Raw genomic sequence first — 72,089 nt, 5'->3', positions numbered from 1 at the left:
GGCAGGTTATTCACCCTGCCTCCATCTTATTTCACATGCTTTTTTAACCTCCTCCGATCTTTCAGCCATAGGTTTTTTCTCTCGTTGCTGTTTTTGAAGAAATGATTTATGGCTGTAGCAAAAACAAGAGATGACAGCGAGGCAGAGAAACAAGTCTGGGAAAGAGAGAGAAAGTGATAAAAGGAGAGAAAGGGCGAGAGAAGGAGAGTGGGGGTACGGTCGCTGTGAGCAGATTGAGGGGGCGCGTGTTGTCGAGGTGTCCGGGTCCCTTGTGTCTTCCTGTTCCTGGCGTTCGCCGCCTGTCAGAGAAAACAGCCCAGCCATGGAGACAGCTGAGCTCCGGAGGCTGTGGGGGCGAGAGCAGCACTCCTGTTCCCGTTTCCGTACCCAGCCTCGGCCCGCATCCTAGAAGTGCCTCAGGGCTGTGGAGGGGACACAGCCATGCCTAGCGTAGGAGGGGGCCTAGTTAGCATTCAGGGAATATATCTCCCAGCCAGTGCCGCAGTAGCATGAGAATACAACATCTTGGCATTGACAGGCTTCTGTTAGCATAATTTTTTTGGCTTAGATTTAGTAAGTATCTGAGTACGAGAGAAGATCAATTACTCTTTCTGTCTCTCTCATGTCTCCTTTACAAAGAACGACTGCTAGTAATTTCACTACCCTTAGGATTTCCTCTAAGCCTCCGCTTAGTCTACTCTTTGTAGGCCTCTGACCTCCCTAAATGCCCCCTGCCCCCGTACCCCCAGCACCCCATGCCCTTCCTGCCATCACAGCCTTGTTTACGAGCCCCTTTCCTGGAGGACAGGTTAATGGAGGCCCTGGCTCGGCTCAGGCCCGTCTGGTTTCTATTGACTCCCTAATAAGACATTTCATCTCCTGCCTTCTGGCCAGAGAAGCCTCTCCCCTTCCCCAAAAAACAGAGTTTTGTGTCTCTGTTTCAGCCCCACAGTTAATGGAGAGCCACAGCAGCTCTCTGCAATTCTGCACACAAGGTTACCCTGTAAATCAGCTGCTCAAGGACACCATAACAGCCCCCAAAACACTGGGTGACAGGCACTGTGATCTTTTTACTGGGGATGAATGAAAGGCAGGAACTGAGGGAATGGGGAATGGGCCTGGATCCTACTGCTCGGGGCTTAGGAGTTTTAAATCACCTTGATTTCTGTGCTCTAAAGGAGGCAGGCAAAGGCACACTCCCACCGGTCCCAGTGAGGCCAGAGACCTCCTATCCTGTAAACAATGTCCGCTACTCCCGCTGTCTCCCAGGGAGGAAAGGGAAGCAGCATGTCCTTGGGGCTACAACTACAACATGAAATGTGGGCTCCAGGTCTATAGGTCTGGGTCTGGGCCATGGTTTTGTTTGAACAGGATGGAGTCTCTAATGGGTGTGTGTGTGTCTGTGTGCGTGCGTGCGTGTGACTGTATGTTTAAAGTGTCATGACTGAGGGGGGAAGTCAGGGTGAGAAGGTGAGGTGGATAAGGGTACGTGTGCACAGGGCAGATTGATGCTGATATAACTGACAGGAGGTTTACTTTGTAACAAATGAGACGTGATGATCAGTCAACAATGCACAATGCACTATGTAATACAGCTGCAACAATATCCATTCATGTAAGAAGATTTATTGATTAAAATTGCTTTGTCAAATTGAACTGTGACATTTTGGTTTTTGTGAAGCGTTACTGGGGCATCTTGCTTTCAGGCAGACAATTGTGTTAGTCAATGGAGCATGCCTATAGAAGAGCTTCACTGATCCAGATTATATTACCTCCAAAACATCCTAAATTAATTTTTGTTCATTGATCATTTCGGTCAGTGGTAGTGATCACTTCTCAGTGACACAATGGTGTGTTTTGACGTTAATTACAATAACATGACAAAGTAGTGGATGAGGAATCCACTAGAATAAACATCTGAGGCTTTGAGGGGAATCTCACTTTCAAACAGAGCCACATTCTGAAACTGGAAGAAATTCACTGGTATTAACATTAAATAGAGAATATGATGTTTAATAGGGTTTTCATTAAGCAAATGGTTTCCATGAAGACGAATAAACACTGCAGAGTTAAAACACATTGGACTGACTGCAGCTTTTTAATTTGGCACCACTAAATGTATCACCAATCCTTGTGAAGACAGCTTTAGTGCTAGAAAATATGCTTCCACACCATCTAAAAACCAAGATGTGTTTGTAAAAATAGTTGTGTTGGGTGTCACTGACTGTCTGGCATTCCCCTAATTAAGATCCATGTGTTCCTATGTTTCAAATGATGGAATAAAAGCCAGGCTGCCTCTCGTGTCTCTCGCCGTTGTCAAGCACCTCCAGCGTACGGACTGCTGCAAGTGACGTAACCTAGCAACCGCGGGGAAGCTGTGAGAGAGGGAGCCCTAGAGAAAGCCAGAGAGAGAGAGGGAGCCCTAGAGAAAGCCAGAGAGAGAGAGGGAGCCCTAGAGAAAGCCAGAGAGAGAGAGGGAGCCCTAGAGAAAGCCAGAGAGAGAGAGGGAGCCCTAGAGAAAGCCAGAGAGAGAGAGGGAGCCCTAGAGAAAGCCAGAGAGAGAGAGGGAGCCCTAGAGAAAGCCAGAGAGAGAGAGGGAGCCCTAGAGAAAGCCAGAGAGAGAGAGGGAGCCCTAGAGAAAGCCTTTGTGTTTGGCCAGCTATTTTAAGCTGTAGAACATTTCTTCCTGCTTCTCCGCCACCCAAGGACTCATTTATTTTTACATTTCTTATAATGCAGGGCTGCTTTTCATTCTAGTCTTTTCTCTGGGTGAACACTGCTTCCACAGAGCCAACCGCATAGGGCAATTGGCTTTGTGGGGAAAAGGAAGAAGGGAGGGGAGAAGGGAGGAGAGGTATAGGATGAAGGAGGGAGGAGGGAGTGTTATCTGTTTATTTTGGCTGAATGTGTGCTTTTTGTTAGAATGTTGATGTCTCGTGTGACGTCGTGTCTGTTTTTTTATATGGTCATTTTCTGGCCATCTGGAGTAGTAGTACACAATGGCTGCCGGTTCCTGAATGTTTACATAGCACTGTCATTCTTTTTTGCGTTTGTCTTATTCGTGTCTTTGCACTTGCTACGTGCAGATGTATAGATAGGCCCAAGCCTTGAAAATACAATTGATGTTCCCGATAACCAACCCAATTATTTCCCTCCCTTCCTTTCTTCCTTTTCTCTTTCCTAATCCCTGGTTTTGCATAGTCAAACCTGGAATACTTTACATGCGCACAATTCATTTCAATTGGGAGTGTTTACCGGCCCTGTTTGAAGGGTGGTTAGTCTGTCTCTGTCTGGCTGTGACAAGATATGGCTGGTGAATGTTGAAAATCGTATGAGGGCTTTGAGGCTTTTAAACACTCTAGTGTCAATGGGACCTTAACCCTTGTGTGGTGTTTGGGTCTGTGGGACCCATTTTCAATGTTTCCTAAAAGAAAAATGATACAATGAATAATTTGTTCAACCTGAGACTCATTGGCCTTGTTTCATTTTCTGTGAAGATTGTGTAAAATAACACGTTTTCATTGAGTGCACACGGTGTACACCCCAACACATTTATATTACATATGTGGTGTTAGAAGTGTGTGTGTGTAGGTGAAAGCAAGTAATAATGAAACAAAAAGGTTTGCTGTGTGCCTTCACTCTGTCTTCCTCCTCCCTGTGCCTGCTCTTTCAACACAGCACCAAGAACCTGTCTGTCTCCCTGCCTGTCTCCAGCTTTTCTCGCACTCTTTACACTTTGTAGTGTGTGAAACTGCAAAATGTCTTGCTGGAATCTGCACAATGTTATTTTTGCTTCAATAACTGAGACACCAGACCAGCTCGGTAGCAGAGAGACAGGCTAGCTGCAATCAGGTCAGTGTAGGACAAGTGGGTGGACCGCCTTCCCCTGTTTTTCAACCCTGCGCCCATCATTACTGTTGATGAGCAGTTTATGCCATTTAGGGGCCGCTGCCCCTTCAGACAGTACATATCGTCTAAACCCTCAAAATATGGAATCAAGACCTGGACTGTGAAGCTGCTTCATCATATGCGTGGAACTTGCAAGTCTATACGGGAAAGCCAGATGGAGGAGCCCCTGATAATTATTTTATTTAACCTCAATTTAACTAGTCAGGTCAGTTAAGAATAAATTATTATTTACAATGACTGCCTACCCCGGCCAAACCCAGACAATTGTGCGCCACCCTATGGGACTCCCAATCACAGCCGGATGTGATACAGCCTAGATTCAAACCAGGGACTGTAGTGACACCTCTTTCCCTGAGATGCAGTGCCTTAGATCAATGCGCCACTCAGGAGCCCACTTTGAAGACATGCCACACAAATTACTTATTTGAAAGTTGTGAATTTTGTGTGTTACACGATTTTCTTCACATCACATTTGGTGTGAATTACATGATTTCCTTAGACCGCTACGTCACTCGAGAGAAGAACCAATGGGTGCGGGTTGTCCTGGACGTGACACAGGGACTCCGTGGCCGTAACATCACATGCGCTAACTATTTTACTTCGCACAAGCTGTGACAGGAACTCCTCAAGAGGAAGCTGACGATGGTAGGAACAGTGCGAAAAAACAAGCCAGCGTTCCCACCTCAGCTGTTGAATACACGGAACAGGCTTATTAATCCCTCTAAATTTGTGTTCACGGCCGATACGTCCCAAGTGTCCTACGTGCCAAAGTAAGGCAAAAATGTGGTACTCATGAGTACGCTGCATTTGGATGGGAGAATCTGTGGCCAGGAATGTCAAAAAACATAAATCATAATGGATTACAATGCCACAAAAGGAGTGGTGGACAATTTAGACAAGTTGATGACTGGCTACAGTGCCCCATCCGTCCAACCCACAGAAACAACAACTCCAATCCCGGAAGTAAGTGTGAGTGATGTTGTTGCTTGTGTGTGTGTCTGACTCTCCTACCTTGGCCTGCTGTAACTTTATTGAGTGAGTGAGTGAGTGAGTGAGTGAGTGAGTGAGTGAGTGAGTGAGTGAGTGAGATGTTAGTAAAATTCCTGAACTAAGTGTTTTTCCCATCCTTATAGATTGCAGCCGGTAGGAACAAGAAGAAGCGCTGCGTTGTGTGTGGACCCAAGAACGACTGGAAGACACAGTACACATGCATCAAGTGCAAGAAATATATTTGCAACACACACACAGTAAAACTCTGTCCCTCAACTGGTGTGTAAACAGGCCGTAATTTGTGTTCAATGGGGCTCATTTCCATTTCCAGAAAATACTGTGTGTAAAATGTGTCCTTCCAATTAGTTCATTCCAAAAAAAATAAACACTCAATAGTGATGAAAACCTTGTTTCATTTATGTTTGTTCAAGATTAACATGATTTATTTCACCCATGTCTTGATTATAATACATTTGTGTTTACAAAAATCACATTATATTAAATAAAAATACGAATAGTGCTTTTATTGATAAATGTAATCTAGCAGAGGTAAATTACAAATATTAACCATGTACAGTGGGGCAAAAAAGTATTTAGTCAGCCACCAATTGTGCAAGTTCTCCCACTTAAAAAGATGAGAGAGGCCTGTAATTTTCATCATAGGTACACTTCAACTATGACAGACAAAATGAGGAAAAAAATCCAGAAAATCAAATTGTAAAATTTTTAATGAATTTATTTTCAAATTATGGTGGAAAATAAGTATTTGGTCAATAACAAAAGTTTATCTCAATACTTTGTTATATACTGTTTTTTGGCAATGACAGAGGTCAAACGTTTTCTGTAAGTCTTCACAAGGTTTTCACACACTGTTGCTGGTATTTTGGCCCATTCCTCCATGCAGATCTCCTCTAGAGCAGTGATGTTTTGGGGCTGTTGTTGGGCAACACGGACTTTCAACTCCCTCCAAAGATTTTCTATGGGGTTGAGATCTGGAGAATGGCTCGGCCACTCCAGGACCTTGAAATGCTTCTTACGAAGCCACTCCTTCGTTGCCCGGGCAGTGTGTTTGGGATCATTGTCATGCTGAAAGACCCAGCCACGTTTCATCTTCAATGCCCTTGCTGATGGAAGGAGGCTTTCACTCAAAATCTCACGATACATGGCCCCATTCATTCTTTCCTTTACACGGATCAGTCGTCCTGGTCCCTTTGCAGAAAAACAGCCCCAAAGTATGATGTTTCCACCCCCATGCTTCACAGTAGGTATGGTGTTCTTTGGATGAAACTCAGCATTCTTTGTCCTCCAAACACGACAAGTTGAGTTTTTACCAAAAAGTTATATTTTGGTTTCATCTGACCATAAGACATTCTCCCAATCTTCTTCTGGATCATCCAAATGCTCTCTAGCAAACTTCAGACGGGCCTGGACATGTACTGGCTTAAGCAGGGGGACACGTCTGGCACTGCGGGATTTGAGTCCCTGGCGGCGTAGTGTCCCTGGCGGCATAGTGTGTTACTGATGGTAGGCTTTGTTACTTTGGTCCCAGCTCTCTGCAGGTCATTCACTAGGTCCCCCCGTGTGGTTCTGGGATTTTTGCTCACCGTTCTTGTGATCATTTTGACCCCACTAGGGTGAGATCTTGCGTGGAGCCCCAGACCGAGGAAGATTATCCGTGGTCTTGTATGTCTTCCATTTCCTAATATTTGCTCCCACAGTTGATTTCCTCAAACCAAGCTGCTTACCTATTGCAGATTCAGTCTTCCCAGCCTGGTGCAGGTCTACAATTTTGTTTCTGGTGTCCTTTGACAGCTCTTTGGTCTTGGCCATAGTGGAGTTTGGAGTGTGACTGTTTGAGGTTGTGGACAGGTGTCTTTTATACTGATAACAAGTTCAAACAGGTGCCATTAATACAGGTAACGAGTGGAGGACAGAGGAGCCTCTTAAGGAAGAAGTTACAGGTCTGTGAGAGCCAGAAATCTTGCTTGTTTGTAGGTGACCAAATACTTTTTTGCCCCACTGTATGCTGTCTATATTGCTTGTAATTAATATAAGTCAACATCTAAGTATTAAGTATTTACATAAATTGTTATGGCTGTATTGTTTTAAAAACCCAATAATGTTGTGGGTCCATCAGACCCGCAAACATTTGGTGAATAACAAAAACATGAACACCACACAAAGGTTAAACGCCCTAGTGTCAATGTGACATTACTGTCATTGGATAAGAAAGGTCAGAGCCGAGCCACGGTGGCGGGGGAATAAATAGGAGAGCGCACCACACTGCTCATAGATGGCTTGGCTCCAAATGAACTGCCAATCTCTTCCCCTCACGCTTCCCTGTTCGTTCCTATTAAAGAGCATTATCAGCATCAAACCCCCACCAGCCACAGGCCGACGCTCTGTCTACACACACTCAAACCACTAAAATGTTTCATTTGGCTCTATACTCCTCATTCATCCGCCCACCTCTCCCCTGTAACATTGCTGTAAATGAGAATGTGATCTCAGTCAACTTACCTGGTAAATTAAGGGTTAAATTAAAAAAACTGTAAAAATCCAGAAACGTGGAATGTCACCCACCTTTTTATTTGAGGGTATTTTCATAGATGTTTAGAAATGAAAGCACTTAATGTATCTAGTCTCCTGATATGAATGTGTCATAAGTATTTGGACAAATTCACTTATAATGTAAAACATTTTGTCAAAAGTTTAGTATTCGGTACCATAGTCCTAAACACAATGACTGCATCCAGCTTGTTGGATGCAATTGCAGTTTGTTTTGGTTCTGTTTCTAATTATATTATGCCCAATAGAAATTGATGGTAACTAATGTATTGTGTCATTTTGGAGTCACTTTCATTGTAAATATGAATATAATATTTTACTGAACACTTCTACATTAATGTGGATGCTAGCATCACTCATCACTATTAACGATACATTCATGACTATCCGTAATCTACGGAGGTCCGTCCCTTAGATTTTGTTGGGGAACCAGTCTTCCCCTCCCTCAACCTCAGGCAGTAGAGCGGTAATCTACCCTGGTGCCGGCTCACTAGCAGATTCCTTCGTCGTCCAGTACTTCAGCTCAGCTAACATGACAGGCCAGGCAGATGATGATGATAAATTTAGAGAAGAAAAAGCAATTACTGAAGCAGTTAGGCACAGTGAGTACACTCTGCAGGCAGGCAGTCAGTCAGTCCAAACACACTGGGGTTGTGGATGCATCTATTACAGAGCAAAAAATTTAAACATGTAAAGTGTTGGTCCCATGTTTCATGAAATGAAAGATCCCAGAAATGTTCCATATGCACAAAAAGCTAATTTCTCTCCAATTTTGTGCACAAATCTGTTTACAACCCTGTAAGTGAGAATTTCTCATTTGTCAAGATAATCCATCCACCAGACAGGTGTAGGATATCAAGAAGCTGATTAAACTGCATGATCATTATTAAAATGGTGCCGGAAGAAATGGCAGCAGTTTTACGGGAGCACAACCAATTGTGCTATAATGTGTTTTTTTTTTGCGTTATTTGTAACTTTTTTTGTACATTATTTTTCTGTAACCGTATCTTACGGCAAAAAAGAGCTTCTGGATATCAGGACAGAGATCACTCACCTCGGATTAGACAAAGAGCTTCTAGATAATCAGGACAGCGATCACTCACCTCGGATTAGACAAAGAGCTTCTAGATATCAGGACAGCGATCACTCACCTCGGATTAGACAAAGAGCTTCTGGATATCAGGACAGCGATCACTCACCTCGGATTAGACAAATAACTTCTGGATATCAGGACAGCGATCACTCACCTCGGATTAGACAAAGAGCTTCTAGATATCAGGACAGCGATCACTCACCTCGGATTAGACAAAGAGCTTCTGGATATCAGGACAGCGATCACTCACCTCGGATTAGACAAAGAGCTTCTAGATATCAGGACAGCGATCACTCACCTCGGATTAGACAAAGAGCTTCTAGATATCAGGACAGCGACCACTCACCTCGGATTAGACAAAGATTTTTTCTATAACAAGGAGGGCACACAAGACATTCTCCAAACACCTCACAGGGCCGACATCCCCGTTATTTGCAAGAGGAAGCGACGCAGGTACAGAGGACAAAGAGCCGGATGCCTGGTCATGACCAGGAAAATGCGAGTGGGAAAGCTGCCGTTACCATCAATACTACTTGCCAACATGCAATCATTGGACAATAAATTAGACGAGGTACGATCGCGAATATCCTACAAACGGGACATCAAAAACTGTAATATCCTATGTTTCACGGAATCGTGTCAAAATGACGACATGGATATTCAGCTAGCGGGATATACGCTGCACCGGCAGGATAGAACAGCACACTCCAGTAAGACAAGGGGGGGCGGTCTGTGCATATTTGTAAACAACAGCTGGTGCACGAAATCTAAGGAAGTCTCTAGATTTTGCTCACCTGAAGTAGAGTATATTGTGATAAATTGCAGGCTACACTACTTGCCTAGAGAGTTTTCAACTATACTTTTTGTGGCTGTTTATTTACCACCACAGACAGATGCTGGCACTAAGACCGCACTCAGTCAGCTGTATAAGGAAATAAGCAAACAGGAAACCGCTCACCCAGAGGCGGCGCTCCTAGTGGCCGGAGAATTTAATGCAGGGAAACTTAATCAGTTCTACCAAATTTCTATCAACATGTTAAATGTGCAACCAGAGGGAACAACATTCTAGATCACCTGTACTCCATACACAGAGATACGTACAAAGCTCTCCCTCGCCTTCCATTTGGTAAATCCGACCACAACTCTATCCTCCTGATTCCTGCTTACAAGCAAAAATTAAAGCAGGAAGCACCAGTGACTCATTCGGGCTATAAAAAAGTGGTCAGATGAAGCAGATGCTAAACTATGGGACTGTTTTGCTATCACAGAATGGAACATGTTCCGGAATTCTTCAGATAGCATTGAGGAGGACATCACATCAGTCACTGGCCTTATCAATAAGTGCATCGAGGACGTCGTCCCCACAGTGACTGTACGTACATACCCCAACCAGAAGCCATGGATTACAGGGAACATTCACACTGAGCTAAAGGGTAGAGCTGCCGCTTTCAAGGTGCGGGACTCTAACCCGGAAGCTTACAAGAAATCCTGCTATGCCCTGCGACGAACCGTCAAACAGGCAAAGTGTCAATACAGGGCTAAGATTCAATCATACTACTCCGGCTGAAACGCTCGTCTTATGTGGCAGGGCCTGCAAACTATTACAGACTACAAAGGGACAGCTGCGAGCTGCCCAGTGACATGAGCCTAACAGACGAGCTAAACCACTTCTATGCTCACTTCAAGGCAAGCAATGAGAGAATCAGCTGTTCCGGATGACTGTGTGATCACGCTCTCCGTAGCCGACGTGAGTAAGACTTTTAAACAGGTCAACATAAACAAGGCTGCGGGGCCAGACGGATTACCAGGACGTGTGCTCTGGGCATGTGCTGACCAAATGGCAGGTGGCAGGTGCCAAATGGCAGGTGTCTTCACTTACATTTTCAACATGTCCCTGACATGTTTCAAGCAGACCACCATAGTCCCTGTGCCCAAGAACACAAAGGCAACCTGCCTAAATGACTACAGACCCGTAGCACTCACGTCCGTAGCCGTGAAGTGCTTTGAAAGGTTGATAATGGCTCACATCAACACCATTATCCCAGAAACCCTAGACCCACTCCAATTTGCATACCACCCAAACACATCACATCAACAAGAAACTATAATGGTCCAAACACACCAAGACAGTCATGAAGAGGGCACGACAAAGCCTATTCCCCCTCAGGAAACTAAAATGATTTGGCATGGGTCCTGAGATCCTATAAAGGTTCTACAGCTGCAACATCACATGGTTGCATCACTGCCTGGTACGGCAATTGCTCGGCCTCAGACGGCAAGGCACAACAGAGGGTAGTGCGTAGGGCCCAGTACATCACTGGGGCCAAGCTTCCTACCATCCAGGACCTCTACACCAGGCGGTGTCAGAGGAATGCCCTAAAAATTGTCAAAGACATCAGCCACCCCAGTCATAGACTGTTCTCTCTACTACCGCATGGCAAGCGGTACCGGAGTACCAAGTCTAGGACAAAAAGGCTTCTCAACAGTTTTTGACCCCCGAGCCATAAGACTCCTGAACAGGTAATCAATTGGCTACCTGGACTATTTGCATTGTGTGCCCCCCCCCAACCCCTCTTTTTTACGCTGCTGCTACTCTTTGTTTATCATATATGCATAGTCACTTTAACTATACATTCATGTACATACTACGGGGCTGTCGCTGTACATACTACCTTAATTGGGCTCCCGCACAACCAGTGCTCCCGCACATTGGCTAACCGGGCTATCTGCATTGTGTCCCGCCACCCGCCACCCACCACCCGCCAACCCCCTCTTTTACGCTACTGCTACTCTCTGTTCATCATATATGCATAGTCACTTTAACCATATCTACATGTACATTGTACCTCAATCAGCCTGACTAACCGGTGTCTGTATGTAGCCTCGCTACTTTTATAGCCTCGCTACTGTATATACAGTGGGAGAACAAGTATTTGATACACTGCCGATTTTGCAGGTTTTCCTACTTAGAAAGCATGTAGAGGTCTGTAATTTTTATCATAGGTACACTTCAACTGTGAGAGACGGAATCTAAAACAAAAATACAGATAATCACATTGTATGATTTTTAAGTAATTCATTTGCATTTTATTGCATGACATAAGTATTTGATCACCTACCAACCAGTAAGAATTCCGGCTCTCACAGACCTGTTAGTTTTTCTTTAAGAATCCCTGCTATTCTCCACTCATTACCTGTATTAACTGCACCTGTTTGAACTCGTTACCTGTATAAAAGACACCTGTCCATACACTCAATCATACAGACTCCAACCTCTCCACAATGGCCAAGACCAGAGAGCTGTGTAAGGACATCAGGAATAAAATTGTAGACCTGCACAAGGCTGGGATGGGCTACAGGACAATAGGCAAGTAGTTGGGTGAGAAGGCAACAACTGTTGGCGCAATTATTAGAAAATGGAAGAAGTTCAAGAAGGTCAATCACCCTCGGTCTGGGGCTCCATGCAAGATCTCACCTCGAAGGGCATCAATGATCATGAGGAAGGTGAGGGATCAGCCCAGAACTACACGGCAGGACCTGGTCAATGACCTGAAGAGAGTTGGGACCACAGTCTCAAAGAAAACCATTAGTAACACACTACACCGTCATGGATTGACGCAAGGTCCCCCTGCTCAGCGCATGTCCAGGCCCATCTGAAGTTTGCCAATGACCATCTGGATGATCCAGAGGAGGAATGGGAGAAGGTCATGTGGTCTGATGAGACAAAAATAGAGCTTTTTGGTCTAAACTCCACTCGCCGTGTTTGGAGGAAGAAGAATGATGAGTACAACCCCAAGAACACCATCCCAACCATGAAGCATGGAGGTGGAAACATCATTCTTTGGGGATGCTTTTCTGCAAAGGGACGACTGCACCGTATTGAGGGGAGGATGGATGCGGCCATGTATTGCGAGATCTTGGCCAACAACCTCCTTCCCTCAGTAAGAGCATTGAAGATGGGTCGTGGCTGGGTCTTCCAGCATGACAACGACCCGAAACACACAGCCAGGGCAACTAAGGAGTGGCACTGTAAGAAGCATCTCAAGGTCCTGAAATGGCCTAGCCAGTCTCCAGACCTGAACCCAATAGAAAATCTTTGGAGGGAGCTGAAAGTGCAAATTAATTATTTTAAAATCATACAATGTGATTTTCTGGATTTTTGTTTTAGATTCCGTCTCTCACAGTTGAAGTGTACCTATGATAAAAATGACAGACCTCTACATGCTTCGTATGAAGGAAAACCTGCCAAATCGGCAGTGTATCAAATACTTGTTCTCCCCACTGTATGTACTGTATTTACTGTTGTTTTATGTCTTTACTTGCCTATTGTTCACCTAATACCTGTTTTGCATTATTGGAGCCTGTAAGAGCCTGTAAGTAAGCATTTCACTGTAAGGTCTACCTGTTGTATTCGGCGCACGTGACAAATAAACTTTGATTTGATTTGACAGGTGCACCCTGTGCTGGGGACGATAAAAGGTTTTGTCAGACAACACAATGCCACAAATGAACTTCTGCCTGTCCTCGACCTGCCCATTGCCTGCCCCTTGTATTTTAATAAATATCAGAGACTTGAACCATCTGCCTCCTGTGTCTGCATCTGGGTCTCGCCCTGTGTCGTTATAGTACAAACTGATCATGACTGACCCAGGAGACTCGGACCGGCTCCACAACGCTGCCTCCCTGCAGGGAGCCACCATTTCAGCCAAGGACCTCCCCATCCGGCTTCTTCACCTGCAGGATAGTCTGAGACCAGCCACCGGGACAACTGATGAAACTGAGGAGTATTTCTGTCTGTAATAAAGCCCTTTTGTGGGGGAAAACTAATTCTGATTGACTGGGCCTGGCTCCCCAGTGGGTGGGCTTGGCTCCCAAGTGAGTGGGCCTATACCCTCCCAGGGCCACCCATGGCTACGCCCTTGCCCAGTCATGTGAAATCCACAAATTAAAATGCATTTATTTAAATTGACTGATTTACTTATAAACTGTAATTCATTAAAATTGTTGAAATCGTGTCATGTTCAGTATAGTTCTGTGTGATGCTGTGCGTCATATCAAGTCCTATCATTGTCCTGTCTTGTCCTGTCTTCTGAAGATCCTGTTTTATTCCAATGGGGTTTGGCTGAATGATACTAGCCTCATAGAACTATGAGTCAAGCATATAAAGGAATCAAAAAACGAATGTTTGTGACATAGAATGCAGTGTACAGTGCTGTATGTACGTTACCATGTTCTTGTTATTGTTTTTATGTGGCGCCAATTGCAGACCGATCAACCCTGAAGAGACAGACACATAGTCAGAAAATTAGGTAAGCTTGCTGATTGACAGATTGATTGAGGTTGTCATAGGTACACCTGAAGCCTTTCTTTCTCCTGAGGAATATGTAAAACACTGCATGAAGGTATGATTTGTATTTGCCTTGGACAAACACGGGAGATAGAAACTCAGTCTCTGCTATACACACAGACACACACTTGCACATTTGCCAAGGATAAAATAAAGACAGCTCCAACCGGCGGGCTGTGTGTGTTTGTGTGGGTGGGGAGAGTGCAGATCAGACCCACGCAGTCCTCATTCAGGCTTGCAGTGTACAGCGCACGCAGCGCAGCAAGAACAAAGCAAACTCCTACCTGACTCACACACCTACAGTACACACTCCTACACATATACGTAGGCAGGCATACACACACCTCCCAAAACCACCCCCACAACCCCTACCCTTCACACTACCGCCCCCTCTCAGTCCATTAGAAAAAGGACCATTATGCTTCTGTCCACAACATCCCTCTCCTAGCAGCTCACAAACTAAGAAAAGACACTGCACGCAGAGGACATATTTGTCACATTGCTTTGTGTTTTTGAAATACTCCCTTTGCAGTCTCCTATACAGTACTGTACAGTCTCTAATGTGTCTCCAAGTCAGTTACAGTTCATTCATAAAACATAACATGTAAATGTATGGTAAAGACTACCAAACAACAGATTGTTCCTGGCAAAATAATGATGTATGTATAACTCTGACACTGTGTCCTTCCACAAATGACATGCTAGTCCATGTTCCTTAATTATAGGTTACCTTGTCACTCCACAGAGTAAATGTTTGATTACAGTACACTTTGGGCCTGTATGCAATCCAACCGCTGCCATGTGTTTCACCCAGATATACAAACACATCCATTGTGTTCCCTGAAATCTTTCTTTGTGACTCCTGTAGCCTTTGAAACCCGTTCTGTGAGGCTGGCCAGGATGTCCCAAACAAGGTCATCTCATTGTGCCTTTGGGAGTTGATTGATGTAGTAGTAGAAAACTCGGAGAGAGAGTGTATGCCCGTGTGTGTGTGTGTGTGTGTGTGAGTGAGTGGTGGTGGTGGGACTATAAACTGCACCAAAATGCTTGCAGAGAGAGAGAGAGAGAGAGAGATAGGCCCCCCCAGATCAGGCTTATGCATTTATGCTCCCCAACCCTGCAAACAAGGACCTCAACATGTCAGCCACACATATGCCCAGTCTGTCAGCAGTGGAGGTGGTGGGGGTTGAGCAAAGCAACAGGTTCAACCCCCACCACTACACCCACCCAAGCCCCATCCTACGACCTAAAAGGCATTCAGCAGATGCTCAGCATGCTCTGCTCACACCTAATGGTCCGAGCATAAACCACACAAATAACTACACTGGATACTATGGAAAACAAAGCTTTGCTATCTCTTGCTGGAATTTACATGGTCTGAGATAATCTGCCTTTGGCCTAAAGAGCAGGAACCCAGACTTCACCAAAGAAATCAGAAAGACAGACATTGCCATCCTACATGGTATAGATCATAATCCCAAAAGGTTTTGCTTGTAGGCAATCAAGTTTTCAAGATACATAAATCATCCCCTTATGATGCATTTTGCATCATGTGATGCAAAACGCAGTATCATATAATGCAGGGATGATTTATAATTTGGGGATGATTTATGTATTTTGAAAGTACTCCACGTATTGAGAAAGAGGGGAGCTGTTGAGTTCACTCGGATGCTTTCTCTGGTGCGATACATTCAGCCTTGTGCGAATTGAAGGAAAATTGTGAAACACAGAGAGATGAAAGATACATTATGTTTTTTGGGGGAAAGTACAGGACCTGGGCCCTGACAATGAATCTCAGTAAGACAAACATAATGGTGTTCCAAAAAAGGTCCAGTTGCCAGAACCACAAATATAAATTCCATCTAGACACCTAGAGTACACACAAAAACTATACCTACCTTGGACTGAACATCAGCACCATAGGTAACTTCACCAAAGCTGTGAACAATCTGAGAGACCAGGCAAGATGGGCCTTCTACACCATCAAAAGGAACATAAAATTCGACTTCCCAATTAGGATCTGGCAAAAAATACTTGAATCAGTTATAGTACCCATTGCATACGTTATGAATCAGTTATTGATCAGTTATAGAACCCATTGTCTTCTACGGTTGTGAGGTCTGGGGTCCGCTCACCAACCGAAATTCACAAAATGGGACAAACACGAAATTGAGACTGCATGCAGCATTCTGCAAAACATCCTCTGTGTACAACACAAAACACAAAATAATGCATGCAGGGCAGAATTCGGACGATGCCCGCTAATTATAAAAATCCCAAAAAGAGACGTTACATTCCACAACCACCTAAAAGGAAGCGATTCCCAAACCTTTCATTACAAAACCATCACCTTCAGAGTGATGAACCTAGAGGAGTCCCCTAAGAAAGCTTGTCCTGGGGCTCTAGTCACATACACAAACAGACCCCACAGAGACCCAGGACAGCAATAAATTAGACCCAGCCAAATCATGAGAAAACCAAAAGATAATTAATTGACACAATGTAAAAAAAAATAACCCAAAAACTAAACAAATTGGAACGCTATCTGGCCCTAAACGGAGAGTACACAGTGGCAGAATACCTGACTGTGTCTGACCCACAACTAAGGAACACTTTGACTATGTATAGACTCGGTGAGCATAGCCTTGCTATTGAGAGAGACCGCTGTAGGCCAGAGAAGACAGGCTATGTGCACACTGCCCACAACATGAGGAAACTGACCTGCACTTTCTAACCTCCTGACAAATGTCGGACCATATTAGAGACACATATTTCCCTCGTATCACACAGACCCACAAAGAATTTGAAAAAAACTAACACATTTTGATAAACTCCCATATCTATTAGGTGAAATACCACAGTATCCCATCACCGCAGCAAGATTTGTGACCCGTTGCAACAAAAGGCCAACCAGTGAAGCACAAACGCCATTGGAAATACAACCTATATCTGTCTTTTTCTTTTCCCTTTAGTACTTCAACTATTTCCACACTGTTACAACACTGTACATAGCCAGTAATATATCATTTGAAATGTTTCTGTCCTTTTGAAACTTTCTGAGTGTTATGTTTACTGTTAATTTAAGATTTTTTATTTAACTTTTGTTTATTACCTATTCCTCTTGCGTTGGCAATGTAAACATGATTCCCTTACCAATAAAGTCCATTGAATTGAATTGGATTGAATTGAGAGAGAGAGAGAGTAAGAGACATGGATTCATATGGCTTAGGGACAGTTCAGATAAAGTCATCATAGCGGTGTCCGTGGGCTGGGGCAAATCAAGTCGGGGAGGCAGCTAGTTACCTTAACATTTGCACAGCTATTTGGGACCTCCAGTGACTCAGGCTCATGAGTTGGCCAATGGAAGGAGAAAGGTACATGAGGCTTCCAGGGAGGCTATTTATTTGCGTTTGAAGGGTACTTTGTGCAGTCGTGCGTGTCTCTATGTGAGTGGGTGGGTATCTGAGAGAGACACAGAAAGAAAGATAGAGTATTTGTCTTTCATTCTGTCTGTCTGTTTTTCTGAGTGAGTGTGAGAAAGAAAGAGATTGTTTGTTTTTCAGTCTGTCGATCAGTTCATGTGCATAGAGTGTGTGAGGTAGCACGTGTATGGGTGAGTGTAGTTAGGTATAAAGTAAGTATGTTTGTGTGTGTGTGCGACTGTCATTGTGTGTGTGAGCTAAGGTATATGTATCTACCGTGCAGTGTGTGTGTGTGTGTAATGTATGTACAGTGGGGCAAAAAAGTATTTAGTCAGCCACCAATTGTGCAAGTTCTCCCACTTAAAAAGAAGAGAGAGGCCTGTAATGTTCATCATAGGTACACTTCAACTATGACAGTCAAAATGAGAAAAAAAATCCAGAACATCACATTTTTTTAAGTGGGAGAACTTGCACAATTGGTGGCTGACTAAATACTTTTTTGCCCCACTGTATGTCACTGTCTACATGCAACATATGAGTTTATTGAGGGGTAGCTCCCAGGTCAAGGCTTACCTCACTGAACATGTGTAATATAATGTCATCCAGCGTCCGTTGAGGCAGGAGCAGTGCGTCACACGGAGGCAGAATGTTACACTACACCAATGGAACAGAGGAAACAGTGGAGGAAAGGCCAGGGACAACTGTAATGCCACCTACTGTTTGCTCCTCTCATATCAACAATGTTCCAACCTTTGCATTATCTTCTAGATTATCTCTAAGTCAAATTACTGTTCCTGTTGTCTGTCTCTCCAACGCTTTCCATCCTGTTACCTGTATCAGGGCTATGATATAACACTGTGGGACAGACTGGGAGCCTGCACAGTCCTGTCTACACTCTACTGTATGTAGGACAGCCTCAGGGCCGATACTCTCAGCACTGTCCCTCAGGCCTCAGCTAGCGCGCTCTCTCTCTCCTCTTTCTCTTTCTTTCTTGGTCTCTCGCTCTCTAGCGCTCTCTCTCTCTCTCTCCTTCTCTCTCTCTCATCTTTCTCTTTTTTATTGGTCTCTCTCTCTCTCTCTCTCTCTCTCTCTCTCTCTCTCTCTCTCTCTCTCTCTCTCTCTCTCTCTCTCTCTCTCTTTCGGTGCATGCTGGGAGTTTTTTGGAGTTTGAGTGTTTGGTGTGGAAAGCTCTATCCTAACTAACTTTCTTGATTCTTTTATTTACATGTTATTTTCTATGGTGGAGGGTTAATTAAATATTTGTTTTAGCGGTATCCAAAGTTTTTTTTTCAAAGTTAGGGTGGAAGAGGACAGAGTAACTTTCCTGGGGGTTGGAAGGTGTAGTGTGCGCAATGGCTTCTCAGCCTAGCACGGAGGAGACGCTGTCGATACAGCATGGATTCAGGTGTGTTCCTGAGAACGGAGTTAAGGTGGAGGAGGTTCTGCTCGCGGTCGGTGAACAGGTAGGAGCTGAGTTTATACATTCTGCTTCTAGAATGAACAAAGCTGTGGTTGTGTTCATGAAAAGGGCTAATTTGGTCGGTAGGCTAATTGCTAGCGGAATATTTGTAAGGGATGTGTTGGTGTCAATTTCACCTCTCTCTACCCCTTCAACAAGAGTTGTAGTGGCAAATTTGCCTCCGTTTATTACGGATGATCAAATTAGGAAAGAGCTGAGTCGTTTTGGTAAGTTTGCTAGCGGTTTCCGTGTACTGTCAGCAGGTTTTCAGGCAGATGCCGTTAAGCACGTTGTTTCGTTCAGGAGGCAAGTGTTTATGTTTCTGAACAATAATGAGCAACAGCTAAATGTGCATTTTAAAGTGAGGCATGGGGAGGGGCTCTATGCCGGTTTTGCCAGCACAGATAGTCTACGGTGTTTTGAATGTGGGGATTTGGGGCACAAGAGTTTTGCGTGCCCACATAAAGGCCATAGACAAGGTGAGGGTACAACGGCAGGTGGGGGAAATCGAGGTCAAAATGCAGGGGGTAAGGAGATGCAGATAGCAGAGGCTGGGCCTAGTCAGTCTAGAGATGGTGGTGTAGATGAGGCTGGGCCTAGTCAGGCTAGAGATGGTAGGGTAGTGGAGGCTGGGTCTAGTCAGGCTAGAGATGGTGGAGAAGCAGAGGCTGGGTCTAGTCAGGCTAGAGATGGTAGGGTAGTGGAGGCTGGGTCTAGTCAGGCTAGAGATGGTGGAGAAGCAGAGGCTGGGTCTAGTCAGGCTAGAGATGGTGGGGTAGCTGAGGCTGGGCCTAGACATGCTATGGAGGGTGGTGCAGATGATGCTGGGCCGAGTCATGCTATGGAGGGTGGTGCAGATAATGCTGGGCCGAGTCATGCTATGGAGGGTGGTGTAGCTGAGGCTGGCCCTAGTCATGCTATGGAGGGTGGTGTAGCTGAGGCTGGCCCTAGTCATGCTATGGAGGGTGGTGCAGATGATACTGCGTCTAGTCAGGTAATTCTAGTGGATGAGGAGAGTATAGTGGGGAAGTGTAAGAGATTAGGGGGGGAGGAGGAGGGTGTCAAGAGGAAAAAGAAAAAGGGTGTGGACAAAGGCACCATGGAAATGTTGCCTGTTGCTGTGGGTGAGGCCCTAACCAGAGAGAAAGGGCAGGTGGTCAGGGTGGGAGATAGAGAAGAGGAGGAAAGTGAGTCTGAGGAAGAGGATGAGGAGTTATTTTTTTCAGACTCCTCTTCAATTGGCCCGGAGCTGACATCCAGTCAACCCGAGGGGTCTAAGTACACGTTGAGAGAACTGACAAGGTTCCTGAATGAGACTAAGGGGAAAAAAGTTAATCTTGAGGCTTTTTTTCCTGATCCTAGGAAGTTTGTAAGATCAGTACAACATGCTATGAGAAATGAGGGGCATGGTGTCCTCTCACCCAGGAAACGGTTTAGGTTGAGGAAGTGGGTCACAACAGTGCGTAAAGGTTTACCTTCAGACACTGTTTAGATGTTTAATTTCTTACTGACACTGGGGCTTTTTGAGCTTTGCTATTGGTCTATTTCTCTGCTGGCTTTTCTCCCACTTCTTATGGAGACTCTTCGGGTAGGCTCGCTCAATATAAATGGCGCCAGAGATGCGGGAAAGAGGAGTGTGTTGGGTGAATATGTAAAACAAAAAAAAGTACAGGTGTTGTTTCTGCAGGAGACGCATAGTGATGTGGTGAATGAAGTTGATTGGGGGCTCTGGTGGAAAGGGGCAAGTGTGTTGAGCCATGGGACAAATCTTAGTGCAGGGGTGGCAGTCCTTTTTGCACCTGGTCTGGCTGTAAAAATTTGCTCCTCAAAGGAGGTGTGTAGGGGTAGGTTGCTTGTTGTTAAAGCAGAAATTAACAATATGTGTTTTGTCTTTATAAATGTGTATGCGCCTAACAAAGGGAGAGAAAGAGGGGTTCTATTTGGGAGTCTTAGACAGGAACTCTCACAAGTAGCGCCTGAGGAGACGCTGGTGATCGGAGGTGACTGGAACTGTACAATGGATTTTACAAAAGACAGAAATGGGGAAGAGCCTCATTCAGTGTCAGTGGGAGTGTTAAGGGATATCTTTAATCAGTTTGACCTAGTGGATGTTTGGAGAACTAAACATCCAAACACAAGACAGTATACGTGGGTGAAGGTTTTTGGGGCTAGGGTGAGTGCAGCTCGACTTGATCGCTTTTACATGTCCAGGAATCAGAGCAATAGGCTGCTGGGTGCTACCATTCTCCCAGTGGGGTTTTCGGATCACCACATAACCATGGCTCGGCTGTCTATTTCACCAGGGCCCCGGCAGGCATCTTATTGGAAGTTCAATGTAAAGCTCTTACAAGATGCCACTTTTTGCTCAGGTTTCCAGACTTTTTGGGAAAGATGGGGGCAGCGAAGAGAGGAGTATGAGTCTCTGAGTCAATGGTGGGATGTGGGGAAAGTGCAAATTCGGCTTTTCTGTCAACAGTATACTGCTCTCTCATCCTCAGAGGCTAGGAGAGTATTGGGGGAACTAGAGCGGTGTATTAGTGAGATGGAGGTAGAGATGGTGGGGCAAGGCAATGTAGGCCTCCAGGCTAACTTAGCCGAATTACGTAGGGACCTGGGCAGTTTTTTCCAGGTTAAAGCAAAGGGAGCACTTGTAAGAGCTAGGTTCTCCATGCTCAAGGAGATGGATGCTCCCAGCTCCTTCTTCTTTGGTTTGGAAAGACAGAGCAGTGAATCCAAGGGTATGCATTGTCTACGGCTGTCTGATGGGCGGGTGACCTCTGTGGTGGGGGAGATGCGGGAGCGGACTGTGGAGTTTTATACTGAATTGTATAGGGCAGAAATGTGTGATCCTATGTGTGCTCAGGTCTTGTTCGCAGGACTCCCTAAGCTCTCTCGGGCACAGAGGGATGAAATGGACATTCCTCTGTTGTCACATGAACTGGCAGAGGCAGTAACCCAGATGTCCCCCGGTCGTGCACCTGGGGTCGATGGACTTCCAGTGGAATTTTACAAAAAATTCTGGGGAACAATTGGACAGGATTTATTTTGCGTGTTGCGTGAATGCGTCAGGGTAGGAGAGTTGCCGATGAGCTGCCGTCGGGCGGCTCTGACTCTCCTGCCCAAAAAAGGGGACTTGTGTGAACTTAAGAACTGGAGGCCTGTGGCATTACTCTGTGCGGACTACAAGATTTTTGCCAAGGTCCTCTCTAACAGACTGAAGTCCCATCTGGACTCTATAATACACAAGGACCAGACATATTGTGTACCGGGACGCTCAATCACGGACAACTTGTTCTTGATTAGGGACATGTTGGATTTGTCGAGAGGTTCTAATGTGAACTTTGGACTGGTCTCTTTAGATCAAGAGAAGGCTTTTGATAGAGTGGATCATGAGTATCTGTTTAATGTGATGTCTGTGTTTGGGTTTGGGAAGAGTTTTGTGACCTGTGTGAAGCTGTTGTATGCTGGGGCGTCATGTATGGTTAAGGTGGGAGGGGGGCTCAGTAGGCCAGTCTGGGTGAGACGGGGTATTAGACAAGGATGCCCTCTATCTGGGCAGCTGTACACACTAGCCATTGAGCCTTTTTTAGGACTGCTACGCAGGAGACTGCGGGGAGTGTGCTGGATAGGCATGGATGTGGTGACAGGAATAGCAGTCTCAGCATATGCAGATGATGTTTCTGTGATGGTCAGGGATGGGCAAGATATGCAGGAACTAGAGACCAGTCTGAAGGTGTACGAGGGAGCTTCATCAGCTAAGGTAAACTGGGGCAAGAGCAAAGCTCTGTTATGTGGGGCATGGGGGGATAGGGCTCCTCCTCTGCTTCCAGGGGGTTTGCAGTGGGGTTGTGAAGGGCTTAAAGTGTTGGGGGTGTACCTGGGCTCGGAGAGGTGGGTCAGCAAGAACTGGGAGGGGCTGTCACAGGCAGTGGTGTCAAGACTGGCCAGGTGGAGGTGGCTCCTGTCCCAAGTGTCATATAGAGGGAGGGTGCTGATAATCAACAACCTGGTGGCATCTTCCTTGTGGCATAAACTGGCTGTCCTCAACCCCCCCGCCGGTCTGCTTGCAGACCTGCAACGCAAGCTGGTGGACTTCTTTTGGTCGGGACATCACTGGCTGAAGGCAGCAGTTTTGTACATGACCGTCCACGAAGGAGGACAGGGCTTGGTGGAACTGGAAAGCAGGATGGCTGCTTTCCGACTAAAGGCGGTGCAGAGACTGCTGTACCACACTGATGTTGGCTGGAGGGAACCAGCATGCGCGCTGCTGAGGAGAGCTGGCGGATTAGGGTTGGACCGGCAGCTGTTCCTCATGAAGCTGGAGAGGCTGAGTACAGCAGGTCTCTCAGAGTTTTACTCTGCGGTGCTGAGGGCCTGGCAGCTGCTAAGGCCCACACGAGAAGGGGGTGTGGAGCCTGGGCAGTGGGTGTGGGAGGAGCCTATCTTCCACAACCCAGCCATCCCTTTGAGATCGGTTCAGTCGGCCACCCTGCAGAGGCAACTGATGGCAGGAGGTTTACAAAGGCTGGGTGACATGAGACTGCTGGGAGAGGAGGGGTGGAAAACCCCGGAGGTCTTGGCGCAACAAACAGGAATAACGTCTCTTAGGCTGCTGGAAAGATTCCTGGAGGAGGTCCAGGAGGCACTGTCTGAGCCGGTAAGGGGGGTGTTTGAGAGGCCAAAGGGAGAGGGGCCACCAATGTTCCCGCCACTGCAGGTGACGGCAGAGACTGGAGACTGGCAAGGGGGTCTGGAGGACTTGTTAGATTTTAACACTCCGAGCCTGGGGGAGTTTGAGGGGGTGGGAGGTAAAGCCCTCTACAACCTCTGCGTTAAGGTTAGGAGCATTAGAAGCCTAACAGGAGTGAAGGCACATCAGTGGCAGGGGGTATGTGGGGCGGAGAGTATGGTGGGTTTTCGATGGAGGGCGCTCTACAAACCCCCAGTACCAAAGAGGTCAGGGGACCTCCAGTGGAGGGTTCTTCATGGAGCCCTGGCCACTAACAGCTGGTTGGCACGGGTTGATCCGGGAATTGGGCAGGGGTGTCCTTTCTGTCAAATGAAAGAAACTGTAATTCATGTGTTTTCTGTGTGCACCAGGTTAATGCCATTAATGTCTCTGTTGGAATGTCTGTGTGACAGGTTGGGGGTGGTTTTTGCTGTTGGGATGTTTATAATGGGATACAGGTATTCGAGTAAGGAGAAAGAAAAATGTGTGGAGATGTTTGAGGAGATATGGTGTGTTGGGGGGGCTGTCTGTATTGCTGGGGAAGATGTTTTGGATATACGGTTGTAGGAGAGGGTTTTTGTGTATGGTGATTTGTCTCTCTCTCTCTCTCTCTCTCTCTCTCTCTCTCTCTCTCTGCTGTGACATTCTGAAGTACCATAGGCAAGGACATAGCCTGAGGGGAATTTTAAACATAGTCTTGTGGCCTCAACATAACAGCATGTCGTATGGTGGGGAGTGTGGGTGGTAGACATTCTGGCACAGTTATGTAATATAAACATCAGCTAGGCTACCTACCAAAAACAGTAATTATTTAGAAATGTACTGTACCTTTACAGACAATGAGTTAAAACACTTGTAATTCCTGTCTTGCTTATGCAAATGATTGCAAAGAAAATTTTAAGATATTTGTTGTGGGTTTTAACGCACTGAGTATCCAAATGCAAATGATATAGTAATGCATTCTATGTCGCTTTCTCTCTCTCTATCCTTCCTCCCCTCTCTTTCTCCCCAACATTTCTCTCTACCCCTCCCTTTCTCTCTCTTCCACTCACCCACTCTCTCTTCTATCTGTAGCAGGTTGAGAGTGTGGTTTGATGTGATGGACTGTCGGTGCCCCCTCCATGCCCACTGGCACTTCTGTTGGCCCAGTGTTAGTCAGACAGAGAAACTGGCCTAATGCATCAAGCTGTCTGAATGGAAATCTCCTCTCTGATAGCTTGTTCTTTGAAAGATGTTCCTCTGCGAAGGCGTAAGTTCATATGAAGTTCAAGGCAGAAAATGAAAGGAACTGGAGAGATGTAATCTTGGGTGGGATGAGAGGAGAGGCGAGAGAGAGAGAGAGAGAAGGAAAGAGAGAGAGAGAGAGGGAGAGAGCTCACCATTCTCTAATTCCAGGAAAGCTGTTTCACCTATTCTCATCAGGACTCAAACAGCACTAATGCATTAGTGATTGCACTACAAAATCACTATCTGATGAGAAAATGGTCAGATTGAGAGGTCAGGTTCATGCGTTGCTTTCTTGTCATAGCAGCATCATTGCGTTCAGACGCAGCTTGAAGGAGTCAGTATGATTGAGCTGCAATATGTGATCCCTCCTCACCACCCCCACTGCTCATCCACACAGATCTAAATGATATTGACAGTGGAATACATTTTCCGCATGAAAACCTGTCATTTCGAGAATGTTCGGCCCCCCCAACTCTCCTACTCACTGAAGTGCTAGATAATTACATTACTTTCCAGCGCCTAATTTGATTTATTTTCCCTTGATTTTTATATCAGTATTGGTCAATTAAATTGGACGATAGTGTCAGCAGTTGATGTTAGTCTTCAATAACACTGTCAAGGCTGTGGGTAACTGGTGAAAGGAGTTAGGCGTGGACAAGGTATTTAATTCAAGAAAACACCAGTACAAACACAAATACTATGGTGCTGGAAAAATACCGGTACCACAAATAAAACCGGCAACAATAATACCAGCCGTCAGATACAGCCTAACAATAAAACAAACACGCACACAAACATGGGGAAAACCAGAGGGTTAAATAATGAACATGTAATGGGGGGAATTGAAACCAAGTGTGTAGAAAACAAAGTCAAAACAAATGGAAAATTAAAAGCGGATCGGTGATGGCTAGAAGGCCGGTGACGTCGACCACCGAACGCCACCCGAACAAGGAGAGGGACCGACCAGAACCGGCTGGCACTCGAGTACGTACTGGAAAGGGGAGAGGTTGGTAGAGGAGTGGGCCATCTCTGGGCCATCTCTGCCCAGGGAATGAACGCCGCCCACTCCCCCGGCCCTGTCCTGGCAATAACACCGCAGAAACCTACCCACATCCTGGTTTACTCTCTTCACCTGCCCGTTACTCAGGTGAAAACCTGAGGTAAGGCTGACCGAGACCCCCAGACGTTCCATGAACACCCTCCAGACCCTTGACGTGAACTGGGGACCTCAATCAGATACAATGTCCTCAGGCACCCCGTAGTGCCGGAAGACGTGTGTGAACAGGGCCTCCACAGTCTGTAGGGCCGTAGGGAGACCGGGCAAAGGAAGGAGACGGCAGGACTTAGAAAACCGATCCACAACGACCAGGATCGTGGTGTTACCCTGTGAGGGAGACAGATCCGTCAGGAAATCCACGGACAGGTGCAACTACGGCCGTTGTGGAATGGGCAAGGGCTGTAACTTCCCTCTGGGCAGGTGCCAAGGGGCCTTGCACTGGGCGCACACCAAGCAAGAGGAAACATAAACCCTCACATTCTTAGCCAAGGTGGACCACCAGTACTTCCTACTAAGTCAGCGCACTGTCCGACCGATACCCGGATGACCAGAGGAGGGTGACGTGTGGGCCCAATAGATCAAACGGTTGCGGACAGCAGACAGAACATACAGATGCCCAGCTGGACACTGGGGGGGAGTGGGCTCTGTACGTAACGCCCGCTCGATGTCCGCGTCCAGCTCCCACACCACCGGTGCCACCAGGCAAGAGGCCGGAAGTATGGGAGTGGGATCCATGGGCCGCTCCTCTGTGTCATACATCCGGGACAGTGCGTCTGCCTTAGCGTTCTGGGAACCTGGTCTGTAGGACAGGGTGAAGACAAAATGGGTAAAGAACATGGCCCACCTTGCCTGGTGAGGGTTCAATCTCCTCACCGCCTGGATGTACTCCAGATTGCGGTGGTCAGTCCAGATGAGAAAAGGGTGTTTAGCCCCCTCAAGCCAATGTCTCCACGCCTTCAAGGCCTTGAAAACAGCCAACAGCTCTCGGTCCCCCACATCATAGTTTCGCTCCGCCGGGCTGAGCTTCTTCAAAAAGAAGGCACAGGGGCGGAGCTTTGGTTGTGTACCCGAGCGCTGAGAGAGCACGGCTCCTATCCCAGCCTCGGACGCGTCCACCTCCGCTATGAACGCCAAAGAGGGATCCGGATGAGCCAGCACCGGAGCCGAGGTAAACAGAGCCTTCAGGTGACCAAAAGCCCTGTCCGCCTAAGCCGACCACTGCAAACGCACCGGTCCCCCCTTCAGCAGTGAGGTAATGAGAGCCGCTACCTGACCAAAACCCTGGATAAATCTCCGGTAGTAGTTGACGAACCCTAAAAACCACTGCACTTCCTTTACCGTGGTGGAAGTCGGCCAATTACGCACGGCTGAAATGCGGTCACTCTCGATCTCCACCCCTGAAGTGGAAATGCGGTACCCTAGGAAGGAGACGGACTGTTGGAAGAACAGACATTTCTCAGCCTTGATGTACAGGTCATGCTTCAACAGTCAACCAAGCACCTTGTGCACCAGGGACACATGCTCGGCGCGTGTAGCAGAGTATATCAGAATGTCGTCGATATACACCACCACACCCTGCCCATGCAGGTCCCGTAAAATCTTGTCTATAAAGGCCTGGAAGACTGATGGAGCATTCATCAACCCGTATGGCATGATGAGGTACTCATAGTGCCCTCAGGTGGTACTAAATCCCATCTTCCACTCGTCCCCCTTCCGGATACGCACACGCACACAAACATGGGGGAAACCAGAGGGTTAAATAATGAACATGTAATGGGGGGAATTGAAACCAGGTGTGTGGAAAACCAAGACAAAATAAATGGAAAATGAAAAGTGGATCGGTGATGGCTAGAAGGCCGGTGACGTCGACCGGCGTACGCCGCCCGAACAAGGAGAGGGACCGACTTTGGCGGAAGTCATGACAAACACAGACCCAGAAGTAAATCAGGGGGAGGAAAATAGGTTTATTCAAAGAGAACAAATCATGTGGGGAGGTAGATGGTGATGTTTATGCTCCCCTGTCCTCAGTGATTCTCTCCTGAGATTCTCTCTTGAGATTCTCTCCAGTGATTCTCTCCCGTGATTCTCTCCAGTGATTCTCTCCAGTGATTCTCTCCTATGATTCTCTCCTGTGAATCCCTCCAGTGATTCTCTCCAGTGATTATCTCCTGTGATTCTCTCCAGTGATTATCTCCTGTGATTCTCTCCACAGAACAAAGGGACAGGATGTGGTTGTATAACCCAGCCTTAGCCTGTGGTTGACCAATTAGAACTCCTTGCAATTAAACTTGGCCAATGCCCAAGTAACAAGTATCCTAATTTGGACCAATTAGAACTTGCCATTTAGCTATGAGTCCCGGACTGAAATTCCTCCCATGTCTCTGACCCATTGTTATTACAGAAAAAACACTATTTCCATTGATCGTTAGTACTCTATTGACCTCTCGTCCTCTGCGTTGTGTATTTATCTTCGAAATATTCTTACAATCGGTTGTGACCAATGGTCCCATAGGCACAGCTTCCGTTGTTTTAATTCAGCAAGGTTGTTGTCACGTTGTCACCTTAGTTCCTTTTTTATGTCTCTGTTTTAGTTTGGTCAGGGCATGAGTTGGGGTGGGCATTCTATGTTGTGTATTCTAGGTTTTGTATTTCTGTGTTTGGCCTGGTATGGTTCCCAATCAGAGGCAGCTGTCGATCGTTGTCTCTGATTGAGAACCATACTTAGGCAGCCTGTTTTCCCACTATGGGTTGTGGGTAGTTGTTTTCTGTGTCTGTGTTTTACCATACAGAACTGTTTCGGTTTTCATTTGTTTCACTTGTTCTTTTATATTCAGTGTTCGGTTATATTTCATTAAAATTATAGACACTTACCACCCTGCGCATTGGTCCGATCTTTCCTACTCCTCCTCAGAAGAGGAGGAAAACCGTTACAGTTGTATTCTATTAGGAATTGTTTTTTTATTTTACTCTCACACTATTAGGAGTTTGTCGGTGGCAGAAATGTCCCCAAAATAGACTGTTTCCCCATGGCCATTTTTTATGGAACACAAGTCAAGTTCACTGCATGTCCAAGTCCTGCTGTGTTGTTTCTTCACAGTCCAGTGTGTGCTGACCACAAAAGACATAGTCGTCATGTTTGGTGTCTTTGTTGTCTGGTTGGTGTCTGTGGTTACTGAGTCAAGGAGTCTGTGTCTCTGTGGTGGTGGTGGCTATACACTATTATGTAAGTAAAGTTGAGTCTGACTGGTATTTACAGTGAGAGAGCAGGGAGTTTCTGCTCTGTGGAATTTCAATTACTTTGTGTCTGACTTCTTGGACAGAGTGACTTCTTCTCTTTGTTATCTTTGACAGGATAATGGGGAGTTACATCACCTCCGGAGAAGAGAAGAGCCTCTTTCTCTTTATCAACATCACCTGTGGGAGAGAAGAGCCTCTCTTTCTTTATCAACATCACCTCTGGAGAAGAGAAGAGCCTCTCTCTCTTTATCAACATCACCTCTGGAGAAGACAAGAGCCTCTCTCTTTATCAACATCACCTCTGGAGGAGATAAGAGCCTCTCTTTATCAACATCACCTCTGGAGGGGAGAAGAGCCTCTCTCTTTATCAATATACTGTAGTAGGCTTACTGCTTCAATCAAAACAACACACTGCTAGACTAATCTTGCAATTGCCTGATTGATCCAAGTGTAACCTTGACAAATTTGTGTTTAATAATTCAGGAAACCTAGAACCTCAAGTAATGTAGAAATAGAAGCGCTTCTCCATTGTGTTACTGTTGCTAAAATCCATTGGTGCGCTATGCAATTTAATCTCAAGATATTTGTGGTGGAGTGAGAAACATGAAGTTTGGACAAAGGTCGTTTGCTGCAGGGTTAAAGAAACCTCGGCTAAGTACCATTCAAGCTTCCTCTAGCAGAAAAGCCCTTTAATCCCCGACACAGACAAACGGCATGCTGATGACAGAGCAAGGGGTCACACTGAACGATGAATGCTGATAATGATGACCCAGTCCTCCTTACTTCCCCTTCCCACGTGTATACACACACACACCCACGCACACTCACAAAACATGTACGTAAACACACTCTGGCTCCTCCTCACAGTAGATTAACAGATATCATTGTGTATACGGGAAGCCAAAACTCCTTTTTCTAAATCATATTTCTTGCCCTTTTCGACACAACTCTCCCACCCCCATGCATTGCATCTCACCTTCATCATTGCCCCTGAACCCAAAGCTCAAGGCAGTCTTACCCAAACTTCTCTCCCTCCCTCTCCTTTGTTGCCCTCCTTGGCAGCTGTGTCAATACACACAGGGCCTTGGCCCTAAACAAACCCTGGCCAGAGCTATTGTACATGCTCACCTTGTAGAACTAACTACAGGAAGTCTGGACTGACAACTCTATAAATGGCTGCAGTCAGCCCCCAGAACCACCCCCCAGAACTACATCGATTTTTACAAAATCAATGTTGAGATTGCGCTGGCACATTAAGACTTTGCCATAGCATACATTTCACAATTAATTGTTGCCTGTGAGGCCCAGCTGTGCAAATGAAAGTTCTCTGAAAAGAGCCATGGTGGTGTGGGTTGTCATATAATGAGGGCCCTTTTTGTTTGAGTAGACTGGGATGCTGACTGGGAGGGCCTGGACAGCTGTCCTCTATATCTCAACCCAGAATGGACTAACTTGGTTCCTGTCCAAAAGAAACGGGAGCTCCCTTGATTTGACAGACCTTCAAAAAACCACATCTGACTCATCTACTTATTTGGGTTTCTTCTTGGTAAAAGGAAAAGGCAACTAATGGGTCTGAATGGCATTTGTGTTCATTTTTCATTTCCCGTTTTTTTGTAACTCTTTCTTAAATTATTTTTGGACACACTCATTTCCTTTTTGCCCCATGGGCCTTTATTTCAAACATAAATTGCTAGTGCAGGCTTTCTCTCCAGAATCAAACCTCTGGTCAAGGAGTTTAGCTGGACATGATTTATCTTTCATTTGACATTTTCCTGTCTCTCATTTCCCCTTTTGTATGTTTTTTCACCCCGTCCGTTGTTTTGTGTCATAACAAACTACGGTGCCCTAACCTATACCCCTTCCTCTATTTTCATACACTCTCCTTGGAGTGTGACTTCGTGTTTGTCTTTCCACTCCATAGTGTTTCTCTGCCTGATTTTCAGTAGAGCAGCAATGCACAAAGCCTGGTAAGTTACTCTCTCTCTCCTGGTCATGGGGGGTTAGGCTATTTTATTTCGGAAGGCATGTCTATCTGGGTCGTATGACGTCAGTGGCTTGGAGGGTGACTGGGAGCTGAGGTAGGTCTGTGCGTCTGTGGGCCCATTACAGCTCCCCCTGTCCTGCTGTGTAGTGTAGGTGAGTCATGTCTGCCATCCCCTTTATGGGACCAGTGCCACAGTAGATCTGAAACCAGAGAGCCATGTGCTGACAGCCGCCTGCTGCCCCTGACTCTCCAGAATATTAATGGTAGCTGCAGGCGCTGCCAGCTTTCTGTTTCCACCACTCGGCCTGATAACATGTAAAGGTTCTGGAGTTTGTGAGCTCCTCCTGGCCCCGCCGCAGGCTTGGCTCAGGGTCCTGCCGGGATCACAGCATCACGCAGCCCGGTGAGTAACGGACATGGCTGGGTCTAGGGACACACGCACAGATGCACTTATGCACGCATGCATGCACTAAGGCACACTCTCTCTTCCTCTCTCTTCCTCTCTCTTCCTCTCTCTCTCTCTTTCTCTCTCTCACACACATGCATGCACAAGCGTATAGTCATGGCCGAAAGTTTTGAGAATGACACAAATATTAATTTTCACAAAGTCTGCTGCCTCAGTTTGTATGATGGTAATTTGCATTTACTCCAGAATGTTATGAAGAGTGATCAGATTAATTGCAATTAATTGAAAAGTCCCTCTTTGCCATGCAAATGAACTGAATCCCCCAAAAACGTTTCCACTGCATTTCAGCCCTGCCACAAAAGGACCAGCTGACATCATGTCAGTGATTCTCTCGTTAACACAGGTGTGAGTGTTGACGAGGACAAGGCTGGAGATCACTCTGTCATGCTGATTGAGTTTGAAAAACAGACAGGAAGCTTCAAAAGGACGGTGGTGCTTGGTATAATTTTTCTTCCTCTGCCAACCATGGTTACCTGCAGGGAATCACGTGCCGTTATCATTGCTTTGCTCAAAAAGGGCATCACAGGCAAGGATATTGCTGCCAGTAAAATTGCACCAAAATCAACAATTTATCGGATCAACAAGAACTTCAAGGAGAGCGGTTCAATTGTTGTGAAGAAGGCTTCAGGGTGCCCAAGAAAGTCCAGCAAGCGCCAGGACCGTCTCCTAAAGTTGATTCAGCTGCGGGATCAGGGCAGCACCAGTACAGAGCTTGCTCAGGAATGGCAGCAGGCATGTGTGAGTGCATCTGCTCGCACAGTGAGGCGAAGACTTTTGGAGGATGGCCTGGTGTCAAGAAGGGCAGCAAAGAAGCCACTTCTCTCCAGGAAAAACATCAGGGACAGACTGATATTCTGTAAAAGGTACAGGGATTAGACTGCTGAGGACTGTGGTCAAGTAATTTTCCCTGATGAATCCAAGTCATTTTCTCTGATGAATCCCCTTTCTGATGCCAACAGTTAAGCATCCTTGTGTGGGGTTGCATCTCAGCCAAGGGAGTGGGGTCACTCACAATTTTGCCTAAGAACACAGCCATGAATTTAGAATGGTACCAACACATCCTCAGACAGCAACTTCTCCCAACCATCCAGGAACAGTTTGGTGACGAACAATGCCTTTTCTAGCATGATGGAGCACCTTGCCATAAGGCAAAAGTGATAACTAAGTGCTCAGGGAACAAAACGTTGATATTTTGGGTCCATAGCCAGGAAACTCCTAAGACCTTAATCCTATTTAGAACTTGTGGTCAATCCTCAAGAGGCGGGTGGACAATCAAAACCCCACAAATTCGGACAAACTCCAAGCATTGATTATGCAAGAATCAGTCAGAATGTGGCTCAGAAGTTAATTGACAGAATGCCAGGGCAGATTGCAGAGGTCTTGAAAAAGAAGGGTCAACACTGCAAATATTGACTCTTTGCATCAACTTCATGTAATTGTCATTAAAAGCCTTTGACACTTATGAAATGCTTGTAATTATACTTCAGTATTCGATAGTAACATCTGACAAATATATCTAAAGACACTGAAGCAGCAAACATTGTGGAAATTAATATTTGTGTCATTCTCAAAACTTTTGGCCACGACTGTACACACACACACACTGTTCAGTGCTCTGTCTGTCCCTCTTGGCCCTGCAGCTCAGCAGTTAGAGACAATGGGAAAACACTGGGGTAGAGGTACCGCCAGTTGAGGTACAGGGGAATAATGCAGGCAGGCCAGGTCTGGACAGTGGCCACAAAAGTTCCAGAGTATGACCTGCTCTCAGGGGAAATGCCATAGCAACCAAAGACATCCTGAAACCCATCTAAACAGCCTGCAGGCTGAGGACAGCCTGAGATTCACACAGGAGTCTCTGAGGCTAGAGGGAACCGGGAGCAGACATGACATACCCTCTAACTACATGCAATGATAACGACTTGTCCACACTTCAAAATAGTAAAGATAAACACTTGCTCTTCAGGTTATTTCATGGCCCTCGGGTTCTAAATTTGGCCCTGGTAAGAACAGAGCACATCTCACCCAGCCCAACATGTGGCTGGGGGCCATTTCCTGGAGTCTCTGACCTTTCTCTCTCTCTGCCGGAGATGAAGATCTGTGAGGCCCAGCTGCTGACACATCAACCAACAGAGAGAGAAAGAGAGAGAGAAAAAAGAAAAGAAAAAGCAGGGCTGAACAATGCTCTTGAGCGGTGATTGTTGTGACTAAAACCCTAGTGAATGCAGAACTAGGGTACTGTCCCCCGGTCGCCCAGCACAGGAAGCTGCCCTTTTGTATTGTTTTTATTAACACAGAGACAAAATGCTGACCACACACCACAGACCCCCTACATACAGTGCAAGCACTTTTACTGGTGGCCTTTACATTGGTTGGTTGGCTCTCTGATACTGAAGTTAAGTATAAAATAAAATAAACGTATTTTTAAGAGCTCTTTGAAAATGGCCTCCCCTCCTTGTGTGTTGACTCTGTTGCGTTGTCCAGGTATTCTCTGCACTGCGATAAATCATGACTGGGCAAAGAGAAAGAGGCCTCAGAACTGTCTCTGTCTTACTTGCAGATCTCAACAAAACTCCACTTCCCATGGCTTTGTACAGTATACTGTACGCCAGTAGTTTTTTTTCCGCTCTACAGGTTGCTTCCTCCTATTTATTTAACCCCGTAATGTTGATGTCTGCAACCACCCGGACAACTGATTAGCATAATAAAAAAATCCCCATAAAAATCTGTCCGTTTAAGCTAGAGATCAGTGTTTTTGCATTGGATGCGTCTCAATCCACCGCCTCTGCATATGTAACCCTTCCGCAAAATCGGCTGTAGCATCCGAATTATTCCGAATTATTTGGCCTACGAACTTTTGAGACTGTCATGTGTACTCAGTTTTGCACTACGACCCCCACAAGCATCTTGGGACTCGTCTGAAGTCGATACAGCCGATCTGCCAACTTCTGTATGTAGTGTCCAAACCGTTTGGACTACACACCCCTCGGTGTAAAGGTTAGACTGTCACGAACACGTACATGTCAGTTGTTTTGGTCTAGGATGCCCACAGGCCTCACACGACTTGTCTGAAGGTCCCTTAGTACCAGTTGAAAGAATGAATGTATATGGAGATTGTTTATCGCCAAAAATAAGGGGTTAGATACATGTAAAAAATTATAATAATATAATCCTGATCTTTCTTATTCTCCACATGACCAAAGGTATGTGGACACCTGCTCATTGAACATCTCATTCCAAAATCACGGGCATTAATATAGAGTTGGTCTGCCCTTTGCTGCTAATAACAGCCTCCACTCTTCTGGGAAGGCTTTCCACTAGATGTTGGAACATTGCTGCTATAACTGCCTCCACTCTTCTGAGAAGGCCTTCCACTAGATGTTGGAGCATTACTGCGGGGACTTGCTTCCATTCAGCCACAAGAGCATTAGTGAGGTTGGGCACTGATGTAGGGTGATTAAGGCCTGGCTCGCAGTAAGTCTGTGTTCCAATTCATCCCAAAGGTGTTCAATGGGGTTGAGGTCAGGGCTCTGTGCAGGCCAGTCAAGTTCTTCCACACTAATCTCGACAAACCATATCTGTATGGACCAAGCTTTGGGCATTGTCATGCTGAAACAGGAAAGGTCCTTCCCCAAATTGTTGCCACAAAGTTGGAAGCAAAGAATTGTCTGGAATGCGTTTCCACTGCTCCAGAGTACAATGGCGGCGAGCTTTACACCACCCCAGCCGAAGCCTGGCATTGCACATGATGATCTTAGGCTTGTGTGCGGTTGCTCGGCCATGGGAACCCATTTCATGAAGCTCCCAACAAACAGTTATTGTGCTGACATTGCTTCCAGAGGCAGTTTGGAACTTGGTAGTGAATGTTGCAAACGAGGGCAGACAATTTTCACCCGCTACGCGATTCAGCACTCGGTGAATCGCTGCTGAGCCATTGCTTGATTTTTATATATTATGTTGATACTTTAATGGGTCTTAAAACAAACAGCTAAATGATGCTTGGTAAGAACTTAAAATAATTCCATATAACTTAGCAGAACCCAGCCTCTCCCGGCTTAGACTCTTACATGTTTTAAACAGCCACAGCATTATATTTATCATGAATCAATGTGTTATTTTTATGCAATCAGAGTGAACACAGCCTGAGTATATGATTTGAATAATATTAGGTTGCAGTGGTGGAAAATGTACCCAATTGTCATACTTGTGTAAAAGTAAAGATACCTCCATAGAAAATGACTCAAGTAAAAGTGAAAGTCACCCAGTAAAATACTAGTTGAGTAAAAGTCTAAAAGTATTTGGTGTTAAATATACTTAAGTATCAAAAGTAAATGTAATTGCTAAAATATACTTAAGTATTAAAAGTAAATCTAAAAGTATAAATCACTTCAAATTCCTTATATTAAGCAAACTAGCCAGGGGCACACTCCAGCACTCAGACATGATTTACAAACTAAGCATTTGTGTTTAGTGAGTCTGCCAGACCAGAGGCAATAGGGATGTAGGAATTTTCCCTTGATAAGTGTGTGAATTGGACCATTTTCTGTCCTGCTTAGCATTCAAAATGTAACTAGTACTTTTAGATGTCAGGGGAAATGTCTGGAGTAACAAGTACATTATTTTCTTTATGAATGTAGTAAAGTAAAAGTAAAAGTTGTAAAAAAATATGAATAGTATAGTACAGATACCCCCAAAAACGACTTAAGTCGTTCTTTAAAGTATTTTTACTTATGAAGTACTTCACACCACTGTTAGGTTGTTCCTTTACTACTAAATGCTACATATTACAAGTATGTACCACAATCAGCATCCCAAAGCTTACGTAAATATTGTTTTGGTCACACTTTTTATTTGAATTGTCTGGATTTTTCATTTGTAGATGCTCTACAGATGGCCATTCTATCAACAATCTGTGGATAAGCAACTGCTTGCTAATGTTCTGGTTAAGGTTAGGTTTAGAATAAGGGTTAGGGCAAGGGTTAAGTTTACGGTTACAGCTAGCATTAGGGTAAGGGCTAAGTTTAGGGTTAGAATAAGGGTTAAGGTTAGGGTTAGAGCTGCGGTTAGGGTTAGTAGATAAAATGCTACTGATAGTCTGTATAGCATCTACAGATGGACTGTCCCACCTCCCTCCATCACCTCAAACACTGGCCTGGTAGTGATTACCTGAGCTGTAACAGGCCTCTCTGTGTGTATACGTTTACTGATAGCGTATAGAGGGGGAGCAGCCCTGCCCGACCTTCTTCTGAAGGGCTCAGTATGAAATGTAGATGGTGGTAATCTGGGCAAACACTGAGGTGCATTCTTACATGACAATTACTTAAACACTTCATGGCAGTGTGGGCAGGAGATAAAAAAATAAAAATAATAATAAAGTGAGAGGGGGGAGGGAGGGTGAGGTTAAGTCTGTGCCCATGCAGGGGCACTTCCCACAGTCTCTGTGTCTCCCAGGCCTGGCACAGGCTGCTGTTCTGTCAGGGCTTGGGTCTGTCTCACCTCAGCCCTCTCCCTTGAGCTTCTGGCATGTCTGGCCTCGCTACGCGCAGATGGTTTGTCACCACCTTTCTTTTCGTTCTTTCGTTCTCCCTCTCCCTCCTCTAACTCCCTCTCAGAAAGTAGGCTGCATGTATGGCTCAGATGTTCCTATACACTGTGACACATCCTTGTGCCTAGGATAGAATGGTCAGTCAGTGGCTGTCTAATGATACCATCTCCACTGGTGTCCATTCTGGTTACATCTTCATGCAGATATACAGATATACTTCAGACGTGCTGAGACAGAAGTAGATTAATGATATTGACAGATACGTAGTTTCAAGTTTTTAATGTCACTTGCACAAGTAAAGTGAAATGCCTTTCATGCTGAATAAAGTGATTTATCTGAGCACAGCGGTAAAGAGACAGTGTGTGTGTGTATAGTCCCCAAGGCAAGATAAGACAGCATTATCGTATGATGCAGACTTTCTCACACGGTTGTGATTGCAGCAGAAGGAGGGTTGAGGAGAAACGGTATAAGGAGGGATATATATATCTGAGCAGAGTTTGTGTCCTGGTGGTGGTACAGCCTGCGCACCGTGTGTTTATACCCTGAGTTTTAAGCGATGGGATTAGTTTGTGTGATTGTTGGCGGCATTGTGCACTGAGAGGATAGGCAGACAAATCCCTTTTTCAGACACCACTACTTATCCTTGTCCCTGTGTTGTCTCATTCAAACAGAGGCGCCTCGCTCTACACGCATGTAATCTAGGTGACAAGAAAGAAAAGAAAGAGAATTGAATTTGTGTGAAGCGACTGGAAATGGGACGGCAGAGGGGTATAAGGAGGGATAGAAGACTGCGATGAGGAGGCAGGGGAAAGTGAAGGTGGATTAGCCGTTTGTCTTTGTGACGGAGGTACCTCATCTTTTTAAGTATATTTCAAAGAGGGGTTGCAGCCTTGTAACGTGAGCACAGTGCACTTATGTCTGACATCAGGATGTGAATAATTCATCCTCAACTTCAATGCTGAATTATTGATGTGTGAGGAGAACAGAGAGACAGGCAACAGAAAACGAACTGTCTCCTGCCTGCTCTGCAGCCTTCCTATGGGGGCTAGGCAGACTGATGCAACGGAGAGGACCGCTATTGTTTTATAATTATATTCTGTACTTATTCATCCTTTTAGGTTATTCGCAATTATCCACAGACATGCACCTATAGGGAACTAACCCAGACTAACCCAAGGGGTATGAGTAGCTACTGTAGTTTAAAAGGTTACGATGGGCCAGCAGGCCTCAATCAAAACACCATGAGAAGAGAAACAGAGAGAGATTAGAGCGAGAGAGAGTGGGAGAGGGAAAAACAGAAAAGAGATTGAGTGAGAGGGCTAGAGGCCGGATGAGGAGACTGTTAAAAGGTCAGTCCTTCCCTGTGCTGAGGGGATTGCTGCTGAGTGGAGGAGAGAGGAACACTACTAAGAGTCAATGAAGCCCTCTCTCTTTGTTTCCCCGTTATCCCCTTCCCACAGATTCCAGCCCCTTCCAACAGCTCCCAGCCCCTTCCCACAGCTCCCATCCTCTTCCCACATCACCCAGCCCCTTCCCACAACTCCCAGCCCCTTCCCACAGCTCCCAACCCCTTCCCACAGCTCCCAGCCCCTGCCCACAGCACCCAGCTCCTTCCCACAGCTCCCAGCCCCTTCCCACAGCTCCCAGCCCCTTCCCACAGCTCTCAGCCCCTGCCCACAGCACCCAGCCCCTGCCCACAGCACCCAGCCCCCTCCCACAGCTCCCAGCCCCTTCCCACAGCTCCCAGCATGTGTGTGTCGGCTGCTTGGGGAGGCACGGGGCCCAGACACTTGGAATCATTTAGTGAGAATGTTGAGTGTGGGAGGAAAGGAATGTGCGCCCAGATAAAAGAAAGTGAAAGAAAAACAGAGCGTAGAGGGGAAGCAGAGCGAGAGAGACACAGATAGACAGAGAGAGCAAGGTCAAGAAGAGTGAGGTGGGTGAGGAGAAGTGGATGGATGGATAGAAGGAAGGATAAAAGGGAGGGATGGGGGTATATGGGGGTATATGCCCCCTGTGGAGAACCATTTGGAGTGCGGGAAGACAGGCGTGGGGTTGAAGAACAGGGGGGTGAAAGAAAGGACATTGAGAGAGAGAGGGGAGAAAAGAGTGAGAGTGGGAGAAGAGGATGGAGAGAGAATGACAGACGGTGGAAGAAAAGCAGTGAAAAGCATCGAGCCGAGCAGCCCACTCCTGACCTACTGTTCTCCATTAAGCAGATTTTCAAATGGCTTTTGCAGGTCTCGCTTAGGGGAACATCTATTCCTATCACAATGCAGCCTACACACCTCACTGTGACAGGCAGAGTGAGGGGGAGACAGAGAAAGGAGAGAGGAGAGAGAACGAGAAAGAGAAAGGAGGAGGTTTTTGCTTTCTTGTATAGCTCTCTAACAATGCAAGGAGAGTGAACAGAGAATGGAGATGTCAGATTTTCCCCTCAGGTGTCTTTGATTTCTCATACCCTCTTTTTGTAGCCGGCCCCCTCTTTTCTTCTCCAAAACCACCCCTTCCTTCTCAATCCGGCCCCTGTTCCTTCAGTCCCTGCCAAAGACTAACAGTTCCATGTGAGCATCTCTCTGTATCCTTCTCTCTCTCCTCCTTCTCTCTCCTCCTTCTCTCTCCTCCTCTCCCTCTGTGTAGGACTGCAGTGCAGGGTCTGCTGTCTTTGCTGCCAGATAATTCTGACGGAATACAAATGACATCCCAGCTTTTCCGAGGGAGTGTTGGGCCGCGCTCTGAAGCCCAGAGTGCGGGGGAATGGACACCTGTCCAATTTAGCTGCTGATCCAGACGTGGATGAAATCCCAAGGCTGATATCTCCGAGAAGGAGATGGGAAGAATTCCAACGAGCAGATTTACTTTACTTACTTACTTTATGCCACATTAAGTTCATTACATTTTTGGGACAAATTTACCAGGAGTGATTTGAATGGGAAGGGTTTCAAATGAATAGGTTTTGATGATGTTTTGATCAAATGTGCCTGTCCATGCACAGCTGGCATTGGCCTTATGACCCAGTAGATGAGCTATGCAACAGTGCTATGCCACCATTGATGGATATTAACCAGACGATTCGCTAGCCAGCACCCTGCCTGCAGGTCAAGATGATTGCCATCCAAAATCAATCCACCAGAGTGCACATCTACGCTTAGTGGCCAGTGTATTAGGTACACAACCCTGTTCATGAAAATGGTTCACTCCAACAGACACTGAGTCAATTGGCCTTTGCTTGCTATATAAAGCAGGCAGACAGGCAGGCATCAAGGCGTTCATTTACTGTTCCATTTAATGTTAGAATGGGCAAAACGAGTGACCAAAGTGACTTTGAGCGTGGTATGATCATCGGTGCCAGGTGTGCCGGTTTCAATATATCAGAAATGGCCAGCCTTTTGGGATTTTCATGCATTACAGTGTCTTGGGTTTACCAAGAACGGTGCAACAAACAAAAAACATCCAATTAGCAGCAGTCCTGTGGCCGAAAACAACTCGTTGATGAGAGAGGGTGAAGGAGAATGGCAAGAATCGTGCAAGCTAACAGGCAGACCACAAACAGGCGAATAACGGCGCAGTTCAACAGTGGTGTGCAGAACCGCATCTCGGGAGCGCACAACTAATCAGTCCTTGTCACCGATGGGCAATTTTAGCAGACGGCCACACCGGGTTCCACTCCTATCAGCTAAAAACAAGAAGAAGCTTCTCCAGTGGGCACGTGATCACCGACACTGGACAATTGAGAAGTGGAAAAACATTGCCTGGTCCGATGAATCCTGCTTCCGGTCAACCTGTCATGCTGATGGCAGAGTCAGGATTTGGTGTAAGCTGCATGAGTCCATAACCCCATTCGGCCTGGTGTCAACTGCACAGGCTGGTAGCGGTGGTGTAATGGTGTGGGGAATGTTTTCCTGGAACATGTCAGGTCCCTTAATACCAATTGAGCATTGTTTGAACGCCACACCTTGTAGAATCCATGCCCGAAGAATTCTGTCTGTGCTGGAGGCAAAGGGGTGTCCGAACTGGTACTAAATGGGTGTACCTAATAAACTGGCGCCTGAGTGTATATACCCCAGCCTTATTTACCAGGAATATATGCGCAGGCTGCAAATAAAAACATTTGAATGACGAATCCCAGTTCCATTGATGGACTTGATGGACTCGCCTGGCAGCGAGGCGGGCACATTCAATCTCACTTGACCCACTCAGCATTCATCTTTGACCCCTGGCCAAGCTCATGCAGCGTAAACTTTCACACTTGCGGATCAATGGCCAGGGGACCCGGGAGTGAGGACGGTTGAACTCTGACGGGAGAGGGACAGTAGGGCCTGTGTCTGATGAGAATTCAGGCTTTTATAGTGGGATGGGCTTGTGGGGATGAGAAGTGAGAGGCCACGGTGAGGGAGAATAACATGGGTATGTGGATTTACAATCTACACTATATATACAGAAGTATGTGGACAACCATATTTGTGGATTTGGCTATTTCAGCCACACCCGTTGCTGACCTCCATGCAATCTCCATAGACAAACATCGGCAGTAGAATGGCCTTACTGAATAACTCAGTGGCTTTCAATTTGGCACCGTCAGAGGTTGCCACCTTTCCAGCAAGTCAGTTCGTCAAATTTCTGCCCCGCTAGAGCTGCCCTGGTCAACTGTAAGTACTGTTATTGTGAAGTGGAAATGTCTTGGAGCAAGAGCGGCTCAGCCTCGAAGTGGTAGGACACACAAATCAAAACAAATGTTAATTGTCACATGCGTCGAATACAACCTTACCATGAAATGCTTACTTACAAGCCCTCAACTAACAATGCAGTTGAAGAACTACAGTTATGAGTAGAGTGAAAATAAAATAATAATAATAACAATACAAATCAAATCAAATTTTATTGGTCACGTACACGTGATTAGCAGATGTGATTCTGGGTGTAGCAAAATGCTAGTGCTTCTAGCTCTGACAGTGCAGTAATATCTAACGTGTAATATCCAACAAATACCACAACATATACCCAATACACACAAATCTAAGAAGGAATGAATTAAGACTATATACATATGGACGAGCAATGTCAGAGTGGAAGTAGAATAGTATAGAATACAGTGTATACATATGAGATGAGTAATGCAAGATATGTAAACATTATTAAGTGAATGAGATACCGTAGAATAGTATAATATACAGTATGGATATGAGATGAGTAATGCCAGACATGTAACATTATTTAAATGAATAGTGTTCCATTCTGTAACGCTCGTCTGAAGAAGAGGACCAAAGCGCGGTATGTGTTCATGATAATTTATGATGTCAGATCAGTTGGTGTCTGAGACATTATTACTGATGATAGGACGACATAAACTGTATTTTGGAAAGTCTACACATCCTAGTTATCAGATTCACATGGGATTGTTGTGAAATTTAAATTTTTAAATATGAAACTATTTGTGAAAAGATTAAATGTAATTTTAGCTCCTAAATGAAAGAATTGGTTTTCATGAGTGAACTATGCTCAACTCAGTGGCCCCCGCCCATGTGAACAGACACTGGTTGTAAACTATGAAACACGGCCCTCTCTCCCAACCCTATATAAGCCCCTATACGAAAATGTAACTTCCTGTTCCAAGGACATGTGGACTTGAGGTCCCCACGTTGAAAGGACAATGACCACCTACAGAACTAAGCCAACCTCAGCAAAAATATAACAAAATTAGCATCGAATTTCAATGTGAAGGTGACGACCTACACGCCGGAAGGATGAATTTTGACTAAACCAGCCAGAATATAGCATGAGCATATAGCATGGCAATTTGGTATGAACTTTGAACCCTTATTCACTAAATAAGTGATACCTCCTAGCCGTTGCGTTAGCGCAGCAACTGTAGACGGGGGCAAGGAGAGGATGGACAGAGTATATGTTCTACCACACAACGACGGTACTACCAAGTATCCATCCTACCACCAGACATTCTTCAATGGACAACCCGGCCTCCCATCTACGACCAATTGATCGAAGCGCAGCTCAGAGTAAATATTTATTGCATTTTCCTTTTTCAAATGGGCGGTAATGTAGAATGCATAAGATACTGTATTTACGATAGCATAGCTGCCTACAGCTCGATAGAGACACAAAACCTTTTTTGCTCCTCACTCAAACCCAACCCCCTCTCTTTGTGTAACCAGCCGTCGTATCTGTTCCGTCCGCTAGGGACGTTTTCCTTTATGACATAATTTGTAATCAAATGTATGATACATTCTGTGTATATGTCATTCTGTGTGATTATTTAGGTATTTAGTAAATAAATAATTAAACCAAATTTTGTATTGCTGATTCAACTTGTTATCCAGGGTTTGTGAAGATAACAAAGAATTTGTAACTTTCAGATGAGACTGAAATAAGGTGACGATTAAATATTGACTGCTACTGATGTAAAACATTACTAGGTCTTTAAGAGTTTATTCGGAAGATAACAGCTCTATAAACATTATTTCGTGGTAAATTACATTTACCTAATATTAATTACAGTGAAATAATTGTATAGAATAGCATGTCATGTCACTTAATCCGGCATAGCCAAAGACACGACACTCTGTAGTCCTCGCGGTCGGATGCCGAGCAGTTACCATACCAGGCAGTGATGCAACTGGTCAGGATGCTTTCGATGGTGCAGCTGTAAAACTTTTGGAGGATCTAGGGACCCATGCCAAATCTTTTCAGCCTCCTGGGGGGGAAAAGGTGTTATTGTACCCTCTTAATGACTGTCTTGGTGTGTTTGGACCATGATAGTTTGTTGGTGATGTGGATACCAAGGAACTTTAAACTCTAAACCCGATCCACTACAGCCTCATCAATGTCAATGGGGGCAGGTTCGGCCCTCCTTTTCCTGTAGTCCACCATCATCTCCTTTGTTTCTCACGTTGAGGGGGAGATAGTTGTCCTGGCACCTCACTGCCAGGTCTCTGACCTCCTCCCTATAGGCTGTCTCATTGTTGTCAGTGATCAGGCCTACCACTACTGTGTCGTCAGCAAACTTAATTATGGTGTTGGAGTGGGTGAACAGGGAGTACAGGAGGGGACTAAGAACACACCCCTGAGGGGCCCCCGTGTTGAGGATCAGATGTGTTGTGGCCTATCCTTACCACCTGGGGGCAGCCAGTCAGGAAGTCCAGGATCCAGTTGCAGAGGAAGGTGTATAGTCCCAGGATCCTTAGGTGATGAACTTTGTGGGCACTGTGGTGTTGAACACTGAGCTATAGTCAATGACCAGCATTCTCACATAGGTATTCCTTTTGTCCAGGTGGGAAAGGACAGTGTGGAGTGCAGTTGAGATTGTGTCATCTGTGAATCTGTTGGGGCAGTATGCAAATTGGAGTGGGTCTAGGGTTTCTGGGATAATGGTGTTTATGTGAGCCATGACCAGCCTTTCAAAGCACTTCATGGCTACCAATGTGAGATCTAAGGGCGATAGTAATTTAGGCAGTTTACCTTCGCTTTCTTGGGCACAGGGACTATGGTGGTCTGCTTGAGACAAGTAGGTATTACAGACTCGGTCAGGCAGAGGTTGAAAATGTCAGTGAAGACACTTGCCAGTTGGTCTGCGAACGCTCTGAGTACACGTCCTGGTAATCCGTCTGGCCACGCGGCCTTGTGAATGTTGACCTGTTTAACTTCTCTGGGATAGGTGGGACGGTAGCCACAGAAAATTGAATTCCCAAGTTTATCAAGACATTTTACAGGAGAATGTAAGGCTATCCTTCTGCCAATTGAAGCTCAACAGAAGTTGGGTGATGCAACAGGACAATGACCCAAAACACAGGAGTAAATCAACAACAGAATGACTTCAACAGAAGAAAACACGCCTTCTGGAGTGGCTCAGTCAGAGTCCTGACCTAAACCCGATTGATATGCTGTGGCATGACCTCGAGAGCAGTTCACACCAGACATCCCAAGATAATTGCTGAACTGAAACCGTTTTGTAAAGAGGAATGGTCCAAAATTCCTCATTGTGCAGGTCTCATCCGCAACTACAGAAAACGTTTGGTTGAGGTTATTGCTGCCAAAGTAGGGTCAACCAGTTATTTAAACCAAGGGTTCGCATACTTTCCCCCCCAGCACTGTGAATGTTTACACAGTGTGTTCAATAAAGACATGAAAATGTATAATAGTTTGTTTTATTAGTTTAAACAGACTGTGTGTCTATTGTTGTGACTTAAATGAAGATCAGATTGTATGACCAAATTATGCAGAAGTCCAGGTAATTCCAAAGGGTTCACATACTTTTTCTTGCCACTGTACGTCCGGTCACTGTGGGGACGACGTCATTGATGCACTTCTTGATGAAGCCGGTGACTGAGTTGTTATACTCCTCAATGCCATTGGATGAATCCCAGAACATTTTCCAGTCTGTGCAATCAAAACAGTCCTGTAGCATAGCATCGGCGCCATCTGACTCACTTCTGTATTGAGTGAGTCACTGGTACTTCCTGCTTTATTTTTGCTTGTAAGCAGGAATCAGGAGTACAGAATTATGGTCGGATTTGCCAAATGGAGGGCAAGGGAGAGCTTTGTATGCATCTCTGTGTGTGGAGTAAAGGTGGTCTAGAGTTTATTAAACGGATTTAAGTTTGCCTGCATTAAAGTCCCCGGCCACCAGGAGCACCTTTTCTGGATGAGCATTTTCTTGTTTGCTTATGGCCTTATAGTGCTTGTTGAGTGCGGTCTTAGTTGCCAGCATCGGTTTGTGGTGCTAAATAGACGGCTACAAAGAAATATCAATGATAACTCTATTGCTAGATAGTGTAGTCTACAATTTATCATGAGCAATACCTTGAGACATCCTTAAACTGACAATAAACAATCTCTGACAAAGACATGAGGGGAAACAGAGGGTTAAATACACAACAGGTAATGAATGGGATTGAAAACAGGTGTGGGAAGACAAGACAAAACCAATGGAAAATGAAAATGGATCAATGAAAGTCCGGAGGGCGAGGTGCAGGGTGATCCGGATGGAGACGGTGGAACTCTGATAACATGGAAGGATCTAACACGTCCTCCACCGGAACCCAGCATCTCTCCTCCGGCCCGTAACCCTCCACGAGGTACTGAAGGCCCCTCGCACGACGTCTCGAATCCAAAATGGATCGAACAGAGTACACCGGGACACCCTCGATGTCTAGAGGAGGCGGAGGAACATCACGCACTTCAGCCTCCTGGAGCGGGCCAGCCACCACCGGCCTGAGGAGAGACACATGGAACGAGGGGTTAATACGGTAATTAGTGGGCAGTTGTAACCTATAACATACCTCGTTCACTCTCCTCAGGACTTTAAACGGCCCCACAAACCGCGAACCCAGCTTCCGGCAGAGCAGGCGGAGGGGCAGGTTTCGGGTCGAGAGCCAGACCCTGTCCCCTGGTGCGAACACTGGGGCCTCACTGCGGCGACGGTCTGCGCCAATTTTCTGGCGCCTTATGGCACGCTGAAGGTGGACGTGGGCTGCCTCCCAGGTTTCCTCAGCGTGCCGAAACCAATTGTCCACCGCAGGAGCCTCGGTCTGGCTCTGATGCCAAGGAGCAAGAACCGGCTGATACCCTAATACACATTGAAAAGGAGTAAGGTTAGTGGAGGAGTGACGTAGCGAGTTCTGAGCCATCTCTGCCCAGGGCACGAACTTCGCCCACTCCCCCGGCCGATCCTGGCAATAAGACCGCAGAAACCTACCCACATCCTGATTAACTCTCTCCACCTGCCCATTACTCTCGGGGTGAAAACCTGAGGTAAGACTAACCGAGATCCCCAGACGCTCCATGAACGCCTTCCAGACCCTTGATGTGAACTGGGGACCCCGATCAGACGCTATATCCTCAGGCACCCCATAGTGCCGGAAAATGTGTGTAAACAGGGCCTCTGCAGTTTGTAAGGCCGTAGGGAGACCGGGCAAAGGGAGGAGACGACAGGACTTCGAAAACCGATCCACAACGACCAGGATCGTGGTGTAATCCTGTGAAGGTGGAAGATCAGTCAAAAAATCCACGGTCGTTGAGGAACGGTCGTTGAGGAACGGGTAGAGGTTGTAGCTTACCTCTGGGCAGGTGTCTAGGAGCCTTGCACTGGGCGCACACCGAGCAGGAAGAAACATAAATCCTCACGTCCTTAGCTAAAGTGGGCCACCAGTACCTCCCATCAAGGCAGCGCATCGTCCGACCTATCCCAGGATGACCAGAGGAGGGTGACGTGTGAGCCCAATAGATCAATCAGTCGCGGACAGCAGACGGAACGTACAGACGACCAGCTGGACACTCAGGGGGAGAGGGCTCTGCACGTGACGCCCGCTCAATGTCCGCGTCCAGCTCCCACACTACAGGCGCCACCAGACACGAAGATGGGAGTATGGGAGTGGGATCCATGGATCGCTCCTCTGTGTCATACAGCCGAGACAATGTGTCTGCCTAACGTTCTGGGAGCCTGGTCTGTAAGAAAGAGTAAACACAAAACGAGTGAAAAACATGGCCCACCTTGCCTGGCGAGGATTAAGTCTCTTCGCCTGCAGGATGTACTCCAGATTGCGGTGGTCAGTCCAGATGAGAAAAGGGTGTTTAGCCCCCTCAAGCCAATACCTCCACACCTTTCAAGGCTTCTACGACAGCTAACAGCTCTTGGTTCCTCACATCATAGTTTCGCTCCGCCAGGCTGAGCTTCTTCGAAAAGAAAGCACAGGGGCGAAGCTTCAGTGGCGTACCGAACGCTGAGAGAGCACTGCTCCTATCCCAGCTTCAGATGTGTCCCCCTCCACTATGAATGGCAAAGAGGGATCCGGATGAGCCAACACAGGCACCGAGGTAAACAGAGTCTTCAGGTGCCCAAAAGCCCTGTTCGCCTCAGCCGACCACTGCAAGTGCACCGGGCCCCCCTTTAGCAGTGAGGTAATGGGAGCAGCCACCTGACCAAAACCCCGGATAAACCTCCGGTAGTAATTGGCAAACCCCAAAAAACGCTGCACCTCCTTTACCGTGGTTGGAGTCGGCCAATTACGCACAGCTGTAATGCGGTCGCTCTCCATCTCCACTCCTGAAGTGGAAATCCGATGCCCTAGGAAGGAGATGGATTGTTGGAAGAACAAGCATTTCTCAGCCTTGACATATAGATCATGCTCCAACAGGCGACCAAGCACCCTGCGCACCAGGGACACATGCTCGGCGCGTGTAGCGGAGTATATCAGAATATCATCGATATACACCACTACACCCTGCCCGTGCAGGTCCCTGAAGATCTCATCTACAAATGATTGGAAAACTGATGGAGCATTCATCAACCCATATGGCATGACAAGGTACTCATAATGACCTGAGGTGGTGCTAAATGCCGTCTTCCACTCATCACCCTTCCTAATACGCACCAGATTGTACGCACTCCTGAGATCCAATTTTGTGAAAAAAATGTGCCCCGTGCATTAACTCAATAACAGTATTGATCAGAGGTAGCGGGTAACTATGTTTCACTGTGATTTTATTAAGACCTCGATAATCAATGCACGGGCGTAAACCGCCATCCTTTTTTTTCACAAAAAAGAAACTCGAAGAGTCGGGTGAAATGGATGGCTGAATGAACCCCTGATGCAGGGATTCAGAGACATGTCTCCATAGCCTCTGTCTCCGCTTGCGACAGGGGATACACGTGACTCTTGGGATTTGCAGCGTCTACCAGGAGATCTATCGCACAATCCCCCCCCCCTCGTGAGAGCCAAATCGGCATATTCGGGGGGAATGCGCACGGTGGAGACCTGGTCTGGACTTTCCACCGTAGTAGCACCAACGGAAACCCCTAAATACCTACCTGAGCACTCTCGCGACCACCCCGTGAGAGCCCTCTGTGGCCAAGAAACAGTGGGGTTATGGCAAGCTAACCAGGGTAGGCCTAGCACCACAGAATACGCAGGAGAATCAATAAGGAAAATACTAATCTTCTCCTTGTGACCCTCCTGCGTTATCATACACAAAGGTGCGGTTACCACCCTGATAAACCCTGACCCTAATGGTTGACTATCTAAGGCATGAATAGGGAAAGGCATATCCACAGGAACAATAGGGATCCCTAAACTATGAGCTAAACTTTTATTAATGAAATTCCCAGCCGCACCTGAATCTACTAGCGCCTTATACTGGGAATGCAGGGGGAAAAAAATCAGGAAAAGAGACAGAGACAAACATTAGTGCAACAGAGGGCTCTGGATGAGAATGGTGCCTACTCACCTGGGGGGATGCCAGAATGCCCTGCCTGCCTTCTCTATTCCCAGAGGAACCAACCCGGCACCGACTAGCAGTGTGCCCTCTGCGACCATGAATGGTGCTCGAGCGGGAACCCCCTCCGGTCTCCCTGCGCACCATCCCTCCCAATTCCATAGGTTCGGGAGAGAGGGTGCGGGAGGATGGAACAACCAGACCCCGATCTAGACGTCCACGAGTAGCCAGCATGTTGTCCAGCCTGATGGACATGTCCACCAGCTGGTTGAAGGTGAGGGTGGTGTCTCTACAGGCCAGCTCCCGACGGACGTCTTCGCGTAGACTACAACGGTAATGGTATGATCAGGGCCCTGTCGCTCCATCCAGCGCCGGCAGCCAAGGTCCTAAACTCCAAAGCAAAGTCCTGTGCACGTCTCCTGCCTCAGATGATAGAGGAGCTCACCCGCTGCTTTGCCTTCGGGTGGATGGTCGAATACTATCCGGAATTGGCGGGTGAACTCCACATAATGGTCCAACGCCGCATCCTCCCTTCTACACACAGCGCTGGCCCATTCCAGGGCTTTCCCGGTGAGGCATGAGACGAGGGCGTAACTCTTCTCACGGTCAGATGGTACTGGGGAGACCATGGCCAGATACAAGTTCAGCTTAAGGAGGAAACCCTGGCAGCCGGCAGTATCTCCGTTGTATCTCGTGGGTAGGGATAAATGGATCTTCGGTTCCGGAGGGGAAAACATTGTCAAGGGAGATTCCGGTTGTGGTGGTGGTGGCGCTGGAGAAACTCCAGCGATCAAAATTCTGGACAATGCGATCCATGACGGAGCTTAAACAGTCAATCTCCTCTGCTTGTTCCCGAACGCGTTCCTCCACCTCCATGAGCGTAGTATCCTCTCCTGCTGACTTCATATATATTTGGTCAGAGATTCTGTCAGATATATGTGTATAGGTGGCAGGGAAGTCAGGCGCAGGAGTGTCAAACTGAGTGTAAAATGGAGTCTTTTAATACATGTCCAAAGTAACATGCTCCATAACACTAAATGGAAAAAATGAATATAAACAAATATGGGTATGAAGACCCGTCGCGCACCTATACAAACAACACTACACTGACAATAAACAATCTCTGACAAAGACATGAGGGGAAACAGAGTGTTAAATACACAACAGGTAATGAATGGGATTGAAAACAGGTGTGTGGGAAGACAAGACAAAACCAATGGAAAAAGAAAATGGATCAATGATGGCTAGAAGACCGGTGACGTCGAACGCCGAGCACCACCCGAACAAGGAGAGGCAACGACTTCGGCAGAAGTCCAACATCTAGTGGAAAGCCTTCTCAGAAAAGTGGAAGCTGTTATAGCAGCAAAGGGGGACCAACTCCGAATTAATGCCCATGATTTTGCAATGAGATGTTTGACGAGCAGAATGAGATATGTCCACATACTTTTGGTCATGTAATGTACCATCTACCCCTTGACCTACCATTAGGTAAAGAACGCTTCCATTCTCACCAAGACTTTAATGATTCAATGTGGCTGTTTCCCAGCTCAAACGGTGTGTTTTTTAATTGTCTCTCTGTTTGTTTTTGTTGTTTATAGAGGAAGCGAAGCTAATCCTCTCATGCTGAAACAGAGTGCCATTATCTGCAAGTTGAGGTGCCTTGCTTATTCATGAACCGAGAATAGGGCTTTGATCTTTCGTAATGAAAAAAGTCTCCAGTCATTGCTTGAATTGTGATAGAATTCAATGTCACTCACACAGACTCAAATGCCTCAGGTGATCGAATCTTTTGGCCAATGTTAATCTATCTGACGTCATACTGCAATGTCACATCTGTCTCCATGGCAACACAAGCCATGCTAAGCCAAAACACTGTTGGTTGTCTTTAGCGAGAGGCTGAGTGAGCAAAATGCTGTCACTGTCTATCTGTGCAGACAGACTAGCTAGGTCTCAGTGGGGAACAAAGACAAAACCCTGGTTGGTGTTACAACACCACTGAGTCACTGACAGACAGCAGCCGGGCAGAACACAGAGAGAGCAGCTCCCATATCTGAACATAGTCTGACTGGCCCTGGAGAACTGGACCCCCAGACACACTCTGACCTGATTCTATAGTTATTCAGATACCCTGGGATTAAAGGTTCAAGGAAACTTCCTCCAAGAACTGAACTTCATCCATTTTTACTTTCTTTATCAGAAAGGGTTGAATTCATATCTTGTGTAGATCCAGTTCTCTCTCTCTCCATTTCATGCATTCCATTTTCAAGCATTTGGTCTGCAAGATAGAAACAGTAGCTTAGGCCTCAGTATTTTTTCTGACACACCCTGACCAGCCAGAACATGGCATGAAGTCCCAATTCAAACTGATCACGTCATCCAGTTCCTCTCTGACTCATCTTATTGAGCTCCTAATGTGACTCTTGTCTGTCTGTTCTCATTTCCCATGCTGTCTGTCTATCTGCCTGTCTTCTTGTGGTTTGAGAGACAGCAGAGTCCATCTCACGAGATGAGAACCATGACTCACACCAGGGCAGACTTGTGGCTTGCAGGGCAGTGAGTCAGAGAGGAACGAGGAGAGAGAGGGAGAGAGAGGGTATGCATTCACCTCAGCCATCCATGGTATCACAGAAGAGCAGCTGGCCATGAATAGATGAGTGGCAGCATTACCCCACTCCACACACACACAAACAAGCAAGCACATACACAAACACACACACACACTAGAGTCCCTCCACAACATCTGCTAATTATCTGGCCAATAACTAGGCTGGGCTGTGGATCAGCGCTCTGCTCTCACAGTTATGTCTTAGGGAGGATGGCACGGAGAAAAAAACTGTGAAATATTGTCAATAGCAGACAAAGTGTTGCCCCCAAAAACAAACCCTCCTAGCCCACTGTGGCCACAGCATGGCTCAGTCTGTCATGAACACATAGATTTATCTGATCCATATGTGCCGTGGAGAAACAACCAGGGCCCAAATCCCCCACCTTCAGCCCAGCAGCCCAGCCTTCCAATTGCATTGGCAGGCATCGCAATAACCTTGAAAGGCTCTCACTCTCTCTCTCACCCACTCTATCACTCGTCTCTTCGTCCCTCGCTCTTCTCTGTTCTCAGAAAAAGAAAGACAAACTAATTTCCATACAAATGGAGTGCGAGCCTGCAGCCCAGGGACACTATGGAATTGCAAATATTTCATCTTTGTCTAGGAGCCTGCTGCTATTACTCCATAGCCATTGTCCTCTCTCCCTCATTTTCTCCATCCATCCCTCCATCCTCTACCCAGTGTGCATAATCCTGGCCTCTCAGGTTGCCCAGCAGCTGTAGTGTCAACACAGGTGCCCGGGCACAGCTTTCCTGGTACTGCCTTCCACACAGGCTAGCTGCCAGTTGTGGACACAGGCACATCAGGCTCACTGTGGTAAAGATGATTAAACAAGCTTAGAGTTTTCCCTTTCCTTACTCTAGTATCCCTCCAACCCTCCAAAAACTCGGAGCCCACCTTAATACCATCTCCTTTCTCCCAACTCTTTACTTTCCATTTGTCCTCAGGAAATCCCTGTTGGCAGAGATGATGGAAGCAGTCTTATGTTGATCATGTTCCTCTGACTTTTCCATCAGGTGGAACAGAGGGAGGACATGAGAGGCCCAGGTGGTCAGTTTGTAATGTAGTTAGTTATAGTTAGCCAATTTGCCCACACTGCCAGCAGCTCCGATTACATGATCTAATTCTCCCTCCCTTTGTTCCTCTCTCTCTCATCCCGCAGCAACCCCCCACACACAGGCCAGAGATTGAGGGAGGGAGGGAGGTGAAAGACAGAAGGACATGGTTTTTATGCATGCGGCTCATGAGAGAGGAGCTGCAGCAGTACACATTGTGAAGGATACCATGGCTTACTCAGGAAGCTTTATTTATCCATGGGGAGCGAAATAAAAATGGAATGAAGGTATTAATTATTCAGTCTCCGTTTTCAACAAGAAAACAGGTTTTCTGAGACGATAGAGAAGAAATCAATGCTGCTTCTCTCTCCTCATGCATGCACAGCAGAGAGAGAAAGACTGTGTGTGTGTGTGTGTGTGTGTGTGTGTGTGTGTGTGTGCGTGCGTGCGTGCGTGCGTGCGCGCGTGCGTGCGTGCGCGTGCGCTGTGTGTATGTGTTTGCAGGTTGTGTGGGCGGTGTGCGTTTGTGCGTCTGACTGTGTTTGTGTGTGGTGTGGACATCAGCAGTTTGCATGACTGGTGATGCTGCTCTTACTCAATATATCTCCCCTGAGGTGCTGATTGCTTCAGCTTCACCACCTACCTCTGTAAGGTCAGGGGGAAGATGCATGAGAGGTGCAAATCTCAGTTGGCCAGGACAAAGACATCCAAAACAAAAGAGAGCACGTACAGGAAGAAAAACATCTGTACATGGTATTGACTCCCATTCAGGACAAGCTTGTCTTGGCAATCAAACATCTATTTTAAAGCCGATGCATTAGCTGAATGGAGACAGAAGCTAATTATCACTCCCGTCAAAGAGAATGGAGAGGATGGTGACACAGCCAGGTAGTCATGCTGCTGTTTTTAATGTACAGTTTAGCACTCTGCCTGACTCCCACTGAACCCACAGGGAACTAAATATACTGTAAAAACATGACATATAATCTGAGCTCTGCATGCCGCCTGGTCTGTTCTCTCTCTTTTCCTGCTTACTCACCGCTCCCTTGGGCTGCTGTGCTGTGTTTCGTCGTTAGTTGTCCTCCACAGTAATTAACGGATGGGAGTTTAAACAGAGGCTACATGACCGTGTGGGCATGTAAGCTCCGAAATTGTTTCAGAACACTTGATCTCTCGGTTAGAAGTATTTTGGGGTTGTGACGTGAGGTGGAGATGTGGGACACAGAGATCTGTGGGAGGGAGGCGGCTGCCTCTGGTTCTAGTTCACTTCTTTAAAGGGATTTTGTGTAGAACGGCTTGATGTTGTTGGGAGAAAGAGAAAGCAGTGGTGACAGATGAAGGCTGTTCGTCTTATTTTGTGGTACACAGGCCTCCAGAGGGAGATAACAGTCAACATGGACTTCCTGTGATTGTGGAGGACGAGAGGCCTTGTGGTGCGTGAGCATGTGGGGGGCACACAACAGCTGGCACTGGGGTGTGTGTGTGTGTGTGTGTGTGTGTGTGTGTGTGTGTGTGTGTGTGTGTGTGTGTGTGTGTGTGTGTGTGTGTGTGTGTGTGTGTGTGTGTGTGTGTGTGCGTGCGTGCGTGCGTGCGTGCGTGAAAGATGTGGGAGGCTGTGCACCTCTGAGATGCGCATTGTGTTATGCAGACATATCCAGGCTAGAAAAAATCATTCATGTTTTTTCACAATTATACATTTGTAGGTTGAAGTAACCCAAGGCAAGGTAAAGCAAGGTTAATAATGTGCTGTTATTTCCCACTGGCAGAAGTAAACAATCTCCTCTGTTTATTTGCCATTTTCTACTCCCACGAGATGAGAGAAGAAGCAGGATAGAGGTGGGCAGGGAGAGAGAGAGAGAGAGAGAGAGAGAGAGAGAGAGAGAGAGAGAGAGAGACAGAGAGAGAGAAGGAAGAAAAAGGGGGATATGGGGGAGATGGAACGAAATAGAGAGGGTTGGATAGAGTGAGAGAAAAGTAGAAAGATGACAAATGGATGATGTTCCAATCCCACTCTGCCTCCCACCTAGTCATCCTGCTGGGGCCTTGGTTCAACCATTACTGCTGGGAGAGAACAGGTCGACCCACGTCTTTCCTTTCTCTCCATCGGTCCACTTTTACTCTCTTTATTTCTCTCTCTCTCTCCCTCCCACACCTTTGCCCATTGTGCAGGTCAGGAGTCACCTCTGGCTCTTAGGAGCTCCATCCTCCCTCCTCCTCCTCCTCCTCACTTTCATTCATCCATCACTTCCTACAACTGACAGCAGCTGTCGGCCCACTCTCCTATCACTTCTCCATTTCTCACACAAGACAACATGAACGTCATTGATTTCCATGGATTTGAGTATTTGACACAATATTTTACTGTAACATATTTTGATGGTATCTATTTATTGCAGGTACATGTTTAATGATACCACTAATAATGCATATTATAATCATCATCATATTTTCACAGTCCTACAATTATCATAATCACATCATCATCATAATTCCCAACCCAAACCTTTCTGCTTTTCTCCTTAGCTGGCTCCTACCTCAATCAAGCAAGTGCGTAGCTTCTGTCTATAGTTTATTTTTTGCTTGCCAAGCCATACAGCTGTTTCACAGTGGCTCTCATATACAAGCTGAAATCACATGCACACTACACAGCCCAATTGGCTCAGCTCAGAGCACAGTCCTCACTCCCAGCAGGGGTGCGTGTGTGCGTGTGTGTGTGTGTGTGTGTGTGTGTGTGTGTGTGTGTGTGTGTGTGTGTGTGTGTGTGTGTGTGTGTGTGTGTGTGTGTGTGTGTGTGTGTGTGTGTGTATGTTTGTTTGTGTGTGTGTGTGTGTGTGTGTGTGTGCGTGCGCGCGTGCGTGCGTGCGTGTGTATGTCTTTGAGGAGACCATTATTCACAGTGAGGGTTCTTCATTAGGCAGGCTGTGTGTAGTTAATGGGTAATTACACCAGGTAGGGACAGGGGAATCTTCTGATAGAGAACATGTCTTTAATCAGCCCCTCTGGACCAGAAAGGAGAGGTGTGGAAGGAGTGTTTAACATCTCTGAGGAGTGTACGACACAAAATAATCTCTATCCTACAGTTTTACACCCTCCAGTTTCTATCATTCAAACGTTCCATTCTACAGGCTCGGAGACCCAGTGTCACTTTGGAACTTTGACAAGTTTGGAATCCACACTTTTTAACTGTCAGGTGAGAACGCTCCTCAGGAAAAACAGTGTAGTAAAAGACAAATGCCAGCAGGCCAGGTCCACTTCCATGGTTCAGTGGACCTGCTAGAACTGTTCCCTACTTCCCCTCTCACTATCTCATTCTGCCACTCTGACAAGACAGGATGTTCCCTCGTGATTGGGTTGGGGGAACAAGTTACTCTTCTTTCTACATGATGTGTCTGGCAATGAGAACACACAGAAATCCAGGCAGGCAGACTAGCGGAGTCAATCCAAAAATGTTGAGCTTAATTGAGAGGCCCATGCCCTTTGTGACAGCCTCCCCCACAGTGACATTTATGCCCTCAACAGCACAGTGATGACCCTCCTAACTGTCACATCCGGTCCAACCACCTGTCATGTAGTTACAACCTCATTGCTCTTCCTGAAACTACATTTCTCAGAATTATGTTTACCTTCAGATTAAACCTGTTATAGAGGGTCAAAAGAAAAAACGAAGAGAAAAAAATGGAGCCTGAATGGAAAAATAGATCTTCAGGGTTATTACACAGGCACATGAACCTTTGGTCCTGAATATTGAGAGAGAACAGGGGGTAAGGGAAAAGGGTGGGAGGTGGGAGGCAAAGAAGACACAGTAGAGAATAAAAATAGAGAAAGAGAGTAAAGAGAAGAGAAAGAAAGTGCTAAAAAGAGCATGCAGGCCTCTCAATCGTACACACGATGAGGACCCACCACAGGGACTGGCTAACTAGGTCACTCAGGACCTTTGGGTGTCTCTGTATGCACTCCTAGAATGAGAGTTGTGATCTAATTTCCAACTGGGGAATGCTCATTATAGTCATTTTGTAGCATTTCCCCAGGTAAACACTTATTTTATGCTTCTGCCTCGGGTCTCTACTGCGCTGTCGGTGCATAGCTAGAATGAGGTCAAGATAAATCTATTGATCTCTTTACAAGGTACACACACATATACACAATTAGGTATGATCGCAGAGCAGAGCACTCTTAACATATGGGCTCATTTATTTCAGAAAAGCAACCATTTTCCTCTCCGTAGGGGCTCTCTTACCATTTCACCTTGACAATGTAATATATTCTCAACATGCTGATGAGTTAAAATGATTGTTATCCCCAGTATCCCAGCCATTCTGTGGCACAACATAATGGCATATTTTTCCTCATATCATACAGCACACACCTGTCCAATCAGATGTAATCTGGAGATCTCTGACATTCTGGAGGAGCTGCTATGATTCAGACATGTTATATGGAGAATATTTTGATTGCTTTCTGCCAGTTAAGGGTCCATACTTCCCCTGTGATATAATTGGAGAAATGATAGGATCAGTATGGGTTTCTCACACTGAGAGAGTACAAAGGATCTGAGAGAGGGAGACAGAGAGAGAGAGAGAAAAAGGGTGGAGTGAAGCGAGGGCGAGAGAGAGGGGTTGTGGGAGAAGTGGGAGAAGGAGGGAGAAGTGGGGCTTTTGGCTAATTAAAAGCGTGTGAGATGTAGCGGGCCTGCTGTGTGCCGAGGACCTGCCTGTGGGGAGGGATGGATGTGAACAACACTGTCACAGAGGAGAGAGGGAGATGGAGGGATTAGAACTGATGAGTGGAACATGGAGATGATGGAGAAGAGGTGGGTTGAGGGAAGAATGAAAAAGACTGGAATGAGAAGGTAAGGATGAGGGAGGGGGGACAGGATGTGCCTGTGTTCTTGTGTGTGTGCACGTGATTGTATGACTCGTACACTGGTATCAATGTGTGCACATCTGCTGTGCTTTGGCTTGTTGGCTCAGCAGCCGGTAATCAAAACCCACACCCGAAACCCACACAGTGCAGTGACACCCGCCCACGCACACACACATCTCTAGAAGTATGTACCTGCAGCTTACACTTCCTCTGCACTTATTAGACATTTCAGCCACCCACACATTCTTTGTTTTGTCTTTCCTCTCCTTGTGAAGTCATTCCTTTTCCCCCTAATGAGACCTGGGAAGCAAACAACTGCAGCCCATTTCATCTTACCCCATACTGTTAAACCCTGGTCTAGGAGTTTTTCCTGGTTGAGTATTGGGGAAAGCTCCTACCCCCATTACTGCCTCCCCACCTTCCCACTACTCACACGTATATGCTCACATGCAGGGCCATTCCAGTACATTCGGGCGGTCAGGCAAGGCCATGGAGCGGCTCCAAACTCTGTTAACTCTATGACTCACAGAAGAGGACCCTGAGCATGACTCACACTCTCTCTCACACACTCCCCCCTGCCATCGTACATACCCAACTACCCCCAAACCAGAGAACATGTTTTAAACAACGTAACCGCACACATTCACTTTCCACACCCACCCGGTCCACACATTCACACATTCTCCCTGTTTCATGTGATCTGCTTTCTAAATGTACAGTTTGTTCTCTTCACCGACTCCTCCTGCCACTGGGTCAGTCATCCACTTTCACTCCCTTCACTCCTGTTCAACAAAAAGCACACAGATGTCACAATAGTGTTTTATTACACGAAGGTCACACAGACTTGACAGTTTTCTGAGACACTCACTAGGAAGGTTGGGTTGGGTTTGATTCCATGTGTGTCAGCTAGGAAACAATTCTGAGGCATGAATAAGTGAGATTGTGAAACATGATTGTATCCTGGTTGCACCTACTCTTTTTCTAAATATGAAGGTTATATCCCTGCCTTGGCCATGATGAAGGGTTGTAACTAAATGTCCTCTCCACCCTGGCGGTACAGTGTGCTCACATGTGCCAGAGAATGTAGCTGAATGGCTACAATGGTGTCCTTTTACACCAAACATCACCATCTCAGACTTGTAAACACACTTTATACTGCAGATATGAGTGTTAGATTTTACTCAAACATGTTTATGATGATAGATCATACCTAATAACTCTCCCTATCACTGATTGAGAATACACTGTAAAAAAACACTGCATCTTTAAACTGCTGCTGTGAGCAGATTTATACAACGGGTGGGTCTAATCCTGGATACTGATTGGTTAATTAAAACCACATTCATGTCTATTCCATAAATTACCACCAGCTACAGCTATGACGTTTATATGCTAATTTACTCTGTTCCATCTCACTGCGCAATCCACTGTCTCATCAGCCCAGCCAGGCAATTTATAAACTAGATCTCCACTGTAAAAAGCATTGAGACATTATCTCCAATTTCTTTTAAACTAGCGATTGGTTTTCAATCAGCATCATTTTTATGGACATACACAAAGAAATGTCAATAGAAAATAGGTAAAAATGAAATGCAACTAGTTTGCAGTCTTTCCAGCTTCAGTTTGAAGTGATTGTGTTAGCTGTGTTGTTGGCTAGCTCCTCTAAACAACAGTGTCTTGATGAGAGTGCACATTTTCTATGCCACTTGAAATCGTGTATCATTAGCTCATTGTTTATGAATGTATCCAAATAAATGTCAAGAGAAAACAGCTTATGCAAATGCTGCTACTTTGCTCTTATTTTGACATGACTGTCAGTTAGCCGTAGTTGGCTAGCTAGCAAGCAAGGGATAAGAACGTTGCCAGCCAGTATGGCAATAGAACTTTTAGAACAAACGATTGAGTCGCGTCCATAGATACAGAACAAAAAGACTTAATGACTGGGTCGCGTCTCTGGCAACCGAACCGATAGAACGGACGACCAGCCGGCTTGGGTAGCAATCCTAGATTTGTGTCAGGACTATATCTCGTGGAAGGATGAAATAGTATGAATCAAAATTAAGTTTTTAATTCAAATATGTCAATCATTATTTGAATATGTTGGTAACCCGTTGAATAAAAGTGTGTGTAGTCCGGGTCAGTCACGTTCTGTGTTCCCATTCTCTGTGGATCTGCTCCCTTTAAGTTCAGTTTATTAATTCAACCGTTTAAAAAAATAAGCACACATGAAACTTGAAAAGCCATACATGCACATGAGTAAAATCCTTGAGGATAACACAATGAAGTTTGGGAATTATTTCCACTGTGGTCCTCTTGAGACAGATGGCTAGGCAGGATCCAACGTGGTTGCAGACAGTATGACAACAAGATAATAAAACATAAAAACAAAGAAGAAGAACATCTATTTCATCGTTTTTTTACTTTATTTTAAAGCTGCCCAGAGAGGATGTTGTTTTTATGGGCAGAGGCAACTCTGAGGCTCCAGCATACTAGAAGGTAACTTTTCCTGCATTACTCCTGAACCTGTATAAGCCCACATTAGCAACACCTGATCTGGTGCTGTGATTGTGTGCATTCCTAACATGGAGAAAGTAATCTGTTAGATATCTGGGCGCAGAACCATAAATACTGTAAACCAAACCCAGTCTAATCTGAGACACCCTAGCCTCGACAGGCAGCCAGTTGAGTTCCTAAAAGCAGCTCCTGTCTATGTGAGTATGTGGACTCACCTTCAATACTACCCTGATCAGCTTATTCATGGCTATCTGTAGTTTCCCATTCAGAAGCTTAGATAAGCCCCCAAACCAGGAAGTACTAGCGTAGCCAAAATGGCATTAAATGGGGGCAGAGGCTAGCACTCTCATGGAGTCCTTATCAAGCAGCCTGGACTTTCTAGCCAAAAAATGAGTCTTGGCATTAACCTTCCCTTGCCCTTCAGTGGTCATGCTCACACCTCCCGAGATTCCATTAAGGATGCATCCCAGGTAGCTAACAGAGGTCAGCACCTCACCCCCTAACTCCACTCTGATTTCAGAGGACCTACACAATTTAGGTCTGGACCCAAAAATAATTGCCTCAGTTTTACCGAAGTGGCAAAGATAGCTTATTATCTCCAAGACATTTGCTAATGTTAGTCAACTCTGTGCTAAGTATGCTCTCCAACATAGTTTTACTTTTATGAGACACCAGAAGTTTAGAGTCATCCGCATAAAGGATGATTAGCCCCTTGCTCTTTGGCACTCACAGCTCCTCCGGTTACGACCCTGCCTCTCCAGAGGCCTCCGAGGACTCGCCTAAATTGGTTTCAGCAGTGCTGCGGACAGCACCAGAAACTGAGTGACTCAAGACCTCTGAAAGCCTCCCTGCCTTTGAAGTTCCTTATGACTTTTCTTCCTCGCCCCCAAATCACTTCACTACAACCCTGTCACCCTCATCCTCAACACAACCTCCTCTTCACACTCCTCTTTCCAAGATTTCACCACTCCTCTCTTTCTCATCATCCCTCCATCCATCTCTCTGCCCTCTGGTCCAGCTCTCTTCACCCTTCCTCTCTTCTTTTCCCCCTGACTTCCTCCCACTCCCCTGGCCTCCATTCCTCTTTCCTCCTCTCTTCTCCCTCTTTCCCCCTTTCCGCCTCTCCCCTGGCCCTGGCCACAGTGTGCTGCGTAGCTCACACATTCCTCAGCGCTGACTGGCTGTGTTTACATTGACATCCTCTCTTCAGTGTGGACCCGGGCTGCAGGCTGGAGCAGGGGTGCCACTCCACTCCACCAGAACACACTGAGACCCGTTCATTAACCCCCCCTCTATTCTACACCACCAGCCCATATGACTTCTTCTCACACACACGTAGCTTACTGTTACACTACCACTGTTAAAAACATGTGAAAAGCCAAAAGTCTTGATTTGAATTGTATTGGAGAGTTAGGCGTAGAGTTCAGATTGAAGTTGCTGTCTACGTTACCTACCAGAGGAGGCTGGTTGGGGGAGCTATAGGAGGGCGGGCTCATTGTAATGACTGAAATGGAATCAAACCCATCAAACACATGGAAACAACGTGTTTGACTCCGTTCTATTGGTTCCATTCCAGCCATTACAATGAGCCCATCCTCCTATAGCTCATCCCACCAGCCTCCCCTGGTACCTGCAGTGGTTTAACTAACGTGGAGAGCAGCTTGCTCTGACAGAGCCCTTAATCATTTGTCATTTGACACAAAGTGGAAGTGGGCCAATGAAGTATTCCAGATTCATTGATAAATAAACAGCAAAGTTGGTATTTTATAGCACTGGTAGGAGGACAATACAGTAGACTTCTATTTATTTCATTAAGGAACCAGAAAGAGAGGGGGTGTGGGGGAAGAGGGGGGTCACGAAGAGCACGAAAAAGGAGACTGAGTGCATTAACAGATCCTTATCATTAAGGTCATCTTTTTCCACTGGTTATGCGTCACCTGCACCGCGTTACCTATGACAAGGACAGTAAGCACATTCAAATGTCATTGTCTGCTGCTTGCCTCCGTTGCACTCTGTGGAAAAACAGTGTGGATAATGGATTTCAATGTTCTTTTTCACCATAGTTCCCTGACCATTCCTCGTATTGGGAAATACATTCCAACCCCCTACCCTGCATCCTCTCTCTAAACCCCTCCGTATTAGGACATTATTAGGGTGACATTTATGGGACTTTTTCCTGGCTGCACTACTGTTTATTGTGTCTGTACTTGCTTGGAAATGTGTAATCTCAACATGTCTCCGTATTTAGTATTATAACCCATTGTGAGCTGTTTGGAATAATAGAGGTAACAACAATGGTAATCTTATTTTTTAATCTCCTGCTGCAGGTGAGGCTTGGGAAATGTCTTTGTTGGCACCTTTCATGGTTCAGTAAATCCAGTAACTTTGAGGTAAACAGAGGAGTGACCTACTCAAGTGTGGCACACGCCCTACCCTGCCCTTTATAGTCTGTCTGTCTCTCTACCAACATTGACACACATTCTGCCAGTCAGTGTGTGGCCAGGACATATCCTGCAGGATAGGTCACATGAAGGCTAATTGCTGGGTAAGTGATCCTTTGATGGGAAGAGACATTAGCAGTGTGATTCATCTTCTACTATCATATTGCGTTAGTTTCCCAGAAAACATGCTCGAAACTGTGCCCTTCTTCTCTCTGAGTCTGCTGCCACCAGTGGGACAGTACTAGTGGAGCAGTCTCTCATGAGGCCCAGCAAGATGTTAACGCCTGAGATGGAGTGTGGGAGGAGAATGAGGGAGGTAGAGGTTGGTTCAAAGGTGATGAGCTCAGGGCCATGGAATCAGGAGTGCACAGACGCTGCTCTTTGCTCTGATACGCCCCTGCACCACCACTCCACCCACAGCTCATGCCCTCTGCTCTGTCTGGAATGCCGGCTCTTGCCCCTCTCCTGTCTCCCCCTCACCTCCCTTGCTCCCTTCTCACCCACTCCCACTTTGAGGCCGCAAAAACTTGAAGCACAGAAGAAATAAAGCAACACATATTTGTGCTTGTGCTCAGCACAAAGAGCCATGGACTGAATGTATTCCCAAAAGCAGCAGGATGAGGAAAAGCCTGATCCACTGGAGGTTTCGGTTCATAATAAGCCCAGAGACTCAACTAACTTTGATGCTAATACTAAGCTAGTGGTGTGCTGGTAGAATCACAGACACAGTGTGCCTATTACCCAGTGTGCCTATTAGCATGTCTCTATGAGTCAGAATGGCGACTCCGTGATTCAGGATGGAATAAGATTGTTAAACTGTTTTATCTACAGCACACAGTGCCCTTCAGCAGCCCATGCTCTTACAAGAGCTGGGTCAAGATAACCTTTTGAAGGCATGAGATGGATCAATAGACCTTGGGTACTGCTAGAATAAGTACCCATCACTTTATTCATCACTGTGTGCCTGGTGCTGGCTCAGAGCTGGACAGCACAGACGGCCTACTGTTGTTCTCTATGAATTATCATTGACTAGGAATAAACCCCTGACATTTTCTATTCAAAACACTTTGCAGATGCAATGTGAAACAATGTGATGTAGTTACAGTGCCTTTTGAAAGTATTCAGACCCCTTGACTTTTTCCACATATTGTTATGTTGCAGCCTTATGTTGCAGCCTTATTCTAAAATAGTTTTTTAGAATAAAATCCTCAATTATAATCCTCATCAATCTACACACGATATCCACAATACCCCATAATGACACATTTAAATAAGTATTCAGACCCTTTACTCAGTACTTTGTTGAAGCACGTTTGGCAGCAATTACAGCATCGAGTCTTCTTGGGTAGGACTGTACAAGCTTGGCACACCTGTATTTGGGGAGTTTCTCCCATTATTTTCTGCAGATCCTCTCAAGCTCTGTCAGGTTGGATGAGGAGCCTTGCTGCATATCTATTTTCTGGTTTCTCCAGAGTTGTTAGATCGGGTTCAAGTCCGGGCTCTGGCTGGTCCACTTAAGGACATTCAGAGACTTGTCCTGAAGCCACTCCTGCATTGTCTTGGCTGTGTGCTAAGGGTCATTGACCTGTTGGAAGGGGAACCTTTACTCAAGTCTGAGGTCCTGAGTGCTCTGGAGCAGGTTTTCATCAAGGATCTCTCTGTACTTTGCTCCATTCATCTTTGCCTCGATTCAGACTAGTCTCCCAGTCCCTGCTGCTGAAAAATATCCCCACAACATGATGCTGCCACCATCATGCTTCACCGTAGGTATAGTGCCAGGTTTAGTCATTATGGGGTATTGTGTGTAGATTGCTGAGAAAAAAATATATACATTTAATACATTTTAGAATAAGGCTGTAACGTAACAAAACGTAGAAAAAGTCAATGGGTCAGAATACTTTCCGAAGGCACTGTATATGATGTGCAATGTGCATTTAGCTTATACTGTATGTTCCTAATTTGCAGATGTGACGCTTTTCCATGTGTTTTTCAAATTAGCTCAAGGCTATTTGCAGTAACAGGTCAGCACCAGAGAAGTAGCTGAGAGAGAGAGAGAGAGAGAGAGAGAGAGAGAGAGAGAGAGAGAGAGAGAGAGAGAGAGAGAGAGAGAGAGAGAGAGAGAGAGGGCGGAGGCCCGCGCATCTGTCATCCAGTTGGGTGGAAAGGATGTATTTTTGCTTACCTGTGCGTCAACACAGGAGGGAAAGAGGGGCATTTGTCATGGAGCCTGAGAGTAAATACCAAGGAAACAAACAGCAATCTGTCTGGGCCCATTGATTTTCACATGAAAATCAAATATACCCACTCTGTTTGCTCTGGAGCCCTTGCAGGAAATAGAAGTTCACATTGGATATCATGTCCCTTTGATAATGCTTAAATACTCAGCCTGGTATCATAGACTAGACGTAACATAGTAAACATAAATCTGGGACACTCATATTAGTATGATATGTTACATCTGGTATGGTTACATAAGATATCCTCCTTTCCTTTCCCTTACTCAAGGCAAAAACAAAAGTAGGGTGGATGGGTTAGTGTATAACGTGGACGTCTAGCAACCCAACGATTGCAAGTTCGAATCTCATCACGGCAACTTTATTTCCATACAAAATGGGTGATGGACATCCACAAATTAATACATACCCTACGAAATGTAACATATCATACTAAATGTAGTATCTCAGATTCACGTGCAGAATACAAAATGCTCAGAGACCAGGTTATACTGGCCACCCCAACACTGTTGTTATTGTTTTTTAAAATCAGGAATCAAGGTAAGACCCAGATGCAGACTGTCAAAGTAACAATGTTTATTGTAGCAACAGGGGCAGGCAAAGACAGGTCAAGGCAGGCAGGGGTCGAAGATCCAGGGTAAGGCAAAGGTAAAGGACGGCAGGGGGAAACAGGGTCAGGGACAGGCAGAGTTCCTGTAATCAAGAGGTGGAGTGAAGGTACAAGACGGCAGGCAGGCTCAGGGTCAGGCAGAGAGGTCAGGCGGGCGGGTACAGGGTCAGGACATGCAAAGGTCAAAAACCAGGAGGACGAGGAAAGAGGGTGAGAAATGATAGGCGCTGACAGGAAAAATGCTGGTTAGCTTGAATGAACAAGACGAACTGGCAACAAACAGGGAGAACACAGGTATAAATACCTAATTGGGAAGAAGGGCGACACCTGAAGGAGGGTGGAGACAAGGACAGGTGAAACAGATCAGGGCGTGAAAGTTTTTGTTGCTGAGCTGAGGAGTATCACAAGCAGCATGGTAAAAAGAAATGTGCAGTACATATTATACTCTTCTATCAATGATGTCAGAGGGCAAGAAACTGTGTTTGTTGTTTGCAGTAACTTTTTTGTTGTTGTAGTATCACAAACAGTCTATTTCACCATTATTAAGGATTCCAGCTTTGAGCTAGACTGGCTACTCCCAGTCACTCAATCAGAGAGGTATTGCTTGAAAGAGGAGTCAATATTAAAAGCCTGGTTCTTTAGTGAGTCACTGCGGGACTAAGGCATAGAGGCATCAGCCAGGTTCTAGGTACAGACTGCCTGTTTTCCTCACAATGAACAATTTAGAGGAGACCTTCAAAGGCCTGACCTGTATGGATGGCTGTGACAATGAAAGTCAAGGAAGAGTCATATTCTCCTGTCCTGCCATTTAACAGCACCTTTTGATGGTGGAGTTTTCCTTCCTTTTTTCTCAGTGGACACCTCTAAGAGCTGAGACGCTCGGGCAGTGGCCACCTGAACTGGATCGCGGAACTTCAGAGCTCAAAAAGCTTATTAAACAGAATGATCATTACACAGATGCACCTCTTGCTGGAGACAATAAAACACAACTCTAAAATGTCCAGTATTGCCACACAACACAATACCACAGATGTCTCAAGTTTTGAAGGAATGTGCAATTGGCATGCTGACATCAGGAATGTCCACCAGAGCTGTTGCCAGAGAATTGAATGTTCATTTCTCTATCATAAGCCACCTCCAACGTCGTTTGAGAGAATTTGGCAATACGTCCAACCGGCCTCACAGCCGCAGACGACATGTATTACGACATTATGTGGAGCCAGCCCAGGACCTCCACATCTGGCTTCTTCACCTGGGGGATCGTCTGAGACCAGCCACCTGGACAGCTGATGAAACTGTGTGTTCATCAGCCAGGTGCATCAGCTGTGTGCTCGTCCGCACCAGGGTCTTGACATGACTGCAGTTCAGCGTTGTAACCAACTTCAGTGGGCAAATGCTCACCTTCGATGGCCACTGGCATGCTGGAGAAATATGCTATTCACGGATGAATCCCAGTTTCAACTGTATCAGGCAGATGGCAGACAGTGTGTATGGTGTCATGTGGGTGAGCGGTTTGCTTATGTCAACGTTGTGAAGTGCCCCATGGTGGGGTTATGGTATGGGCAGGAACAAGCTATAGACAATGAACACAATTGCATTTTATCAATGGCAATTTGAATGCACAGAGAAACCAGGACGAAATCCTGAACTCCATTGTTGTGCCATTCACCTTCATCTCATGTTTCAGCATGATAATGCACGGCCCCATGTCACAAGGATCTGTACACAATTCCATGTCACCCATTGAGCATGTTTGGGATGCTCTGGATCAATGTTTACGACAACGTGTTCCAGTTCCCACCAATATCCAGCAACTTTGAAACAGCCATTGATGAGGAGTGGGACAATGTTCCACAGGCCACAATCAACAGCCTGATGAACTCTATGTGAAGGAGATGTGTCACGCTGCATGAGGCAAATGGTGGCCACACCAGACACGGACTGTTTATCTGATCCACACCCCTACCTTTTTTTTTAAGGTACAGTTGAAGTCAGATGTTTACATACACCTTAGCAAATACATTTAAGCTCAGTTTTTCACAATTCCTGACATTTAATCCTAATAAAAATTCCCTGTCATAGGTCAGTTGGGATCACCACTTTATTTAAAAAATGTGAAATGTCAGAATAATAGTAGAGAGAGTGATTTATTCAGCTATTATTTATTGCATCACATTTCCAGTGAGTCAGAAATGTACATACACTCAATTAGTATTTGGTAGCATTGCCTTAAAATTGTTTAACTTGGGTCAAACGTTTCGGGTAGCCTTCAACAAGCTTCCCACTATAAGTTGGGTGAATTTTGGCCCATTCCTCCTTACAGAGCTGGTGTAACTGAGTCAGGTTTGTTGGCCTCCTTGCTCACACACGCTTCTTCAGATCTGCCCACAAAATTTCTTTAGGATTGAGGTCAGGGCTTTGTGATGGCCACTCCAATACCTTGACTTTGCTGTCCTTAAGTCATTTTGTCACAACTTTGGGTCATTGTCCATTTGGAAGACCCATTGTAAATCAAGCTTTAACTTCTTGACTGATGTCTTGAGATGTTGCTTCAATATATCCACATAATTTTCCTGCCTCATGATGCCATCTATTTTGTGAAGTGCACCAGCCCCTCCTGCAGCAAAGCACCCCCACAACATGAGGCTGCCACCCCCGTGCTTCACGGTTGGGTGGTGTTCTTCGGCTTGCAAGCCTCCCCCTTTCTCCTCCGAACATAGCAATGGTCATTATGGCCAAACAGTTATATTTTGTTTCATCAGACCAGAGGACATTTCTCCTAAAGTACGATCTTTGTCCCCATGTGCAGTTGCAAACCGTAGTCTGGCTTCTTTATGGCGGTTTTGGAGCAGTGGCTTCTTCCTTGCTGAGCAGCCTTTTGGCTTATGTCGATATGGGACTCGTTTTACTGTGGATATAGATACTTTTGTACCTGTTTCCTCCAGCATCTTCACAAGGTCCTTTGCTGTTGTTCTGGGATTAATTTGCACTTTTCGCACCAAATTACGTTCATCTCTAGGAGACAGAACGTGTTTCCTTCCTGAGCGGTATGATGGCTGTGTGGTCCCGTGATGTTTATACTTGCGTACTATTGTTTGTACAGATGAAGGTGGTACCTTCAGGCATTTGGAAATTGCTGAAAATGAACCAGACTTGTGGAGGTCTGCAATTTTTCTTCTGAGGTCTTGGATGATTTCTTTTGATTTTCCCATGATGTCAAGCAAAGAGACACTGCGCTTGAAGGTAGGCCTTGAAATAGATCCACAAGTACACCTCAAATTTACTCAAATTATGCAAATTAGACCATGAGAAGCTTCTAAAGCCATGGCATCATTTTCTGGAATTTTCCAAGCTGTTTAAAGGCACAGTCAACTTAGTGTATATAAACTTCTGACCCACTGGATTTGTGATACAGTGAATTATAAGTGAAATAATCTGTCGGTAAACAATTGTTGGAAAAATTACTTGTGTCATGCACAAAGTAGATGTCCTTACCGACTTGCCAAAACTATAGTTTGTTCACAATAAATTTGTGGAGTAGTTGAAAAACGAGTTTTAATGACTCCAACCTAAGTGTATGTAAACTTCCGACTTCAACTTTATGTGCCCAACAGATGCATATCTGTATTACCAGTCATGTGAAATCCATAGATTAGGGCTTAATTAATTAATTTCAATTGACTGATTTCCTTATAACTGTAACTCAGTAAAATCTTTGAAATTGTTTCATGTTGCGTTTATATTTGAGTTCAGTATACATTTAGGTAGGGTTAAAAGTCACTAGGCAATCAGGATAGATAATAAACAGAATAGCAGCTGTGTGTGTGTGTGTGCGTAAGTGCGTGTGTGCGTGTGGCTTCAATATGCATGTCTGTATTTTGTGTTTGTGAGCATGTGTGTGTGTGCTAAAAAGTCAGTGCAACAAAAAAAGAGTGTCAATGATAATAGTCTGGGTAGCCACTGTTCAGCAGTCTTATGGCTTAGGGGTAGAAGCTGTTCAGGAGCCTTTTGGTCCCAGACTTGATGCTTCGGTACCGCTTGCCGTACCGTAGCAGAGATAACAGTGACTTGGGTGGCTAGAGTCTAGATTATTGGAACATTTTTAGGGCCTTCCTCTGACTCAGCCTGGTATAGAGGTCCTGGACGGCAGGGAGCTCGTCCCAGTGATGTACTGGGCTGTACTCTTTACCATCTGCAGTGCCTTGCGGTCTGATGCCAAACAGTTGCCATACCTAGTGGCAATGTAGCCAGTCAAGATGCTCTCAATGGTGCAGCTGTATAACTTTTTGAGGATCTGAGGGCCCATGCTAAATATTTTCCGCCTCCTGAGGGGGAAGAGGCATTGTCGTGCCCTCTTTACAACTGTGTTGGTGTGTTTGGACCATGATAGATCCTTAGTAATGTGGACACCAAGGAACCTTCGACCTGCTCCACTACAGCCCGTCGATGTGAATGGGGGCGTGCTCGGCCCTCCGTTTCCTGTAGTCCATGATCAGCATCAGCTCCTTTGTCTTGCTTATGTTGAGGGAGAGGTTGTTGTCCTGACACCACACTGCTAGGTCTCTGACATCCTCCCTATAGGCTGTCTCATCGTTGTCTGTGATCAACCCAAACACATGTCGTCAGTAAACATAATGATGGTGTTGGAGTCTTGCATGGCCAGGCAGTTGTGGGTGAACAGGGAATACAGAAGAAGACTAAGCACGCACCCCTGAGGGGCCCTCGTGTTGAGGGTTAGTGTGGTGGATGTGTTGTTGTCTACCGTCACCACCTCAGGAAATCCAGGATCCAGTTGGAGAGGGGGTGTTCAGTCCCAGGGTCCTTAGCTTCGTGATGAGCTTGGAGGGAACTACAGTGTTGAACGCTGGGCTGTAGTCAATGAACAGAATTCTCACGTAGGAGTTCCTTTTGCCCAGGTGGAAAAGGGCAGTGTGGAGTGCAATAGAGATTGCATCATCTGTGGATCTGTTGGGGAGGTATGCAAATTGGAGTGGGTCCAGGGTGTCTGTGATGATGGTGCTGATATGAGCCATGACCAGTCTTTCAAAGCATTTAATGGCTACAAATTAAACCAATTTTTATTTGTCACATGGGCCGAATACAACAGGTGTAGGTAGACCTTACTGTGAAATGCTTACTTACAAGCCCTTAACTAACAATGCAGTTTTAAGAAAATATAGTTAACCTTTCTGATCTCCCCATCCCGGATCCGGGATCGTGAATACAGACTCAAGCTCATTACCATAACGCAACGTTAACTATTCATGAAAATCGCAAATGAAATGAAATAAATATGCTAGCTCTCAAGCTTGGCCTTTTGTTAACAACACTGTCATCTCAGATTTTCAAAATATGCTTCTCAACCATTGCAAAACAAGCATTTGTGTAACAGTATTGATGGCTAACGTAGCATTTAGCATTAGCATTCAGCTGGCAACATTTACACAAAAAAACAGAAAAGCATTCAAATAAAATTATTTACCTTTGAAGAACTTCAGATGTTTTCAATGAGGAGACTCTCAGATAGCAAATGTTCAGTTTTTCCTGAAAGATTATTTGTTTAAGACAAATCGCTCCGTTTTCTGCGTCACGTTTAGCTATGAAAAAACCCCTGTATCCAGGATTGTGTAAATCTATCAGCAAGCTCATTAGCAGAACACAACGTTAACTATTAATGAAAATCGCAAATGAAATGAAATAAATATGCCATCTCTCAAACTTAGCCTTTTGTAAACAACACTGTCATCTCAGATTTTCAAAATATGCTTCTCAACCATAGGAAAACAATGATTTGTGTAAAAGTAGCTAGCTAGTGTTAGCATTTAGCGTTAGCATTTAGCGTTAGCATTAGCGTTAGCATCCAGCACGCAACATTTCAACAAAAACATAAAAGCCTTCAAATAAAATCATTTACCTTTGAAGAACTTCTGATGTTTTCAATGAGGATACTCTCAGTTAGATAGCAGATGCTCAGTTTTTCCAAAAAGATTCTTTGTGTATTAGAAATAGCTCCGTTTTATACATCACATTTGGCTACCAAAAAAAATCTGAAAATTCAGTCCTCAAAACGCGAACTTTTTTCCAAATTAACTCCATAATATCGACTGAAAACATGGCAAACGTTGTTTAGAATCAATCATCAAGGTGTTTTTCACATATCTCTTCATTGATACATTGTTCTTGGACACATGGTTTCTCCCCTATATCAAATGGAAAAGTACGAGCAGCTGGCAATTGCGCACCGAATTCCACGCAGGACACCAGGCGGACACTTGGAAAATGTAGTCTCTTATGGTCAATCTTCCAATGATATGCCTACAAATACGTCACAATGCTGCTAAGACCTTGGGCGAACGACAGAAAGTGTAGGCTCATTCCTTGCGCAATCACAGCCATATAAGGAGACAATGGAAAACAGAGCTTCAGAAATTCTGCTAATTCCTGGTTGATGCATCATCTTGGCAAAATCTTTGCAGATTCTGAAACTTCAGAGTGTTTTCTTTCCAAAACTGTC

Source organism: Oncorhynchus mykiss, chromosome 1 (assembly GCF_057628025.1).
Source record: "Oncorhynchus mykiss isolate SJ-2025 chromosome 1, ASM5762802v1, whole genome shotgun sequence".
Classification (NCBI taxonomy): domain Eukaryota; kingdom Metazoa; phylum Chordata; class Actinopteri; order Salmoniformes; family Salmonidae; genus Oncorhynchus; species Oncorhynchus mykiss.
Note: the sequence above shows the minus strand (reverse complement) of the source record.